This window comes from Dermochelys coriacea, chromosome 10, assembly GCF_009764565.3.
Source record: "Dermochelys coriacea isolate rDerCor1 chromosome 10, rDerCor1.pri.v4, whole genome shotgun sequence".
Lineage (NCBI taxonomy): Eukaryota > Metazoa > Chordata > Testudines > Dermochelyidae > Dermochelys > Dermochelys coriacea.
Window position 1 is genome coordinate 43,342,011 of NC_050077.1, and position 70,757 is coordinate 43,412,767.

Here is a 70,757-nt window from a genome sequence, read left to right on the forward strand (position 1 = left end):
CAGATGACAGAGCAAGGAGTAATGGTCTCAAGTTGCAGTGGGGGAGATTTAGGTTGGATATTAGGAAAAACTTTTTCACTAGCAGGGTGGTGAAACACTGGAATGGGTTACCTAGGGAGGTGGTGGAATCTCCTTCCTTAGAGGTTTTCAAGGTCAGGCTTGACAAAGCCCTGGCTGGGATGATTTAGTTGGCAATTAGGTCCTGCTTTGAGCAGGGGGTTGAACTAAATGACCTCCTGAGGTCCCTCCCAACCCTGATATTCTATGATTCTATGATTACCCCTGCATTCAATACTAAAGTGATTTGTAACCCAACACCAGCCAAAATTGATCACTTGGGCAACACAGCTCTGTCTGCTGGATACCTAGGCAGAGTAGGTGTGTTCATGTAAATACAGGCTGATCGTGAAGCCTTTCCGCTCCAGCCCCCGCTCCGCCCCCAGCTCATCACTAACTTTCAGGGGAGAGCTCATGCAGACCTATTTACAAATCATAATTTGAAATTATTAGGTTGGCCAATATCGCCAAAATGAATGTGCTGATATTGTCATAAAAAATCCACAGCCATGTGCAGAAGCTAGTCTTTGTTCATACTGTTCAAAGCTATTATGGTTTCTCAGGTACTAGTATTTTATCATATACTGTATATGCTTTTAAAGTGTGTATTAATGTTTCAATTTCAATTCAAATTTCCAACCAGCAACTAAATTGTAGTTGACCATCTGGGGTGCAGGGGTGATGGGGAAATTCAGGGGGCTTGTAGGGAAATCTCTCCCTTGGGGAGTCATTTATATCTGTGCCAAGTGGCTACATTCTGATTTGGGAGCATCAGATGCCCACTGAGTATAAATGACTGCAGAATCATAGAATCATAGGATCAGAAGGGACCTTGAGAGGTCATCTATTCCAGTCCCCTGCACTCATGGCAGGACTAGACCATGTCTAAACAATTCCTGACAGGTGTTTGTCCAACCTGCTCTTAAAAATCTCCAATGACGGAGATTCCACAACCTCCCTACGTAATTTAGGTGCAGAGCAAAAGAGAACCAGATTCATTTGGTGCAGCATAGTGTGTCTTGTAAGTTCCTTGGGGGCAGGGACTGACTTTTTGTTCTGTGTTTGTCCAGCACCTAGCACAATGGTGTCCTGATCCATGACTGGCGCTCCTAGGTGCTACCACAATATAAATTAATTAATTAATTAAATTAAATAATATCTTGCCTAATAAGCTACAGTGCTTGCAAGCAATTGATAGCTGATTTTATAAAGCTAGCTCCTGGGGGCCGAGTTAAGCTTGCGTGGATATTTCCTGCTTTTCAGAGGTTTTAATTTTGCTGAACTCAGTGTTCTGGAAGAGTGTAGATTATCACTGGGCAGCCTTGCCACTGCATTAACAACATTTTTTCTATTTAATATTCTAAGGCTAGATTGTCAAAGGTATTCAGGAGTCTAAAGATGCAGGTGCACAGTGGGATTTTCAAAGCGCCAAAGCAGACCCAACTCCCATTGACTGCTTGGCACTTTTGAAAACCCTCCTATATGCCTGTTTCTTTCCTTAGATGCCTAAGAACTTTTGAAACTCTGGCCCTAGGTGTTTGACACCATTCAAACACTGCACTAATTTATGGGCAGAACTGTCCAATGCCCTCATAATACAGCAACCCCCTCCCCCTCAAGTAATCATAATTTTCAGGCTAGAAGGCACCATTATGATCAACTAGCCTCACCTTCTGCATCACACAGGCCAGAGAATTTTAGCCAGGCAAACAACTTAACCAAGGTCATATAGCAAGTTAGTGGTCTAACTGGGAATAGAATTCAGGCTTTCTGCAGCTATCTAGGCACTAGAGACCATACTGCTTACCCAAAACCCTGTATCATGCACCACTGGGATTTGAACCCAGGTCCTTCTGGTTTGTAGGCAGCTGCCTTAACCAGCTAAACTACAGTGCTCTGTTATTAACCCCTCTCAGACCCTCCATAGCCCCACCCCAACAGTTCATGCTTGCATCACCCTTCCTAAATGTCTGGGAAGAGGGGTGAGGAAGGTCACCAGATTTAGGCTGTGCTCAGGTGGATCAAAGGGGGAGTGACTTCCACAGGCAAGGACCCTCCCGGGAAACATGGGTTCGGACCAAAGGGGCTCCAGCTCAGCTGCCTCCACCCATCACAATTGCAGCTGCGTAACACAGAGTCTGGCTTCTTCTGTTAGCAAGTGTTGGATGCCTGCAGGAAGATGGTAACTCAGCTCTGGGGTCTCACTGTGGCAGGAGTAGCTTCTTATCTCCACCCTGTACATAAGGGCTTGATCCTATGAGGAGTTGGACACCTTAAATTCCTACTGAAGTAAACAGAAGTTATAGAATCATAGGACAGGAAAAAAGAAAAGGAGTACTTGTGGCACCTTAGAGACTTACAAATTTATTAGAGCATAAGCTTTCGTGAGCTACAGCTCACTTCATCGGATGCATTTGGTGGAAAAAAAAAAGGTGCCACAAGTACTCCTTTTCTTTTTGCGAATACAGACTAACACGGCTGCTACTCTGAAACATAGGACTGGAAGGGACTTCAAGAGGTCATCTAGTCCAGGCCCCTGCACTCATGGCAGGACTAAGCATTATCTAGACCATCCCTGACAGGTGTTTGTCTAACCTACTCTTAAAAATCTCCAATGATGGAGATTCCACAACCTCACTAGGCAATTTATTCCAGTGCTTAACCACCCTGACAGTTAAAAAGTTTTTCCTAATGTCCAACCTAAACCTTCCTTGTTGCAATTTAAGCCCATTGCTTCTTATCCTGTTCTCAGAGGTTAAGAAGAACAATTCTTTTCCCTCCTTCTTGTAACAACCTTTTATGTACTTGAAAACTGTTATGTCCCCTCTCAGTCTTCTCTTTTCCAGACTAAATAAACCCAATTTTTTCAATCTTTCCTCATAGGTCATGTTTTCTAGACCTTTAATCATTTTTCTTGCTCTTCTCTGGACTTTCTCCAATTTGTCCACATCTTTCCTGAAATTTGGCGCCCAGAACTGGACACAATACTCCAGTTGAGGCCTTCAGCATGGAGTAGAGTGGAAGAATTACTTCTTCTGTCTTGCTTACAACACTCCTGCTAATACAACCCAAAATGATGTTCACTTTTTTTTGCAATAGTGTTACACTGTTGACTTATATTTAGCTTGTGGTCCACTATCACCCCCAGACCCCTTTCCGCAGTACTCCTTCCTAGACAGTCATTTCCCATTTTGTGTGTGCAACTGATTGTTCCTTCCTAAGTGGAGTACTTTGCATTTGTCCTTATTGAATTAAATTCTATTTACTTCAGACCATTTTGCCAGTTTGTCCAGATCATTTTGAATTATAATTCAACAGAGGGTGCAAAAGCCATAATACCCTGTTCCTTACACGTTAACCACATGAACCTGGATTCACCCCCTGCCAAAGATACTTTTGATGGGATGCTCAGGAGTTGCGAAGCATTGTTAATGGCATCTCCACCCAATCCTCAAATATCCTTTTTTTCCTCCAGGGCAGATTGGAGAGGCCCTCGAGGTTTTTCGCCTTCCTCTGTAGCATGGGGCATGGTTGACTTGAGGGAGGCTTCTGTGCTCCTTGAAGTCTTTGAACCATGATTTAAGGACTTCAATAGCTCAGACATGGGTGAGGTTTTTCATAGTAGTGGGTGGGTGAGATTCTGTGGCCTGCGCTGTGCAGGAGGTCGGACTAGATGATCAGAATGGTCCCTTCTGACCTTAGTATCTATGAATCTATAATTCTATCCTCCAAAGCACTTGCAACCCCTCCCAGCTTGGTATCGTCTGCAAACTTTATGCGTACTCTCTATGCCATTATCTAAATCATTGATGAAAATATTGAACAGAACCAGACCCAGAGCTGATCCCTGCTGGACCCCACTCATTATGCCCTTCCAGCATGACTGTGAACCACTGATAACGAATCTCTGGGAACGGTTTTCCAACTATTTATTCACCCACCTTACAGTAGCTCCATCTAGGTTGCATTTCCCTAATTTGTTTATGAGAAGGTCATGCGAGACAGTATCAAAAGCCTTACTAAAGTCAAGATATACCACTTCTATCACTTCCCCCCATCCAGAGGTCTTGCTACCCTGTCAAAGAAAGCTATCGGGTTGATTTGACACAATTTGTTCTTGACAAATCCATGCTCACTCTTACTTATCACCTTATTATCTTCTAGATGTTTGCAAATTGATTGCTTAATTATTTGCTCCATTATCTTTCTGGGTACAGAAGTTAAGCTGACTGGGTTGTCCTTGTTTCCCTTTTTATAGGTTGGCACTATATTTGCCTTTTTCCAGTCTTCTGGAATCTCTCCTGTCTTGCATGACTTTTCAAAGATAATCACTAATGGCTCAGATATCTCCTCAGTCAGCTCCTTGAGTATTCTAGAATGCATTTCATCAGGCCCTGGTGACTTGAAGTCATCTAATTTGTCTAAGCAATTTTTAACTTGTTATTTCTCTATTTTAGCCTCTGATCCCACCTCATTTTCACTGGTGGAAATGTTAGATGTCCAATCACCACCAACCTTCCTGGTGAAAACCGAAACAAAGAATCATTAAGCACCTCTGCCATTTCCACATTTTCTGTTATTGTCTCTCCTCCTCCCCCCATTGAGTAACGGGCCTACCCCATCCTTGGTCTTCCTCTTGCTTCTAATGTATTTGTAGAATGTTTTCTTGTTACCCTTTATGTCTCCAGCTACTTTGATTTCATTTTGTGCCTTGGCCTTTCTAATTTTGGCCCTACATACTTGTGTTATTTGTTTATATTAATCCTTTGTAATTTAACCTAGTTTCCACTTTTTGTAGTACTCTTTTTTGATTTTTAGATCATAGAAGATCTCCTGGTTAAGCCAGAGTGGTCTCTAGCCATACTTCCTATCTTTCCTTTGCAGTGGGATAGTTTGCTCTTGTGCCCTTAATAATGTCTCTTTGAAGAACTGCCAACTGTCTTAAATTGTTTTTCCCCTTACACTTGCTTCCCCTGGGATCTCACTACCAACTCCCTGAGTTTGCTAAAATCTGCCTTCTTGAAATTCATTATTTTTATTTTGCTGTTCTCCTTTCTACCATTCCTTAGAATCATGAACTCTACCATTTCATGATCACTTTCACCCAAGCTGCCTTCCACTTTCAAATTCTCAACCAATTCCTCCCTATTTGTCAAAATCAAATCTAGAACAGCCTCTCCCCTAGTAGCTTTCTCCACCTTCTGAAATAAAAAAATGGTCACCAATACATTCCAAGAACTTGTTGGATAATCTGTGCCCTGCTGTTATTTTCCCAACAGATGTCTGAGTAGTTGAAGTCCCCTTATCTACCAACTCCCGTGCTTTAGATGATTTTGTTAGTTGTTTAAAAAAAGCCTCATCCACCTCTTCGTCCTGATTAGGTGGTGTATCGCAGACCCCTACCATGACATCACCCTTGTTTTTTACCCCCTTTATCATTACCCCCTAGACTTTCAACAAGTCTGTCTCCTATTTCTATCTCAACCTCAGTCCAAGTGTATACATTTTTAATATATAAGGCAATACCTCCTTTCTTTTTTCCCTGCCTGTCTTTCCTGAGCAAGATGTATCCTTCTAGACCAATATTCCAGGCATGCGTATTATCCCACCAGGTCTCTGTGTTACCAACTATGTCATAGTTGTTTATTTACTAGCATTTTGAGTTTTTCCTGCTTATTCCCCGTACTTCTCGTATTAGTATGCATACATCTAAGATACAGATTTGATTCCCCACCCCAGTTCTGTCTTGTCTCTCCCTTATCCCTGCTATAACAGCCCATGCTTCCCTCAAATTCTGACCCTTCTCCCAGGTCTCCATGTTTTTAACTTACCTGTGGGCTTTGGTCACCTGCCCCCTTCAAACCTAGTTTAAAGCCCAGTCTGTATCCAAATATGCTCTTCCCCTTCCTAGAACAGCATCCCATGGTCAAGGAAGCCAAAGCCCTCCTAGCAACACCATCCTCACAGCGAGGCATTCACTTCCAGGATCCATCTGTCTCTGGCTGGGCCTCTACCCTTGACGGGAAGGATCGAAGAGAACACCACCTGCACACCCAACTCCTTCACCCTTACTCTCAGGGCCCTAAAGTCACTTCTGATCTCCTGAGGATCATGCTTTGCAGTATCATTAGTGCCCGCATGGATGAGTAGCATGGGGTAGTAGTCAGAGAGTTGGATAATCCTAGACAATCGCTCCGTAACATCTCGGATACTGGCCCCTGGCAGACAGCATACCAGGTCATACCAGCATACCAGTGACTCAGCCAGGTCATTTTCCTTGTTTCGTCTCATGGCGATTGAGTCCTACCGGCAGTGCACTGTCTTTTAATCTGCAGTTAGCAGAAGACAATGGCCAGTAGTCATACTGCACCGTCTTCTGCCGAGCATCCAGGAGGTGACGATGGCTAGCGGTCATACTGCACAGTCTGCTGCCAGCATGATGTATAAAGATAGATGAAGTGGCTCAAAACAAGAAATAGATCAGATTTGTTTTGTATTCATTTTCTCCTCCCTCCCTCCCTCTGTGAAATCAACGGCCTGCTAAACCCAGTTTTGAGTTTTATCCTTGAGGCGGCCATTCAGTTTCTCACAAAGCCATCCCCTTTGTTGATTTTAATTCCCTGTAAGCCAACCCTGTAAGCCATGTCGTCAGTTGCCCCTCCCTTCGTTAGGGCAACAGCAGACAATCGTTCCATGCCTTTTTTCTGTGCAGATGCCATACCACGGCAAGCATGGAGCCCACTCAGATCACTTTGGCAATTAGGAGCACATTAAATACCACACGCATTATCCAGCAGTATATGCAGCATGAGAACCTGGCAAAGCGAAACTGGGCACGTAGGCAACGTCAGCGCGGTGACGAGAGTGATGAGGACATGGACACAGACTTCTCTCAAAGCACGGGTCCTGCCAATGTGGGCATCATGGTGCTAATGGGGCAGGTTCATGTGGTGGAACGCCGATTCTGGGCTTGGGAAACAAGCACAGACTGGTGGGACTGCACAGTGTTGCAGGTCTGAGATGATTCCCAGTGGCTGCAAAACTTTCGCATGCGTAAGGGCACTTTCATGGAACTTTGTGACTTGCTTTCCCCTGCCCTGAGGTGCAAGAATACCAAGATGAGAGCAGCCCTCACAGTTGAGAAGCGCGTAGCAATAGCCCTGTGGAAGCTTGCAACGCCAGACAGCTACTGGTCAGTCGGCAATCAATTTGGAGTGGGCAAATCTACTGTGGGGGCTGCTGTGATGCAAGTAGCCAACGCAATCAAAGATCTGCTGATATCAAGGGTAGGGACCCTGGGAAACGTGCAGTCATAGTGGATGGCTTTGCTGCAATGGGATTCCCTAACTGTGGTGGGGCCATAGACGGAACCCATATCCCTATCTTGGCATTGGAGCACCAAGCCAATGAGTACATAAACCGCAAGGGATACTTTTCAATAGTGCTGCAAGCACTGGTGGATCACAAGGGACGTTTCACCAACATCAACGTGGGATGGCCGGGAAAGATACATGACGCTCACATCTTCAGGAACTCTGGTCTGTTTCAAAAGCTGCAGGAAGGGACTTTCTTCCCAGACCAGAAAATAACCATTGGGGATGTTGAAATGCCTATAGTTATCCTTGGGGACCCAGCCTACCCCTTAATGCCATGGCTCATGAAGCCATACATAGGCAGCCTGGAGAGTAGTCAGGAGCTGTTCAACTACAGGCTGAGCAAGTGCAGAATGGTGGTAGAATGTGCATTTGGACGTTTAAAAGCGCGCTGGCGCAGTTTACTGACTCGGTTAGACCTCAGCGAAACCAATATTCCCACTGTTATTACTGCTTGCTGTGCGCTCCACAATATCTGTGAGAGTAAGGGGGAGACGTTTATGGTGGGGTGGAAGGTTGAGGCAAATTGCCTGGCTGCTGGTTACGCACAGCCAGACACCAGGGCGTTTAGAAGAGCACAGGAGGGTGCGGTGCACATCAGAGAAGCTTTGAAAACCAGTTTCATGACTGGCCAGGCTATGGTGTGAAAGTTCTGTTTATTTCTCCTTGATGAAACCCCCCGACCCTTGGTTCACTCTACTTCCCTGTAAGCTAACCCCCTCCCCACCTCCTTTCGATCACCACTTGCAGAGGCAATAAAGACAGGTTTCAGAGTAGCAGCCGTGTTAGTCTGTATTCACAAAAAGAAAAGGAGTACTTGTGGCACCTTAGAGACTAACACATTTATTTGAGCATAAGCTTTCGTGAGCTACAGCTCATCATCATGCATCCGATGAAGTGAGCTGTAGCTCACGAAAGCTTATGCTCAAATAAATTTGTTAGTCTCTAAGGTGCCTCAAGAGGCAATAAAGTCATTGTTGCTTCACATTCTTGCATTCTTTATTAATTCATCACACAAATAGGGGGATAATTACCAAGGTAGCCCAGGAGGGGTGGTGGAGGAGGGAAGGACAAGGCCACACAGCACTTTAAAAGTTTAAAACTTATTGAATGTCAGCCACTCTGAGGTGGAGTGGCTGGGTGGCTGGAGGCCCCCCCACCGTGTTCTTGGGCATCTAGGTGAGGAGACTATGGAACTTGGAGAGGAGGGCGGTTGGTTACACAGGGTCTGCAGCAGCAGTCTGTGCTCCTGCTGCCTTTCCTGCAGCTCAACCATATGCTGGAGCATATTAGTTTGATCCTCCAGCAGCCTCAGCATTGAATCTTGCTCCTCTCATCACGCTGCCGCCACCTTTTAGCTTCAGCCCTCTCTTCCGCCCGCCACTTACTCTCTTCAGCCCGCCACTTCTCCTCCCGGTCATTTTGTGCTTTCCTGCACTCTGACATTGTCTGCCTCCATGCATTCATCTGTGCTCTGTCAGTGTGGGAGGACAGCATGAGCTCAGAGAACATTTCATCGTGAGTGCATTTTTTTCGCCTTCTAATCTTCTCTAGCCTCTGGGAAGGAGAAGATCCTGTGATCCTTGAAACACACGCAGCTAGTGGAGAAAAAAAAAAAAGGGACAGTGGTATTTGAAAAGACACATTTTATAGAACAATGGGTACACTCTTTCACGGTAAACCTTGCTGTTAACATTACATACATAGCACATGTGCTTTCGTTACAAGGTCGCATTTTGCCTGCCCCCACCGCTTGGCTAACAGCGGGGAACATTTCTGTTCAGCCATAGGCAAACAGCCTAGCAGGAACGGGCACCTCTGAATGTCCCCTTAAGAAAAGCACCCTATTTCAACCAGGTGAACATGAATGATATCACTCTCCTGAGGATAATACAGAGAGATAAAGAACGTATGTTTTTTGAACACCAGCAAACATACACTGCAATGCTTTGTTCTACAAAGATTCCCGAGTACGTGCTACTGGCCTGGTCTGGTAAAGTGTCCTACCATGTTGGATGGAATAAGGCAGCCCTCCCCAGAAACCTTTTGCAAAGGCTTTGGGAGTATATCCAGGAGAGCCACGAATGCCAGGGCAAATTAATCATTAAACATGCTGGCTTTTAAACCTTGTATAGTATTTTAAAAGGTACACTCACCTGAGGTCCCTTCTCTGCCTGGTGGGTCCGGGAGGCAGCCTTGGGTGGGTTTGGGGGGTACTGGCTCCAGGTCCAGGGTGAGAAACAGTTCCTGGCTGTCGGGAAAACCGGTTTCTCTGCTTGTTTGCTGTGAGCTATCTACAACCTCCTCATCATCGTCTTCCTCGTCCCCAAAACCTGCTTCTGTGTTGCCTCCATCTCCATTGAAGGAGTCAAACAACACGGCTCAGGTAGTGGTGGCTGAACCCCCAAAAATGGCATGCAGCTCATCATAGAAGCGGCATGTTTGGGGCTCTGACCCGGAGCAGCCATTCGCCTCTCTGGTTTTCTGGTAGGCTTGCCTCAGCTCCTTAAGTTTTATGCGGCACTGCTTTGGGTCCCTGTTATGGCCTCTGTCCTTCATACCCTGTGAGATTTTCACAAATGTTTTGGCATTTCAAAAACTGGAACGTAGTTCTGATAGCACGGATTCCTCTCCCCGTACAGCGATCAGATCCCGTACCTCCCGTTCAGTCCATGCTGGAGCTCTTTTGCGATTCTGGGACTCCATCATGGTCACCTCTGCTGATGAGCTCTGCATGGTCACCTGCAGCTTGCCATACTGGCCAAACAGGAAATTGAAATTCAAAAGTTCACGGGCCTTTTCCTGTCTACCTGGTCAGTGCATCTGAGTTGAGAGTGCTGTCCAGAGCGGTCACAAAGGAGCACTCTGGGATAACTTCTGGAGGCCACTACCATCTAATTGCGTCCACAGTACCCCAAATTCGAACCAACAAAACTGATTTCAGTGCTAATCCCCTTGTCGGGGGTGGAGTAAGGAAATCGATTTTAAGAGCCCTTTAAGTCGAAAAAAAGGGCTTCGTCATGTGGACGGGTGCAGGGTTACATCGATTTAACGCTGCTAAATTCGACCTCAACGCCTAGTGTAGACCAGGGCTAAGAGATCACACCATTGATTTTGGTAATTTGCCTTTTTCTTCAATTGATCATGAACAGCTTACTAAAAAGCTATGCTTGATTCTCTGCTATCAGTGGAGATTAGAATTGTCTTGGCTTTTTGTACATAAGTTTATTACCAACCAAATTGTTCAAGATGAGGTCCTCAGATTTTGCTCTAGAGCAGAATTTCTGTGATTATATTACACCACCAAACCATCTACACAATGATTGTCTTCCCCAGGCTCCCAGACATTAAGAAACAGCAATATTCACTAGCTCATCCTCCATGGGTTTAATTTCTAGTTTTTATACATCCTTAAGTCTTATTCTGGAATATCAAATTCCCTGTTTAAGTAACTAGCAGGAATACATCAACATTGTTTACACAGCAGCTCACCTAGAAATACATATTTAACCGTTCTCGGTTGCTAATGTTGAAACATGTTTAACATCTTGTGTCAAGAAGCCCCGTTTAAGTTCAGAACAGATCATAACCCTAGCAATCTGTCAAGTACTAATTAAAGTTTGTATTTTCTTTGTTAGAAACATTGCAGCCAAAGAGGCACCCCATTAAATCTGTGGTGGCCATGTCCCAAATTTTCTTCCTTCTTGTTATTCAAACAGAGAAGTTTCAGACGACAGCTGCTTTTCACACCTGAAATTTTCCTTCTGGGATTTCATCCCAATGATAAATGTTTATAAACAACCACGAGATCATCTTCCTGCCACAAAGACTGCCCCCTGTGCAAATGGGGAAAATGAGATTCTCCTTTTAGAGAAAGAATAGGGATTTAGCTTAAATGGTCTTAAATTGCAGCAAGGGTGGTTTAGGTTGGACATTAGGAAAAACTTCCTAACTGTCAGAGTGGTTAAGCACTGGAATTGCCTAGGGAGGTTGTGGAATCTCCATCATTGGGGATTTTTAAAAGCAGATTGGACAAACACCTGTCAGGGATGGTCTAGATAATACTTAGTCCTGCCTTGAGTGCAGGGGACTGGACTAGATGACCTCTTGAGGTTCCCTTCCAGTTCTATGATTCTATGATTGACAGAATCTTCAACATGGAGAAACTGACTTATTTACTACAAGATATGCGTCAAAACTTTGCCAATCTCTGGTTTCCTTTTCATACAATTTTATGGAACTCAATTATCCAGGGGCTAATTATTCATCACAATTCCATAACGTTGATATTTACTGGTTACCAACTTACTTCTTAGAGATAATATTGCCTTGAAAGATGACACTGCTGCGTAGTTACAATTGTATCTAGAGTACAATTTTTGAATAAGTATGGATTTTGTTTGCTCATGTTTTTCATTTTTCCTTGAATGTTTCTATCCAGGTTGAAATGTGATTTAGATATAAGGGAGCACCCTGTGCTATTTCAGTCTATGTTAATTACATGAACAGTTTCAATAATTGTTAATAGAGAAACTTACAAGAGGAAATATTGCATTGTAATCATTGCCCTCGGTAAAGTTAAGCAAATGCTTAACTGCTTTATTGAACTGGAGCCTTTCAACACACTCATTTCATTTAGGCCTGGTCTACATCTAAAACTTCAGTCAACCAGATACACCACTCAGGGCTGTGAAAAATCCATCGACCTAGTTGCCTCCTCTTGAGATAGTGGATTTACTACAGCAATGGAAAACCCTCTTCTGTCACTGTAGTAAGTATGTGCACTACAGCGCTAGGGCACAGCTGTGCTGCTGTAGCGCTTGTAGTGTAGATATACTCCTATAAACTGAGGAATTCGCTAATGTACATCTCTGGCTACTAGTTGATTTAGGTTCAGCTAGCTGCTTTAACTCTGTCACTGGCTCCATAGACACGATTCATGACTCTATACACCCTGCCCCCACCACACACAGACCTGAGAATTTCACACATTGAAGATTCTCAGCCTGCATGATTCTCAGGTGCTGATCTATTAACATGTCCACCTCTCAGCCAATGCTGCTGACCTCTGGAAGTGGGTAGGCAAAACAAACATATAAAGAGGCATGCTCTGAGTTGAAGAATAGCAGATGATACAAATCAGACTGTATCTATTGCAAGGCCTCCCCTGAATATAGAGAAACCTCCACTACTACCTACAGGAAGGTGCAAGCCTCTGTATTTAATGTTATGACTTTTTTTCTTTTCTCATGTAATGATGCCCTTGTTTAGGTCATCTCTGGGACCTCTGGGGATAAAAGCATGAGCCTTTACTTCTTAATTAAAGGAGCAGGTCCCAAAAACTCACAGTGAGTAGCTCTCATAGATGCCTCTACATGGTCTAGCCACTAGAGGGCAACAAAGACACATCATGTTAACCTGGTTTATACATGCATGCATTTGTTGTATTAGGATTATAACTTGCACAGTATGAGACACCTTTCATTACAGCAAAGGGATTCACAAACTTATACTGAAATATAGGAATCATTTCACCCAGTTCTGAAATGCAGCTACATCTGGAATGGAACATGTCAACTGCTTAACAGTGCACAGCAGCAGTTCCAAAGAGAGAAGAAGATTGTATCCAAATGAAATAAAACAGGGAATTTGTAGATATGCAGAATGCAGCTACCTGAGTTGGACTGGACAGGACAGTTGAGTTAACATTCCTATACTGACAAGTGCCCAAGATCTTTAATTATTAATATTATCCATCATTAATAGTGTGGTAGCATCTAGAAGCATCAACCAAGTCGGGACGCAGTTATACTAGGTTCTGCACAAACATATAGAAAATAACATACCTTGCCCCAAAGAGCTTACAATCCATTTACATGGTCAAGACTCTGGTTTTACATCTCTTCCAAAAGGCAGCACAGCTGCTCCTAGGAAAGAGTGCCACCTACTAGATAAATATCACTTTCTGCAGCATACACCATAGGTACTCTTTGGAGGTCTCCACTCTCACTATTGACCCAGCCCTGATTTAGCTGGAGAGATTTGAAGTGATCACACAGGAAGGGTTTTTCTAGACTAGACTTTGACTTCCTGGTTTAACTAGTTAATTGACTGCCAGTAAACTCATTAACTAATACCACTGTATTACTAGTCTAGATATTATACAAACATTTGCAGTTTGCCCAGTACTGAAAGCAACAAAGCCGTGAGTTGAAAGCGACAAAGATATTGGCGCTTTGTACACCTTTAAATAAATAGATGCTTTACAAAAAAATCCAATAGTTATTGACTGTGCAAATATCCCTCAAGGCTGAGGTAAAGATTTCCGAAGTTGCCTGAACTGGATAGCCACATCCTTTCCCTGGCTTTGAAAATCTCATCCCAAACTTTTGTAGTAAACTTGCCTTTTAAGTTACTATTTGTTAAAATGTTCCCATTCACAAATATATCCACAGCTGAGAAATTGCCTGTCTGCTAATACTGAAATTGATAATATTTTGTCATGCTTCCCTGTGCCCTCACATCTCCAGTAGTCCCTTCACTTACACTCTAACTGAAATATAAATTGACCGCATCCATCTGTTAAAACCATTCAGCAGCAGAATATAATGTAATAGGAAGCCATATCAACAACCGATCCAGCTGCAATGTCATGGATTGCTTTTTAATTAGTTCAAAATTACACCAGACTGAATCCTGCATTAGAACCAGGCTTCTGGTACAGAAAAGGGTAGTCAATCAAAGTTCTCTGCATCTTCGGGTACCAATTCAAAACCGTCTTTAGCTTAGGAGCTTCTTTACTAATAACTGTGTTGCAGTGTACTTAGCTGTCATTTTTTAACCTTAACCACCAATTCAGGTTACAGTGACTTTAATTCATAGCCCTCTGTCTAATGTAATTAATCATCCAATTACACTACAGGATTTAGAATGAGTATATATTAGCAGTAAAAACTTTAGTAGAACTGACTCCCAGATAAATTATTCCAAACCCAATGAAGGAAATACATTCTTGTTGTTTCACTTCCAATATAGCACAGCATATATGCCAGACACCACCTCATCCAGAAAGCTTGTTACATTCCAGCTCTTATGTGAAGTTGTCCTGAGCTACCTTGTTCCAAAAGTACAGAGATTTGCAATATAAGGGCCCAATACTGCAAACGCTTGGGCATCTGCCATGGCCCTTTACAGCTGGGACAGTTAGACAGGTTCATTTCAGGAGTCTGATCCTGGAAAGTGGGCAGTGACTCTGGACTAATGCTGGGCAGCAGAGTCACCACTCAGAGAAGGGGGATGGAAGAGCTCAAGTGAGTGTGTTAGTGTGGACCCCATGGCCAGGGTAACTAAGGCCTTGGGTGGTGCAGGCCTGTGGCTAGGGGAGCAATGGCCTCATAGGTTGGGCATTGGCTGTAGGAGCCCTGGCCCCCATGCTGAGTCTCATTTGCACCCTTGGCTGCATTTTCCACATTGTGCCTGACTGGGAGCGTCAAATCCCCGGTCCGGAAGCCCAAACCCTTTGAGGATCTGGGTCTCCCCAGGACTCTCAGGGCCCATCTCTGGGGGGGAAGGGAGCACTGACAGCCACTAGTGTTGCGGAACTCTGGAGTAGAGTTTTGGGCCCAGCTTTGTGGCTGTAGATAAATGACTCTTGGTTGTGGGAGTGTCCTGGGGGGAAGGTTATGCTGGATGAAGCTGAGGAGATACTTGTGGGAGGGGAGCTCCAACCTGATGGTTAGAGGGGCCTTTGAGGAAAGTGCCTTCCTCTCTGGGGATGCAGCCCCCTGGCATTCTCCTGATTTACAACACTCTCTCTGCAAAGACCCTAAGTGTGATCCATTAGTGTCAACCCCAAAATACAGCACAAGTGGACTGAGTTAAGGATCCTCGGGAAAAGGTAATTCAGGCATTTCTGAGCTTGCGAGTGATTGCCTTTGCCACCTAAATGTCCGTTTAACATCAGGGTCTGGGGTGAAATAGGGAAAGAGACAGGGCCCAAATTTGGGGCTTTGTCTCATGAACTATCCCATATTGTCTAATACATAAGCTGATAGCAGGGGCACCTGGAGATGGGTACTTCATTGAAATCTCCACATAATAAATGCTTTGGGGAAATATCTGTTACATTTTCCATGTTTCCATGACAACCAGCATCTCTGTCTTTACCCAGGGAAGCTGCTGTTGCAGACAGTGACACTGGCCCTGTTTCTCCTCCCACTCCCTCCTAGTTTCACCCCTGTGCCTGCCATTCATTTCCGTGGAGTTCCTCTTGATTCCCCTGGTGTGAGATCAGAATCAGACCTGCAGGCCAGGGTTAGGGGAAACACACTTCTGGGAGTGGGGAATGTTTCTATGAATTGGCTTTTATGGCTTCAGAGGCCCTGGTTCAGCAAAGCAGTTATGCATGTGCTTTATTTGCAGCACGTTATAAATCCTACTGAAGTTAACTGGAGTAGAGTTTAGGTATGTGCCTAAGTTCTCTGTTGAGCTGGGACCTGAGGGTCAGATTTTCAAAGGGATTTTGGCACCAAAAGATGCAGATAGATAGCAAGGTGCCTCACTCTCTGGATACTCCTGGGAAGAGTCACACTGGCCCTGGGGACCCACTGGGCTGTTCCCATGGGGGTGAGTCATATGTCCTTACAGATGCTCACCCCAGGGGATACTGGGGTGCCCACAACTGTACAATCTGCCCTCCCCTGGACCTCACCACACTCCCCATCCCTTTGTAGGAACTGGTTGTGGTTCTGGGTGCCAGTGACTGCAGCTTTCCCTCTCCCAGGAGCTCAATAACAAGTCAAAGCCAGAAGCAGCTCCTGCCTGGGAACCTGAAGTCACAGAGGCACCAAACTGCCTTACATCTGTCCACACAGGTGTTGCCCATGGGCACCTCTGGCTGGGACACAAAGCATGGTCTGGGCCCAGCTGCAGATATGATGAGGGCAAACCTTAAACTCCACTCCATCCCAGATTCCACTCATCCCTAGGTAGGGCTGCTCGCTGCCCCACTGAGTGAGAACTGACCTATTCCCAGCCCCAGCCTGAGACACCCCCCCCCAGCCTCTGGGAACCCTGGGGATCCACCCAATCTCCCCAGCAAAAGCCCCAAAGAAACCACTGAACTCCCCTCTGCCCAACAGAACAAGCTGGAAGTGGCTCCCATCTCACCTCTCACACGGAGCACCAGGGTGCAAGTCCCTCCCCATCCCTAGAACAGATCCTTCTGCAAGGACAAACACAAAGGAGCCGGAATCAGGGGACTCACCCCCAATCTGCACTATGGACACTTCTCAGTTCCCTCCCCATGGCTCAGACCCCTCCAGCGCAATGGAAAAGCTGGAGATAACAGCTGAGCAATGGCTCCTACATCTAATGCTGGCCTGAAACCTGCTCAGAGGGCACAAGGCTTCTTGCCATCTTGTACTTAGCAATTGTGTTGGAAGAGGCAATGGAGATGTTTGGAGTTTGGGCAGTGCAGTTCTGCTATTTCTCCGGAGCGCGCTCTTTTTATGTGATTAAATATTAGTACTGCTTTTGGACAAACCAGCCACCATAGAAATACAGGGTAAACCAAGGGTGGATTCCTCCTCCTGAAATAGGAGCAAGGAAAAGAAAAAAAGTATGTGTGTGAAGCTTTGTGGCATTGTTATAAGGGAAAAAACAGAAGAAATTTAGGGGTCTGCCGACTCCAATATGCCCTGCATGTTGCCATGTGACTGATCAGTCATTCCCAGGGCAGTAGAGACAAGTCACACTTCATGTTTCAGTCCAAAACCACATTTATTTTATTTTATCATGGTGTTCAAACTCTCCATTCCCTCCCAAGCAGCTCTCTTCATCACTGACATATTGTTTGCACTATTTTTCTGTCATTGCAAGTTACAGAGTCAACCGAGAGGCCCTTGGGAGCCATCTTTCAGCTGAACCTATGAACTATAAGGCATTGAAGTGAGCTGTAGCTCACGAAAGCTTACGCTCAAATAAATTTGTTAGTCTCTAAGGTGCCACAAGTACTCCTTTTCTTTTTGAGAATACAGACTAACACGGCTGCTACTCTGAAACCTGTCAAGATTGCTACCAACACTGACAGTTAGGGTCTCCTTGAAAGGCTCCCCTGACAAGTGAGATTAACGACAGTGTCTAATCTCAGGTTTCAGAGTAGCAGCCGTGTTAGTCTGTATTCGCAAAAAGAAAAGGAGGACTTGTGGCACCGTAGAGACTAACAAATTTATTAGAGCATAAGCTTTCGTGAGCTACAGCTCACTTCATCGGATGCATTTGGTGGAAAAAACAGAGGAGAGATTTATATACACACACACAGAGAACATGAAACAATGGGTTTATCATACACACTGTAAGGAGAGTGATCACTTAAGATAAGCCATCACCCACAGCAGGGGGGGGGAAAGGAGGAAAACCTTCCATGGTGACAAGCAGGTAGGCTAATTCCAGAGTTAACAAGAATATCAGAAGAACAGTGGGGGGTGGGGTGGGGGGGAGAAATACCATGGGGAAATAGTTTTACTTTGTGTAATGACTCATCCATTCCCAGTCTCTATTCAAGCCTAAGTTAATTGTATCCAGTTTGCAAATTAATTCCAATTCAGCAGTCTCTCCTTGGAGTCTGTTTTTGAAGCTTTTTTGTTGAAGTATAGCCACTCTTAGGTCTGTGATCGAGTGACCAGAGAGATTGAAGTGTTCTCCAACTGGTTTTTGAATGTTATAATTCTTGACGTTTGATTTGTGTCCATTCATTCTTTTACGTAGAGACTGTCCAGTTTGGCCAATGTACATGGCAGAGGGGCATTGCTGGCACATGATGGCATATATCACATTGGTAGATGCGCAGGTGAACGAGCCTCTGATAGTGTGGCTGATGTGATTAGGCCCTATGATGGTATCCCCTGAATAGATATGTGGACAGAGTTGGCAACGGGCTTTGTTGCAAGGATAGGTTCCTGGGTTAGTGGTTCTGTTGTGTGGTGTGTGGTTGCTGGTGAGTATTTGCTTCAGATTGGGGGGCTGTCTGTAAGCAAGGACTGGTCTATCTCCCAAGATCTGAGAGAGCGATGGCTCGTCCTTCAGGATAGGTTGTAGATCCTTGATGATGCGTTGGAGAGGTTTTAGTTGGGGGCTGAAGGTGATGGCTAGTGGCGTTCTGTGTTTTCTTTGTTGGGCCTGTCCTGTAGTAGGTGACTTCTGGGTACTCTTCTGGCTCTGTCAATCTGTTTCTTCACTTCAGCAGGTGGGTATTGTAGTTGTAGGAATGCATGATAGAGATCTTGTAGGTGTTTGTCTACAGCCAAGCGCTACGATATAACCGCATTTGCTCCAACCCCTCAGACAGAGACAATGGATCGAGTGGTATGATCTGGATGAAAGCTAGAGGCATGTAGGTAGGAATAGCAGTCAGTAGGTTTCCGATATAGGGTGGTGTTTATGTGACCATCGCTTATTAGCACCGTAGTGTCCAGGAAGTGGATCTCTTGTGTGGACTGGTCCAGGCTGAGGTTGATGGTGGGATGGAAATTGTTGAAATCATAGTGGAATTCCTCAAGAGCTTCTTTTCCATGGGTCCAGATGATGAAGATGTCATCAATGTAGCGCAAGTAGAGTAGGGGCATTAGGGGACGAGAGCTGAGGAAGCGTTGTTCTAAGTCAGCCATAAAAATGTTGGCATACTGTGGGGCCATGCGGGTACCCATCGCAGTGCCGCTGATTTGAAGGTATACATTGTCACCAAATGTGAAATAGTTATGGGTCAGGACAAAGTCACAAAGTTCTGCCACCAGGTTAGCCGTGACAGTATCGGGGATACTGTTCCTGATGGCTTGTAGTCCATCTTTGTGTGGAATGTTGGTGTAGAGGGCTTCTACATCCATAGTGGCTAGGATGGTGTTTTTAGGAAGATCACCAATGGACTGTAGTTTCCTCAGGAAATCGGTGGTGTCTCGAAGATAGCTGGGAGTGCTGGTAACGAAGGGCCTGAGGAGGGAGTCTACATAGCCAGACAATCCTGCTGTCAGGGTGCCAATGCCTGAGATGATGGGGCGTCCAGGATTTCCAGGTTTATGGATCTTGGGTAGCAGATAGAATACCCCAGGTCGGGGTTCCAGGGGTGTGTCTGTGCGGATTTGTTCTTGTGCTTTTTCAGGGAGTTTCTTGAGCAAATGCTGTAGTTTCTTTTGGTAACTCTCAGTGGGATCAGAGGGTAATGGCTTGTAGAAAGTGGTGTTGGAGAGCTGCCTAGTAGCCTCTTGTTCATACTCCGACCTATTCATGATGACGACAGCACCTCCTTTGTCAGCCTTTTTGATTATGATGTCAGAGTTGTTTCTGAGGCTGTGGATGGCACTGTGTTCTGCATGGCTGAGGTTATGGGGTAAGCGATGCTGCTTTTCCACAATTTCAGCTCGTGCACGTCGGCGGAAGCAGTCTATGTAGAAATCCAGGCTGCTGTTTCGACCTTCAGGAGGAGTCCACCCAGAATCCTTCTTTTTGTAGTGTTGGCAGGAAGGTCTCTGTGGGTTAATATGTTGGTCAGAGGTGTGTTGGAAATATTCCTTGAGTCTGAGACGTCGAAAATAGGATTCTAGGTCACCACAGAACTGTATCATGTTCGTGGGGGTGGAGGGGCAAAAGGAGAGGCCCCGAGATAGGACAGATTCTTCCGCTGGGCTAAGAGTATAGTTGGATAGATTAACAATATTGCTGGGTGGGTTACGGGAACCATTGTTGTGGCCCCTTGTGGCATATAGTAGTTTAGATAGCTTAGTGTCCTTTTTCTTTTGTAGAGAATCAAAGTGTGTTTTGTAAATGGCTTGTCTAGTTTTTGTAAAGTCCAGCCACGAGGAAGTTTGTGTGGAAGGTTGCTTCTTTATGAGAGTATCCAGTTTTGAGAGCTCATTCTTAATCTTTCCCTGTTTGCTGTAGTGTCTAATCTGTAATTATAAAATCCAGCCAGTAGTGTAGTCAAGGGTAAACAGAGTATTGGTATATCCATTAGGGGTGTAATTTTTTACCAATACAGCTGTACAGCCCTTAGTAGGACAAAGTCATAGAGCTATAAAGCTCCCTTACACTGGTACAGCACATTCTCCTTCCCATGGAGGAATAGCTGTATTAGGCTACATCTATGCTACAGCAGCACAGCTACAACATGGCACTGTAGATGCTTCCTCTCTCGACGGAAGGGGGCTTTCTGTCAGTGTAATTAATCTACATTGCTGGGAGGGACCAGCTGGGTGGGCGATAGAATTCTTATGTCCCCCTAGCAATGTCAGAAACCCTTACTACAGTACTCAGCGCCTGCCCTGAACGACGCAGCAGGTTGATCTAATTTTTAAGTGCAAAACAGGCCCTAGTATAAGCAGCTTTTGTGTGGTAAGTGTGTCCTATCTCGGAGCCTCTCCTTTTGCCCCTCCACCCCCACGAACATGATACAGTTCTGTGGTGACCTAGAATCCTATTTTCGACGTCTGCAACTCAAGGTATATTTCAAACACACCTCTAACCAACGTATTAACCCACAGGGACCTTCCTACCAAGACTACAAAAAGAAGGATTCTGGGTGGACTCCTCCTGAAGGTCGAAATAACAGACTGGACTTCTACATAGAGTGCTTCCGCTGACGTGCACGGGCTGAAATTGTGGAAAAGCAGCATCACTTGCCCCATAACCTCAGCCATGAAGAACACAATGCCATCCACAGCCTCAGAAACAACTCTGACATCATAATCAAAAAAGCTGACAAAGGAGGTGCTGTCGTCATCATGAATAGGTCTGAATATGAACAAGAGGTTATTAGGCAGTTCTCCAACACCACTTTCTACAAGCCATTACCCTCAGATCTCACTGAGGGTTACCAAAAGAAACTACAGCATTTGCTCAAAAAACTTCCTGAAAAAGCACAAGAACAAATCTGCACAGACACACCCCTGGAACCCCGACCTGGGGTATTCTATCTGCTACCCAAGATCCACAAACCTGGAAATCCTGGACACCCCATCATCTCAGGCATTGGCACCCTGACAGCAGGATTGTCTGGCTATGTAGACTCCCTCCTCAGGCCCTACGCTACCAGCACTCCCAGCGATCTTCGAGACACCACTGACTTCCTGAGGAAACTACAATCCATTGGTGATCTTCCTAAAAACACCATCCTAGCCACTATGGATGAAGAAGCCCTCTACACCAACATTCCACACAAAGATGGACTACAAGCCTTCAGGAACAGTATCCCCGATAATGTCACGGCTAACCTGGTGGCTGAACTTTGTGACTTTGTCCTCACCCATAACTATTTCACATGTAGGGACAATGTGTACCTTCAAATCAGCAGCACTGCAATGGGTACCCGCATGGCCCCACAGTATGCCAACATTTTTATGGCTGACTTAGAACAACGGTTCCTCAGCTCTCGTCCCCTAATGCCCCTACTCTACTTGCGCTACATTGAGGACATCTTCATCATCTGGACCCATGGAAAAGAAGCCCTTGAGGAATTCCACCAGGATTTCAACAATTTCCATCCCACCATCTACCTCAGTCTGGACCAGTCCACACAAGAGATCCACTTCCTGGACACTACGGTGCTAATAAGCGATGGTCACATAAACACCACCCTATATCGGAAACCTACTGACTGCTATTCCTACCTACATGCCTCTAGCTTTCATCCAGATCACACCACACAATCCATTGTCTACAGCCAAGCTCTACGATATAACCGCATTTGCTCCAAACCCTCAGACAGAGACAAACACCTACAAGATCTCTATCAAGCATTCTTACAACTACAATACCCACCTGCTGAAGTGAAGAAACAGATTGACAGAGCCAGAAGAGTACCCAGAAGTCACCTACTACAGGACAGGCCCAACAAAGAAAACAACAGAACGCCACAAGCCATCACCTTCAGCCCCCAACTAAAACCTCTCCAACGCATCATCAAGGATCTACAACCTATCCTGAAGGACGACCCATCACTCTCACAGATCTTGGGAGACAGTCCAGTCCTTGCTTACAGACAGCCCCCCAACCTGAAGCAAAAACTCACCAGCAACCACACAACAGAACCGCTAACCCAGGAACCTCTCCTTGCAACAAAGCCCGTTGCCAACTCTGTCCACATATCTATTCAGGGGACACCATCATAGGGCCTAATCACATCAGCCACACTATCAGAGGCTCATTCACCTGCGCATCTACAAATGTGATATATGCCATCATGTGCCAGCAATGCCCCTCTGCCATGTACATTGGTCAAACTGGACAGTCTCTACGTAAAAGAATAAATGGACACAAATTAGACGTCAAGAATTATAACATTCAAAAACCAGTTGGAGAACACTTCAATCTCTCCGGTCACTCGATTACAGACCTGAGAGTGGCTATCCTTCAACAAAAAAACTTCAAAAACAGACTCCAACGAGAGACTGCTGAATTGGAATTAATTTGCAAACTGGATACAATTAACTTAGGCTTGAATAGAGACTGGGAGTGGATGAGTCATTACGTAAAGTAAAACTATTTCCCTATGTTATTTCTCCCCCCTCCACCACTGTTCCTCAGATGTTCTTGTTAACTGCTGGAAATGGCCCACCTTGATTATCACCACAAAAGTTTCAGAGTAGCAGCCGTGTTAGTCTGTATTCGCAAAAAGAAAAGGAGTACTTGTGGCACCTTAGAGACTAACAAATTTATTAGAGCATAAGCTTTCGTGAGCTACAGCTCAAATGCATCCGATGAAGTGAGCTGTAGCTCACGAAAGCTTATGCTCTAATAAATTTGTTAGTCTCTAAGGTGCCACAAGTACTCCTTTTCTTTTCACCACAAAAGGTTTTCCTCCTTCCCCCCTCCTTCCTGCTGGTGATGGCTCATCTTAAGTGATCACTTTCCTTACAGTGTGTATGATAAAACCCATTGTTTCATGTTCTCTGTGTGTGTATATAAATCTCTGCCCTGTATTTTCCACTGAATGCATCCGATGAAGTGAGCTGTAGCTCACGAAAGCTTATGCTCTAATAAATTTGTTAGTCTCCAAGGTGCCACAAGTCCTCCTTTTCTTTTTTGTGTGGTAAGTGCACACCATGGGCCTGGACTAAATCCTAGAGGCTCTAGGCCCTCCTGCACCAGGGGGCCGGGTGCTCCCCTATGCCTGGGGCGCGAGGCTGAAGGGGTTAGAGGGAATGAGGTGCCCAGATGTTGTGGTGAGGGGGCTGTGCAAGGCCCTTGGCTGCATGGGGTGTGAGGCCGAGACCCTGACGCCAGACCACCCTGCTCTCTAGGCCCCCCTGGACAGGCTCCTGGGAGACCCCGTTTCCGTGGCCAGAGCCCTGAACTCCCCTGCCCACGTCTCCTCTGGAGAAGCCCCGCCCCCTCCGGCTGATGCCTGGCCCCTCTCACTGGCCCGCCATCACCTGGATCACATGACCGGTGCCGCCGCCATGGCCGGGCTGGCGCTGGCGCTGCTGCTGGTGGGGTTGGTGCCCGCGGGCGCCGTGTGGCCACAGCCCCAGCTGGTCCGCGAGTCGCCGGGCGGGGGTCGCTGCCGCCTGAGCCCCGGCCGGTTCCGGTTCGGCTACGCGCGCTCGTCGGCGGTGGGGCCGGGATGCGCGGTGCTGGACCAGGCCTTCCGGCGCTACCAGCGGCTGCTGCGCGACGCCGGCCCGCGGGGGCCAGGTGAGGGGCCCGAGGCCACGGCGGCCCTGGCAGGGAGGACAGGGCACTGCCCGTGGGGGGGCTCCACGGATATAGCGCTGCTCTGGCAAGTGCGAGGAGCGGTATGGTGAGGGGAGGCTGGGGCGGGCTGCCGTGGAGTTGGGGAGAGCGGTATGGTGCGAGGGGGATGGGGTGTTATGTTCTGGTGGAGGAGAGGGCTGTACTCAGGGGAGGATGTGGTGAACGGCCCTGGGGGGCGGGTTCCTGCTCTACTAAATGGTTTCTCGGTGTGCGAAGTCCCCACGTTTTGGTATTCCCAATGAAGGCTCGAGGCTGGCAGGCCAGATACCATCTTGCTTCCCCTGTGGTGCAGGTACTTGGCCTGGGCTGGGGTTTGTGGGGATATTGCAGACTTGGGAACAGCAGGCCAGTGTGCTGATGTGTGTTCGGGTGCTTCACATTGCTACCTCCCTCCTGTTTGTGAAGCACAAAATGAAGCCCTAACTCCTTGTGTAAAGTGGGGTGCTTGGCTGGACTGGAAGCTGGTGGGGCTGGAATAGCTTGCCCTATGTCAGCACTGGGCATTGAATTAATGCATGTCAAGGGACTTTAAAACTTTTACAAAAGTAGCAATATTTCCATGAAGTTTTTAAAGAGAGACCTATAGCAACACTTCTTCAAGCACAAATGTTCCACTGCAGTCTTTGCGGAACTGGCAACTTGAAATAAAATATTACTACAAACAAATATGCTGCTGGCTTCATGACTTCTGAGACTCAGAGAAATGGAGTGCTTTGGTTTAATACAATGTAAGGTTAATAATGTGACTGTATTGACTAACCAGTAGCACCTCTTCCTGTCAATTGCAAACCTGCAGCCATTGGGCAAGCTGTCCTCAAAGTGTTTGCATGTCTGATTACGAAAAGTGCGTGCAGTGGGTTGGCTTTTGGTTACAGCAGCCAAAAGTCTGTGCTTCCTGCTGGTCTGCATGCCCTTGCTCCTCAAAGCAGGTTTACAGTTGGAAATTAACATGTATAGATAGAAGACAACAAATAGCAGCTGCACAAAAATAATTCAGGTGATACTTTCAGATCACGTCTATGGTACATGTCCTATAATAATAGCTTATGGAACATCTGTGTTCTAACACAACTTTTTCTTTGTAGTGAGTAATGGACTTGTTGGGCTATAACACTGATCTATAGCTGTTGTCCCACAAATACTCCAAGCCAAAACCATGTTAGTCTGATTGGGGCAGGCAGCTGTGAGTGGGTACAGTTAGATTTGTATATATGAGTCCAGCTACCTCTCCCTGGGTCACACAAGTAGTATAAAATTTCTTCCTTTAAATGCACACACGTCTGTTTTCTGTCTTCTAAAAAGCTTAATCTTGTTAAATTTCATAGTAAGATTATATGTTGGTAAACTGGGAGCCAAAGTGAGCTCCTCATTTAAAATGAACCCTTGCAGTAAAACATCTGGTACGGTGCTGTGAATTCTGTTTTCAAGACATTGGAAAGTCAATGGCTTCAACCCTCCTAATGGGTCCCTTCCCTAGACTCATACCCAAACTGGCTTCCTGTGAGAACAAAACTGGCTATTAGTTGTCTATTGGAGTCTAGTAACCCCAGTCATAGATCAGGGTCCCATTGTGCTAGATGCTGAACGAAAATAATATCTAGCTCTTACATCAGACTTTTTGTCAGTACCTCTCAAATGCTTCACAAAGGAGGTCAGTAACATTATCCTCATTTAACTGATGGAGAAACAGGGGCACAGGAAGGTGAGGGAGAGATAGTGGTTTGAGCATTGACCTGCTAAACCCAGGGTTGTGAGTTCAATCCCTGAGGGGGCCATTTAGGGATCTGGGGCAAAAATTGGGAATTGGTCCTACTTTGAGCAGGGGGTTGGACTAGATGACCTCTTGAGGTCCCTTCCAACACTGATATTCTATGAAATGACTTGCCCAAGGTCACCCCGCAGGCTAGTGCTAGAGCTGGAATAAAACACAGGTCTCCTGATCCTAGTTCAGTGTTCTCCCTGCACCAAAGAATTAACATTTTTAACATAAAACTATAAGAAACACAAACAAAATCACAGTGCGATGTCAGTTAAATGTTTGTAGCAGATATCCCAATCCTTAATATGAGAGGAAGCACAGCAGTGACTTGGCAAACATCCCCTGAACATGTGTATATAAAACTCAAGCATACTCAAACAATACACTGTAGATTGTTTAAGCAAAAGAAGTTTCTTCTGGTTTATTAAAGTCAATTATTACCAAACGTCTCCTCCCCCTCCCCCCAGCCTCCAGACAGGCAAACAAAGCACTTCCTCGATCTTGTCAGTTCCCTCAAACACAGGCAGACACTAGATCAGAGGTGGGCAAACTATAGCCCACGGGCCACATCCGGCCCGCGGGATTGTCCTGCCCGGCCCCTGAGCTCCTGGCCGAAGAGGCTAGCCCCCAGCCCCTCCCCTGCTGTCAGCCATCCCCTGTAGTTATGCTGCCATAACTGCCAGCACTGCTTGCACCCGCCCATCTCCCAGGCTTTCCAATAAGCCTGTCCTTCCGCTCTGAGCAGCATGATAAGGGGGCAGGGGGGTTGGATAGTGGCAGGAGATCCCGGGGGGCAGTCAAAAGACAGGGAGCGGTTGGATGGGGCAGAGGTTCGGGGGGGCAGTCAGGGGATGGGGAGCAGGAGGTGGTTTGATGGGAGGTGGGGTCCTGGGGGCGTAGTTAGGGAGTGGGGAGGTCCCAGGAGGGGGCAGTCAAGGGACAAAGAGCAGGGGGAGTTGGATGGGTCAGGAATCCTGAGGGGGACAGTCAGGGTGTGGGAAGTAGGAGGGGGTGGGGGCCAGGCTGTTTGGGGAGGCACAGCCCTCCATACCATTTCGCAACCCCAATGTGGCCCTCGAGCCAAAAAGTTTGCCCACCCCCGGACTAGATCCCATTTTCATTGGCAATCCAGTCTTAATTCTAAGAGTGGTGATAAATTGACCGTACTTGATTAAATATGGAAATCACCTGAATGCTCATTGAGCTCTCATGTGTATGGGATGAGGCTGCTGAATTGGCCTGTGTGTTCTGTTCTGAATTACATTCCTCCCTTTTGTGCATGGGCCTCAAGGTACTTCATAAATATCAATGAATTAACCTGTACTGCCCGCTCGGGTGTCAGGAAAGTGTCACCCCCATTCTACAGATGGAGAAAAGGCAGAGCTGACAGGCCAGATCCTCAAAGGCATTTAGGTGCCTAACTCCAAGTCAATGGGAGTTAGGTGCTTAAATGCCTTTGAGGATCTGGACGTAAGTTACTTGCCCAAATTCATAACTGTTTATAAGTATGGGAACAGAATCCAGAGCAGTCCTCCACATGAGTACTTCAACTACTAGCCCATGTTCCTGCTCTGAAGATGAAAGTGGCACTTATTTTATTCCACCCCATCCCCTTTGGTGTTCACAGGGTGTGATGGTAACCTAGGCATAGATGGTGTGGGGCCTACAATTCTGGTAACTATGCTTGTAAGCCGAGGTCAGTACTTGGAGGATTGCCCCTTATTGGAGTTCATTACTGTTGTAAATGCAGGAGGGCATTCACTGCAGGAGAATGTGTCTAGTTCAGAGGTCCCCAAAGCGTGGGACAGGCCCCATAGGGGGTGTGGAGAAACGTTTGGGAGAGGGTGTGGTGGGCCTGGGCCAGCCCCCATGGAAGGCAGGGAGGAGCACCACCCAGCCCCTCCCAGCTCTGCTCCAGTCCTGCCCCCAGCCACCTCCCCGGCTCCTGACCTTGTCCCCAGCCTCGACACGGCTTTGCCCTCAGCCACTGGCCACGGTTCTGTTCCCAGTTCAGGGCCAAGGCTAGGGTGGGAGGGGAGCCGCACCTGGCTGTGGGCCTGGCTGCCAGTCCCCACCGCAGCCCAGCTACAGCTCCGCTCCCCCGCCCAGCCCTGGCCCCCGCTTCCAGCCCAAGACCTATCCCAGTTCTGGCTCTAGCCTCGGCCCCATTACCCTTGTCTGCGTCCCCCACCCATCCCCCTGGGCAGGTGGGTGCAGACAGGGGTGGGGGGAGTGACCCTCAACAGTTTGGGGACTACTGGTCTAGTCTCTTATTAAAAGAAGTTGGGTCAGTTCCAAGCCTTCATGCTCTCAGTGCAGAGGCAGTAAGGAATCAGCTGCCTCACTTCGCTCTCTGGGAGGGTTCTAAATGTGAGTACGTTCTCTGTCGCTTTCTCCTTGGGTGTCTTGGTTTCTTTCCTTCTCTTCAAATCCTGTCCATGGCATTGGGGTTCTGCTCTTTACCTTGCTTCTCCCCCTTTCCCTTGTGGTGGGCAGCTGCTGTTGTAACTGCACCAGCTTTGGTTTTCTCCACTGTCTTAGCTCTTTCTCTTTCTAGCATGGCCCTGGCCCTGGCCCTGGCCCTGGCCCTGAACATGCTGCTCACTGTTTGAAGAGTAGTTGGAAGGATACCCCTCCACATATTATCCTCTCACAAATGCATCTCTATCCTCAGCACATTCTCTCCATCCAGGAGCACCTGCTTTGGCAGGGGAAATTGTCAAGCACCCCTGTCCCCAAGTCAAAAAGCAAGGTTTTTCTAATCCTGGCAGGAAGGGGACATGACTTACTCCTGGGTTCATGCTACAAGGTCAAGTACTGAAGGGAGGAAACTTGGTGTGGGATGGCTCATGACTTCCCAGTGAGCCGGTACCTTTTCATGGTGGCTGCAGTCATGTCCTCCAGAATCTAAACTTCCATTTAAAAATATTCCCCTAACCCTTGTTGTCATAAGGCTGTGAAACCAATGTACACTGAGGCTGTAATGTTTGGCTAAGTCTGAAGACAGCCTGAAGCAATAGCTCTGAGAAACACAAAATGCATCCCATTAATCAAAAATAAACAGTAAATCACATGCCTAATAACTTGAACCATTTCACCATTGATCAAAGTGGACAAGGAAAGAAGGGAATTGGTAGTATTAGAATTCACTCTGCACAATCTGCCGTGAATGCACCTTATTGCAGGTGAATAGAGCTGGGGTTTGACCAGACAGGAAAATAAACAAGTGGTTCTCTCCCAAATCTGACTCTTGTAAATAGCAGTGGGAAACTTTTGATTTAAGATCTGAACGGACTCCACATTTCTAGGTGTTGCTAGAAATCTAAACATACATGGAATGGTCTCTTAGAATATGAATTAACTACTTATGCTAAACAATCTGTTCCATCTTGTATTTAGTTGTGATACTGTGTGACCTTTCCCATACCTGAAGAAGAGCTCTCTGTGGCTCAAAATCTCGTCTCTTTCACCAATAGAAATTGGTCCAATAAAAGATCTTACTTCAACCACCTTGTCTTTGCTAATATCCTTGGACTAACATGGCTACAACTACACTGTAAACAAAGAATAAAACTAGTATTCACACTTCACTATCTATGCCAGCAGGAAAACATGACCATCAAATCAATTGGAACTTTTCTTAGTGCTTGGACTCGTGATTCTGTGTGCCCACATCTTTCTCCTCAGCTTCAACATGTCCTTGCATTCTTTCCAAAGTACAGTGGTTCATGCAGGGCTCAAATTACTCCCTTGTGACTTGTCTTATTGTGTTGGTTTAAAAAAAAATCTCATTGCAAGGTTTTGTTAGGTATAACAGAGAAAAGGGAAAAATCCAAGAAATATATGGAAAGAAATATTGTGTTCCATTGAACTAGGTTGAATTGGAGTTCCAGTTAGAAAGGAGCATTGTGATCATATTTCAGAGAGTTGGGGAGACTTCAGTGTGGAATATTGAAATAATTATTCAAAATGTGCCCATGCAAAACTCTGATCTAGTTGGTCTGGGTTGTTTGTGTTTGGAGTAAGAATCCAGTGCCCACAAACTAAACCCTCTCTGAGCTCCCCAAAATATTCCCATCTACTCAACCTCCTCTTGCCATTCTTGAAAGAGCCCATTCAAACAAATAAACTTTGCAGCCTGACCACCTGGTTACTAAACCTGGCCTCTGGCAGATGGAGGTGTTGTTTCACACTGTATTTTTATATTGTATTTTCCACTGCATGCATCTGAGGAAGTGGGCTTTAGCCCATGAAAACTTAAGCTCAAATAAATTTGTTAGTCTCTAAGCTGCCGCAAGTACACCTTGTTCTTTTTGTTTCACATTGACACTGAGAACACCCTCCCTGCAGTACTCTCCCATCCACACAGGAGGCTGATAGCTCAAAGTGCTTTAGCTGATTGCAGCTGTCATGGTGTCAGTTGGTGAGAGAGAATCATAGAATATCAGTCCAACCCCCTGCTCAAAGCAGGACCAATCCCCAACTAAATTATCCCAGCCAGGGCTTTGTTGAGCCTGATCTTAAAAACCTCTAAGGAAGGAGATTCCACCACCTCCCTAGGTAACCCATTCCAGTGCGTCATCACCCTCCTCTTGAAAAAGTTTTTCATAATATCCAACCTAAACCTCCCCCACTGCAACTTGAGGCCATTATTCTGTCATCTGCTACCACTGAGAACAGCCTAAATTCATCCTCTTTGGAACGCCCTTTTAGGTAGTTGAAAGCAATTATCAAATCCCCCCTCATTCTTCTCTTCTGCAGACTAAATAATCCCAGTTCCCTCAGCCTCTCCTCATATGTTATGTGCTCCAGCCCCCTAATCATTTTTGTTGCCCTCCGCTGGACTCTTTCCAATTTTTCCACATCCTTCTTGTAGTGTGGGGCCCAAAACTGGAAACAGTACTCCAGATGAGGCCTCACCAATGCCGAATAGAGGGGAACGATCACATCCCTCGATCTACTGGCAATGCTCCTACTTATACAGCCCAAAATGCCGTTAGCCTTCTTGGCAACAAGAGCACACTGTTGACTCATATCCAGGTTCTCGTCCACTGTAACCCCTAGGTCCTTTTCTGCTGAACAGCTGCCTAGCCATTCGGTCCCTAGTCTGTAGCAGTGCATGGGATTCTTCTGTCCTAAGTGCAGTATTCTGCACTTGTCCTTGTTGAACCTCATCAGATTTCTTTTGGCCCAATCCTCTAATTTGTCTAGGTCCCTCTGTATCCTATCCCTACCCTCCAGTGTATCTACCACTCCTCCCAGTTTAGTGTCATCTACACACTTGCTGAGGGTGGAATCCATGCCATCTTCCAGATCATTAATGAAGATACTGAATAAAACCGGCCCCAGGACTGACCATTGGGACACTCCGCTTGATACTGGCTGCCAACTAGACATGGAGCATTTGATCACTACCTGTTGAGCCCAATTATCTAGCCAGCTTTCTATTCACCTTATAGTCCATTCATCCAGCCCATACTTCAACTTGCTGGCAAGAATACTGTGGGAGACCAAATCAAAAGCTTTGCTAAAGTCAAGGAATAACACGTTCACTGCTTTCCCCTCATCCACAGAGCCAGTTATCTCATCATAGAAGGCAATTAGGTTAGTCAGGCGTGACTTGCCCTTGGTGAATCTATGCTGACTGTTCCTGATCACTTTCCTCTCCTCTAAGTGCGTCAGAATTGATTCCTTGAGGACCTGCTTCATGATTTTTCCAGGGACTGAGGTGAGGCTGACTGGCCCGTAGTTCCCCGAAACCTTCTTCTTCCCTTTTTTAAAGATGGGCACTATATTAGCCTTTTTCAAGTCATCTGGGACCACCTCCGATCGCCATGAGTTTTCAAAGATAATGGCCAATGGCTCTGCAATCACATCCACCAACTCCTTTAGCATCCTTGAATGCAGTGCATCCGGCCCCATGCACTTGTGCTCATCCAGCTTTTCTAAATAGTTCTGAACCACTTCTTTCTCCACAGAGGGCTGGTCACCTCCTCCCCATACTGTGCTGCCCAGTGCAATGGTCTGGGAGCTGACCTTGTTTGTGAAGATAGTGCCAAAAAAAGCATTGAGTACATTAGCTTTTTCCACATCCTCTGTCCCTAGGTTGCCTCCCCTAGGCAGTTGCCTAATTAGTCAGAACCCCAACCAGTTAGGGGTTTGTAGGTCAAACCCAACATCTTTAACTCCTGGAAATCAGGAGTGGCCAGTGCAGGTATCAGGACCCTGTTGGGAACTCAGGTCTGCGCTCCCGGCTCCAATCACCCTTTATGCTTCACTGATCCTAATTTGCTGTGATTTGGGTTTTTTTTTTTTTAAGACTCTTGCTTGTGTTTCAATCCCAGATAATAGCTGACTCATACAACAACTTTCTGGCACTGCTTTTAGCCTGGATCCTTGGCCAACAGGGTTATTATGTGATAGTCTCCATGTCCCAGAGCTGGTCTCAGCTCAAATAGCGAGCATGTCCCCTTCCCTCTGGATGCCTGCTTTATCTATGTTTTTCCAAGGGGTGTGGCTGCTCTGCTGCTTGCTTGCTCTCTGATAGTCAAACATACTTTTTCTAGCTAAGATCCATGGGGCTGGCTGAGTGGGATTCAGTTGCGGGCCCTGCTTGGTTATTGTTGCCCCATTAAATTCCTTGCTGGCTCTGGATCTCGTCCCATCCTGGGGATGGCCCTCCCTCAAAGGCATATGGGTGCACTTTGCTCTGCTGATGCTCACTGCACTCTTTGTATTAGAGGATTATCTGTGTTCATTGGGGTTGGTTGCTAGATCTCACTGGGCCGGTCAGCACGGGGCAAGGTTGTCGGCGGAGATTCCATCAAGGCTCAGTGCTTTCCTTACATAACCTACTTCTGTTGCATGTAGCATTCCTTTCGCATGCTGCTTGGAGAGCTGGGGCAGTGGTTTTCATTTCTCCCTGGGACAGGTTAAAATTGTATGGGCTGTTTGGTTAGTGGGTGCTCTGCCAGCTCTCAGTTCATCATTGAGCAGACAACTCCATTGCTTCCTGGTGAGGCTGCTTAAAGAACAGCTGGTGCCTGATGGAAAATTCTGAAAGGCCTTTGCATTAGAAACAATCCTGCCCCTTATTGGCTCAGCCTTGCAAGAGAAGAACCACAGCTATTGTCCTGCACTTGGAGAGAGCTGTTTATATCCTGCACTATTGGCCTTCCTCTGCCTACTCATAAAGAAGTCTGTCTAAAAAAATCTCTTATTCTCCTGACTCGAGTCTCCACTTGACCAAGCTGGGAAACGCTGTCCCTTGTTTCTCTTGGTACTGGGAAGAGTCCTAGGGTGAGCCAAGGCCCTACCTCTTCAATTTAGTGGTGGCTATTGCTGTGTCTCTCCCTCCAGTAGTGGGGTTGTGAGAAAGGGACATTTCTATCCCTGATACACTCAGAGATCTAGGTTTTCTGCTTTGCCCAGCCTGGGCAATGTGGCAGCCTTTGTTACTGACCTCTCTGTATTTGGGAGTTAAATTAAAAGGCTTGCTACCCATCCCTTCCTCCTTCCCCATATCCTACAATCTGTCATGAAAATATTTTTTCTGGTTCCTTAGAACCACTCTGCAAACTTTAGCTCACAGCATGTGGTCCCTCATGCCATCTGAATACTTGGTGGGCCAGAGCCCTTGGGAAGTCTTAGTCTCTGTAACTGTGTGCACTCTCATTTGGATCCTTTAGCATGTTGGTCCCCTTCATCTTCAACCAAAGTGTGTTGGCACTGGTTCCCCCCATGAGTATTAATGCTCAGGGAGCGGAGTAGCTAATGGTGCTGGTTAAAGTGGACAAAGTATGAGCAAGTGCCATTGGGCCTGGTGGCAGCACCTCTTGCTACTTTAGATCTGAGCTCTTTCTGAGCTGAGACTGGACATAGCTGACCATGGTTCCCAGTGGTGGCTTTACATTACTTCCCCTCAATTAATCATCCTTGAAATTGCTTTGGACAGTCCCACCCCTCACCCTCCTTGGCCTAGCTGCTCCCATTGGAGTCAGTGAGTATTTTTGCCGAGGGACTCCAGGGGGAGCAGAGTTAGGCCGATAATAGGTACTTTGGAAAATCCTACCCCAAATCAAAACTGGGCTCTGGTTGCAGGAAGGAGTGACTAGGGCTTTCACCTGGTGAGCCACCATGTGCCACTGTATCCTCTCCATTCTTTAACTTGGCTGGGCTTATTCTCCTCTGAACCTGTTGCTGCCTTGGCCACACGAGGGGGCCTGATCAGTGGGGACTCTCTCTGCTAATTTCATTGGATTGGGGCCTGGTGATAAGATTCCATTCCATAAGCCTCTTGATGCACTCTGAGATGCATCATATCTTCCTCCACAGTGTTTGGAAATGGGGAGGAATGCCCTGGGGCCTCTGTCTCCATCCAAGTTCCCTGAAGCCCTGCAGCCCCTGAGACTGTCTAATAAAACATGACGTCACCTCTTCGCTTTCCAAACAGGGTTCTGCTATCCAGAGTTCTGTGTGAGTTGGTGATAATGTGGACTCTGATCTCCCCTAGCTGCCACTAGTCAGTCTAACCAGCCTGTCCTTTGGCTCTCTAGCGCTGAGGGCAGACGGCACTGGTGAGGGTGGCACTTTCTGCTCAGGTGGTTTGTTAGTTATTGGTCCCATTGCTGATTCTCCCATCATGTCCAAGATAGCACTTATCAGATTCTCCTACTTCAGGCTGTTCTTCCAGGTGTCTGGTTTAGGGTTCGAGGGGCCACACACGTTACTCATGTTACTTTTGTCCTGGAATGAGAGAATTAGGCAGCAGCCTAGCAAAGGGTTGGCTGGGTTGTTTGTTTGCTTCGTCTTTGTCTTCCAGGACAGGCCTTTGACTTTGGAACTCGCTGTCCCCTGTGGTCTGATGAAGCCTCTGTCTCTTGACCTTTATGGCTCTATGAACAGGCAGAGTCCTTGCCTCTCTCTGGATTAACACCTGCATTTGCCCCACTTGCTGGGGCAGTTCTTTTATTGGTAATTGAAGCAACAGTAACGTGACATTCAGCTCAGTCTAAGTTTGTCGCTTTAACTAGGCTGTTCGTAGAGTTTCTCTACAGGTCCTCTCTTCCAGACCCTAGTTCACTCTGCCCTGACAGCCCTTCCAATCTTCCTTAGCCCCAGCCTGTAGTTAAAAGCCACCCGTACCACACGCGTGAGCAGGGATCAGTCAGCATTTCCATCGCTTAACGGACAGCAGGTACCCTGCAAAGCTGGGCTTGGGAGGCAGAGTGTGCTGAGTCGGTGTTTGGTTAATCCATATTCTGTGTGTGTTGCAGAGGATACGCAACCCTGGGAGCCTCTTTGCACTGAGTTGCTGGTCTCTGTTGCCACGCCGCATTGTGATGGCTTTCCCGACATGGACTCTGTGGAGAGCTGTAAGTATCAGTCCATCACAAAGCAAGAACTGCTGGTTGGGTAGCAATGATCAGGACCAAAGATCTAGGCCCACTTTAAACCAGGAGGTGATTATGCTGCAGCCAAACAGCATTGCCAGGAAGCCCTGGGTGCAGTGCAACAAATGCAGGGTGTACCCGGCTGTACAGAATGTGCCCTCTTTTAGGGAGTAATGACTTCTGGCAGCTATCAATGAGACACTTAACCAGGGAGTCTCCTGTTCCCTGGAACCCACAGTGCTGGGGCCACCACTGGGTCACTGTTGAGGAAAACTTCAGTGGTCTGTCTGTTATACCTAGGATCTTGAGTCCTGCCTCACTGGCGAGCAAGTGGCTTTGAGGGAGTGTGGGGCTGGTTCTGGGCCTACAATTGTCAAGAATATATAGTACTCTCTATCCCTAGATCTCCAAGCCCTCTACAAAGGAGGGCAGTATCATGATTTCCATTTTACATTTGGAGAAACCGAGGCACAGGTGGGGACGTGACTACTGGCCCAAGGTCTCCCAGCAGGCCAGTGCAGAACCAGGAGTAAAACCCAGGTTTCCTGACCCCCTCTCTAGTGCTTTATCTGATAGGCTATGCTGCTTTCCATACAAACATCAGGTTTACTGTTGCCCTGTTCTTTCTTTAAACATTTTCACCTGAGACTGTATAAATGGGAAGGCTAAGGAAGGGGTTGATTATATCTGGCTCACACACATCTTCCATTATTTCAGAAGTCCACCTATCAATCTCTTATCTGTTGGTGTACACCAGTTATTGTTGAAGTGACCCCAGAGTGCCAAAGGCACTAAGCTAGGCAAGCAGTGTGGATTGGACCCTGGGTGGGAGCAAGGGTTCCTGGTGAAATATTCCTCTTTAAGCTATCTAAAACTTGGCAGCGCCTGGCTCAATCCAGGTCCTGGAGCTGGGGCTGTAATAATTTGAAGTGGGGTTCACCCAGCTGGGGAGGGCTATGCTAGAGGTGCTAATATCCTGTGTGATGCTGTGTTTCAGACAAGCTGTCTACTTCGGAGGACCTTTCACTGCTGTCTTCAGAGAGTGTCTGGGGAGCTCTCCGAGGTGAGGTTGCATTTGCCATTTGGGGTGTCTGTCCCCATTAGGGCTTTCTGCTGAGCCTTGCTGCTGCCTCTACTTCCAGACCCATTGGATGGAGCGTCTCCCTGTTCCAGTGTGTTCTAGCTTACTTTGTTAATTGGGCTCTTCTTTGGGAGGAATCCATGCCCAAAGCCTAGCTCTGTCTGTCTGCTTCCCATAGGCCTGGAGACCTTCAGCCAGCTCATCTGGAGAGATGAGGATGGGACGGTGAGTGTGACACTTGCTGAGCTGGAGGGAGGCATTGATGCAGTGCAGGGTGATGGGTGCAAACTCTAGTGGGGATGCCCTGCCCTGCTCTGTCTCATGGGGGAAGTATTGCTTAGCTGCTAAATGTGGCCACGCTGCGGATGGACTGCAAAGAGAATTTTCTTGGGCCTTTCGCCTCAAGGATTGGGGCTTCAGGGGGGAGTTTTTAAACCGGGGACTCAAGTGGACTCCTGGGGCACCAATGAGGTAGCGGAAGTAGGGCTGGGGACCACATGCTTTGACAATATAAGGTTCTGAATAGTGCCTAGCCCCTGGCAGGAGGAAGCCATGTCCTGGAGCTTTGTACTGATTCTTCTGGCTGGCTTCTCCAAAGTGCCATCTGCAGGCTAATGAAGGCACTCCTTCCCAGCCGTCCTGTGCCCCACAGAGGTGCAGATCTCTGCCTGGGGAGGCAGCTAACCCTGCTGTAGAAAGCACTCTCCTGATGGTGTTATGGTGTCCGTGTATTTGTGGGCCTTCCTTGAGGGGGCTGCTCATCTACTGCATGCCCTTTCTTGCAGTTCTACCTCAACAAGACAGACATTGTGGACTTTCCCCGCTTTCCTCACCGGGGCCTGCTGCTGGACACATCTCGCCACTACCTGCCTGTGAGAGCCATCCTAGAGACTCTGGTGTGTGCCCGGGTGCTCAAGCACATATCCTGCCTTGCTGGCAGGCTTGCCAGCCTTTGATGTGGCATTGTAGGCAGAGCAGTCTGGCTAGCTGTTCCCTTCTGCAGGTCAGCTGGGGGCTTCCTGAGGGCCTCTGGGCCTGGGCACTGCATTGGCTCTGCAAACATGTTTGATGGTGCTACAGGGTCAGATAGTTCCTCCCAACCAGGGCCAGCCCTTACAGCTGGGTATAGATAAAGCACCACGGCAACGCACAAGGGTGAGGAGAGGAGCTCACAGAGTGAAGCTGTCTGATGGGTTTCAGCTGTAGTGGAGAGAGGGGCTGTCGGAAGGGGGTTGGGTGGGGGTGGATCTAAACCAAGGACAAATGCTCCTAATGCCCCACAACCCTTCTAGTTTGCTGTTCTCCTTAGGCCCCTTGAGGGTTCACTCCCTGGGAAACTCACAGCTGCCTCATTTGGACTGTTTTCATTCTCTGTGCAGATGAATTGGAGAAAGAGAGAGAGCCCCACAGACCCTCCCACTCCCCTGAAAGCTGGCCTTTTCTCTAGGCAGTAGGAACACTAGCCCACTGCACTTGGAGCAAACCACAGTGGCCGATGTTTCTGTGCTTTTCCAGGAAGAATGGGGCCAGAGGGTGGTGATGGAATCCTTGCAGATAGTCCCTTGGAATTATGATTCTGGTATCTTTTCCCCAAGTCTCCCCCACCCGAATTTCCTGCCAGCCCTGGGGAGTATGGGACTATAAACCAGTGTGTCTAATGAAGGGGCCTCACCTGCCTCCACATGGTTTCCCTTTTCTGTATAATAACTCCTCGCTTAACATTGTAGTTATGTTCCTGAACAATGCTACTTTAGGTGAAATGATGATAAGTGAATCCAGTTTCCCCATAAGAATTAATGTAAAGGGGGAGGGGGTTAGGTTCCAGAGAAATATTTTTCACCAGATAAAAGACATTATATACATATACAGTATAAATTCAAACTATTTAATACTGTACTCACCAATGATGATTGTGAAGCTTGGTTGAGGGGTGGAATAGTGGGGCTTGACCCACTCCGCCTGGCCGGCGTTCCTGCCGGGGGTTGGGGGCTTGCCCATTCCCCAACTGGAATGCCGGGCAGTCAGAGTGGGATAAGTCCCCGCACTCCGACCCTGCTTCTCAGCTGGAATGCCAGGTGGGCAGAACGGGGTAAGCTCCCACTCCCCGACCCTGCTCCCTGGTTGGAATGCTAGGTGGGTGGAGTGGGGCAAGCTCCCATGCCCCGACCCCTCTCCCTGGCAGGAGCACCAGGCGGGGGGAATGGGGCAAGCCCCCGTACCCCAACACTGCTCCCTGGCAGGAGCACCAGGTGGGTGGGTGGAGCGGGGCGAACCAAACAACCTTATAACGGAACATTGCGTGACTTTAAACAGATATGTTCTCTAATAGATCAGCAACCTAATAACGAAACAGAGTTAACTGGGATGACTTTAAGTGAGGAGTTACTGTTCAAAGGGAGTACCCCTGGGGCCTGTCTGTGCTGTGCCTAGGGTATTTCCTTATTTGGCCTTGTTTACAGGATCTTTGTAAATGAGAGATTCGTTCACCTCCTTGGGCCTAATCTCTCTCACCCTCTCATGATGCTGGTGTCCCTTTCATAGAACCAAATGCAAAGCAGTTCCTAGAGCAGGACAAGCTCGGTTTACAGTAACGAGTGAGGGGCAGTCTTGAGATGGACTAGTGTCTCTTTAAATGATTCCCAACTTAACTGAAAGGGAGGAGAAGAGGGATTAAACCTGTTGGGTTAGCTTCAGGAGTAACTGGGTGAAATTCCCTGGCCTGTGCTATTCAGGAGGTCAGACCAGATGATATAATGGTCCCTTCTGCCCTTCGAATCTTTGATTCTGAAAATGACAGAGAAGGAGAGAGTGATTTAGGGCTTGGAGAAACGTAAGGAGCCGTGGGAAGGTCCGTTTAACTCTGTCCCTTAGCAAGGGACCCCAGAGCATTAGTCTGAAATAGAATATTTCCAGCCACTCCTCAGATTGGTGTTTGGCTCTGAAAAATGGCCCTTACTGGTGTCCCCCCTTTGTGCTTGGAGTCTTAGTTGCCAACCTTACTGACAAAACCCAGGCTGTACTGTGCTTGTAGCCCTGCCAAGCCAAGGTAAAAGGCCTAATGCAGGATTCCCTTGCATTGGCAACACAGTTCTTTTCCATCAGTTCCTCCTGTGCAGATCCTGTCGCAGTTTCACAAGTGTCAAGGGCCGCCCTTGACCTGCAGAACCTCTTACCAGTGACAATGGGTATATCCCCCGTGACTCTCAGATCCCAGAGGGAGCTGGAAGGGCTTGTGTGTGTGTATGAGCCTGTTTTTGTGATTGGAGTTTGTTCCAAATGTAAGTCGAGAGGGAATAGCCCTGGGTACCCTGATCCCCGTTGGGAGGCCACTTTGACATAGAAGGGTGCACGAAAGCAGGCTGGCTGAGCTGCCCGTGTAGGCCGTGGGTGTGTTTGTCTGAATCCTGTTGCTCTCTTATGGCTCCCCAGGACGTCATGGCTTATAACAAGTTCAACGTATTTCACTGGCACATCGTGGATGACCCCTCCTTCCCGTATGAGAGCGCAGCCTTCCCGGAGCTCAGCCGAAAGGTAGCGCATCCCGTTCCCTGTGTGGCTCCCTAAACTCTGACATGCTCTCAGAGCAAGCACCAGGGGTCCTGTTCTCCCACCATTAATATCTGGGGTCCCCATTAAAGCTAGTGGGAATCCCCTGTGTCCTGCAAAGGAGAAGTTGGCCCCATATTCTTTGTCCTCTCCTGATGGATATCTCTGTGCATGTGCTCTCTATGTAAAAGGGGGTCCTCAGCCCATATGCCATCAGGCCAAACCTCTATGCTACCCTCAGCACCTGATTCTGTTAGTACCTCCTCTGTTAGAAACTGCAGTATCATGCATTCTTTGGCTTTGTGTTGCAAGGAAAGATCAGGTTTGAAATAGAAGCCTGGATCACAAATGAAATGAGTCCAGTGGTCTCAGTCTAGGCCCTGGACAATACTTGCATCACTGAATCGCAACATGCATAACTTAGCATAATTGGCAGTGTTGGTGTCTGACAGATCCAGAGCTGGGATAGCGGGGCGGTTTAGGGCAGGATTGAGGTGCACGGGCAATGCTGTGTGGGGTCAGAGCTGGGATAGCAGGGAATACAGGTCTAGGGCTGCGAATGGAGAGACCCTGGCCATGTGCTGCAGTTTAGCCGGCATAACTGGTCTCAGTTTAAGAACCGTATTTTCTAATTCAGCTGTTCTCAAACTGTGGGTTGGGACCCCAAAGTGGGTATCAACCCCATTTTAATGGGGTCACCAGGGCTGGCTTAGACTTGCTGGGGCCGAAGCCTGAGACCCACTGCCCGGGGCTGAAGCTGAAGCCTGATGGCTTCCGCCCTGGGCATCAGGGCTCAAATTACATGCCCCCTGCCTGGGACTGAAGGCCTGGGGCTTTGGCTTGCCCTCCACCCTACCCGGGGGGCAGGGTTAGGGCTTGGGTGGGTTCAGGCTTCAGTCCCCCCTCCTGGGGTCGTGCAGTAATTTTTGTTGTCAGAAGGGGGTCGCGGTGCAATGAAGTTTGAGAACCCCTGCTCTGATTTCACCCTAGAATGTAAGGAGCAATGCTGGTGACCTGTAACGAGCAATAGCTTCCTTGCTAGCAGCCCTGGGGACAGATCTGGGTCCCCCGGGGCAGCTGCCCATCTTCCTTCGTTCTTACATGGCTGTGTCAGAACAGATGTGAGGAAAGAACTTATGCAGTTCCTGGAAACTTGCTGGTCAGCCTGGAAACCCGGGCTGGGTTGCAGCGTGGCAGGAGGAATTCCCAACCACACGCTGGCCTGCTGGGGGAGCACATAAAGTGCAGCCAGTTACTTGGCAGGGGTTGTCTATCCAGACTCCACCGCCCCAAGTGGGAAGTGGTGCTGGCAGTGGCTGCTGCCCAGCTGGTACTGTTGTGGGAGGGAGGCAGAGGTCTGTGCACTGCACCAAAGCTTTCCAATCATTACAGGTTGCTCTGGTCAGGCACGGAGCCTTTCCTGTCAGCGCAGTGGGAAGCTGACTATTGGCGATGGCTAACGGTAGGCGGGGTGGGTCTGAATGGGCGCACACTGGAGCAGTAGGGACCTGTGATTCCTGTGCCCTCCCAGGGGGCTTACAATCCCGTCACCCACGTGTACACAATGAACGACGTGAAGCTGGTGATTGAGTACGCCAGGCTGCGTGGGATCCGAGTCATTTCGGAGTTTGACACCCCTGGCCACACCCGCTCTTGGGGCCCAGGTAAGAAATGGGGCCTGCCCGAGGCCCCAGAGCAAAGGGTAAGTTGGGGATTCTGTGGTTGTGCCCAAAGATGGGTCTCAGCGATCTAGGTCTTAGCACAGATATCCAGCTCAATGTGTGTGCATCCCTTTGTCAGAGCCTGGGCCTGGCCAGTAACTTGCTCTTAGCTATCCTGTCCGCTTGTCTGGTGGGTGTGAGGAACTCAGGGGAAGATATAACCAGGCATAATACAGGCTGTTTGTGCTCTCCTCCCCAAACTGTGTACCTCATTCCTGACCTACAGCATCCTTGCTATCCCAGTCCTGGGCCCTCAACGCCTGTGCCAATACACCTCAGCTCATCTCAGCACACACCTGCTCCATGCCTGTCTCAGAACATTGCTTGCTAATCTGCTTCACAAGCACTGAATTTGTAAGGGAGGGGATGGGGTGTGTGTGTGGGGGGGGCGTAATCCGGTCCAGGCCCATTAATGAACACAAGATTTAGGCAAGGGGAGGAGAATTCCAGATCTTGGCTAGTCCACGTCCTTCCAGTCAGTTAGTACTGTGCTTTCCTTTCGGAGCACAATCGTCTGGAGCCATCACCCCCTTGTGGGACCTTAATCCATGTAACTGTTGCATTTCCCAGTCCATCTCCTCACGTATGCTAAGAGCCTGGTGTGGAGGGGGTCAGGTTCTGGCCCCTTCCCATCCTGCAGAGATGACTCCCTGCACACAGCTACCTGTTCCAGCGCAGCTGCAGAGTTCTCAGCCTTACTTGGCATACTTGAGGCTGCCTGACCCAGATGAAGCACTGGACTGGGAGTCCAGAGGTCTGGGTCTGTTCCCAGTTCTGCCACTGACCTGCTGGCTTACCTTGGGTACCTCACTTCCCCTCTCTGTGCCGCAGTCTGCCCCTGTCCAGCGGGATGATGGGACATACCCCACTTTTGTGCTGTGTGTTGAGATCTGTGGCTGGGACATGCTCGCTTGGTGTTGGGGGCTGTGCGCTGGCATGTGCGTTACTGAAGCATGAGATGGGAGAAGATAGTTCCAACCAAGCAGCTGCCTGTCCTGGGTGGAGCCTTTGTTTTCTCCTCTCCCTGACCCCCTTGTTTGCTGTGCCTAGAGTTGCCTGGCTGTCCCGTTCAGTGGTGGGGAGTAGCAGGCGGCATTGGCCAGCCAGTGACCCAGAACTTGGTGGCACGTAAACTCTTTCTTACAGCATTTTTTGGTATTGATCCAGGTGCTCCGGGCTTGCTGACGCCCTGCTATGCAGGCTCGATTCCCTCCGGGGTCCACGGGCCAGTCAACCCCATCCTCAACACCACTTACCAGTTCATGACAGAGCTCTTTAGGGAGATCAGCACTGTGTTCCCAGACTTCTACCTCCACCTTGGCGGCGACGAAGTTGACTTCACCTGCTGGTGGGTTACGCTTCTTTGTAGCTGCTCGACGGCGGCCAGGATAACAGGGACAAGTCCATGGGATAAATGACCTTGGACTGTTGATTCTGATCACTAGCTAGGAATGGTCTGGATTATAGCAGTGCTTAGAAGCCCAAAATGAGATTGGCACCTTGCTGTGCTAGGCACTGTATGTAAACACAGTGAGAGACAGTCCCTGCCTCAGGGAGCTTCCAGGCTAAATAGAAAAGAGACAGGGAGGCAGGGCAGTGCTATTATCAGAGGGGAAACTGAGGCAGAGAGAGGCATGAGGTCATGCTGTGTTTGTGGTAGAGCTGGGAACACAACCCGGGTCCTCCGAGTTGTGCCTTGGCCACAGACCATCCTTCCTCACTAGCAGTCACTCTTGGCCTAATAAAACAAATCAGCCCCCAACCTTTGTCTTACTATACAAGGCAAGAGACATTAGCCCGAGGGAAGCAGACACCACCAGCCCATCCAGAGACAGCTCTCGGGCTTGCATCCTTCGGGCCATTGGGGACGATCCCTCCCACCCTGTAGAGATGGCCATTGCGGCACAGCAGCCCCGTGACTCGCTCTCCTTCCTGTTGCTCTCGGCACATGTCTCCAGGGCGCTGGACACTCGACAGCGTGGCCTGTGCTTTCATATTGCTCCTCTCTTTGACGCGCAGGAGGTCGAATCCAGAAATCCAGACCTTCATGCAGAGGATGGGGTTTGGCCAAGACTACGCCAAACTGGAGTCTTTCTACATCCAGAGGTGAGGTCTGTTCCGTTACAGGGGCCTGCAGAGAGCAACAGCTGCAGCACCACCAGTGTGCCTTCCGTGGCTCGCACATCCACCCCACCACTCTATATTTCCTCCTGGGGAGCAGGCCACCTTGAGAATACCCCCCACCACTCCAAAGCTGGTACCTGGGTATGGCCCCACCACACCTTGTCCCACACAGGCTGTGTGGAGAGTTTACCCCAAAGGGGTCCAGGGTTGGTGATGGCTCTCGATAGTGGGTGGGTGATGGACTGGGAGCCCAGCTTAGGACCTGCCTTGGGATGGGGAAGGGAGAGAACCAAGGTAAGCACCTGGCCTAGGTAATGTTCCTGTCTAGACATAGGCCCTGACTTGAGTGATGGAGGCTCTGGCTGGACTCTCCTTGGTCACTGCAGCTCAGTGGTGGGGGAGCTGTTTATTCTGTACTGCTTCTCTCCTGGCTCCAGGCTGCTGGATATCATCTCTTCCTATGGCAAGGGCTATGTAGTATGGCAGGAAGTGTTCGATAATGGCGTGAAGGTGAGAGCTGCTCTGTTTTCCCTGCTACAGGCCCCTGGCTCTCAGAAACAGCCAATGCAGTGTGTCCCAGTGTGCCTTGGGAATGGAGGGGCCTGGCTGTGTGTTGATGGAGGGATGTCTGCTTACTGCATGGTCTCCTCCTGCCCCATCCCCTGCTGGGCTCTGCCAGGCACTGGGTTCGCTGTTGGGCCAAGGGTTGGTGGGGGGGGGGAATTCTCCACCCTTGCCCATGGGCTTTTTCCCTCGTTTGTTGGCCATGGCTCTTCCCCTGGTTCCTTGTGGCCTGATCCCTTAAGAGGCAGATCTTTGATCCTGTCCCAGGCATGCTCTCCCTTTAGGCCCATAGCTCCCTTTGCAGCAGGTGTGCTGTTCGCAACCTGGCTATTCGGTCACAGCCTACTCTATCAGCTGCTCACTATACCCATTCCAGGCCAATGCAGGGGGCTGGCTCACACCATGACCCTCTTGGCGGTGGGGATGGGTGAGGAATACAACCAGGCACTGTCACTTGCTGGCATGGCATTTGAGAACTCAGAGCTGCCCTGCTGCTGCAGCCTTGCTGCTCCCCCCTCAAGGAAGGCACTCCCAGCATCTCTCTCTCCAGGCCCCTTCCGCTTCTCTTTCCCCAGCTGAAGCCAGCCACTTCTGCCTGGTACCTTGAGGGGATTGTGTGGGTCAGAGAGGGGTCCGCTAGGGGAAGAGCAGCAGGGACTCCCCTGGGAGCGAGCTGTCTAGGTACTTACAGGCCCTCGTTGCCATAGTAACTGAACACCTCACACTCTTTTTCTCACTGGGAGGCTTGCAGGGGCTGTAGTTTGGGGTACTAAGGCACAGGCAGAGCTCAGAGACTTGACCAAGGTCACATAGGAAGTCCAGTGTCTTAGTCCAGTGCCCTGACTGCTGGAGCATCCTTCCTAGTTTACCCTTTGGGCTGGGTGCATGGAGTAGGAAGGATGACGGAAGTGCCCTCCGTGGGGTCAGTTTCACATGAGGGCGTGGTGTACCTGTGCAACATTGCTGTCGGGTATGGGTGTGGTTGTCTAGAAGAATTGTCTTGTTGACTCTTGCCATTGCCAGTGCAGCAGTGACTTCCCATTTCTGCTGCAGGATCCTGGGCTGAGCTAGCAGGAGGAAAGTGTGTACAGCACAGGGGTGTGTGTGGCTCTGGGCGTGTGAACTGAGGGTCATCCTTGAATTGCACTGTTCCCATGTCCCTGCTGAAGGTCCCCACGTGGGTGGTGTGTGCCTTGCAGTGCTGTGTGCTGTAGATTGCCTCGGAGGCTGTTGGCCTGGCTCTTCTCGTGTGCTAGGGGAATGGGGCACACTGACCCCTTGCATGGAGCATCATGCATATTTTTGTCATTTGTGGCCAGGTGAAGCCAGACACCATCATCCACATATGGCGGGAGAACGCTGGGCCGTACCAGCAGGAGGTGGCTCGAGTCACCAAGGCCGGTTACAGGGCCCTGCTGTCTGCCCCCTGGTATCTCAACCGCATCTCATATGGGCAGGACTGGCAGACGGCTTACCAGGTGGAGCCTCTGGAGTTTGAAGGTGTGTCCCTTGCACATGTGGGCTGTGATAGCCTCCCCTGTGGGGCCTCACACACAGCTGGCTGTTGAGGGGGTGATGTAGCAGTCCTGGCTGATCAGTCAACTAACAAGTAGGCCAGTCAAGTACTTCCTACTGCTGAACCAAGTGAGCACAAGTTCCTGTGACCTTGGCTCCAGTGACTGACAGCTGCCCTGCTAGTCAGGGGATGGGCACTGAACAGCCTCCTTCTGTCGTGAAACAGTCAAACTGTCCTTCAGCACATGTAGCTGATGGTTGCCATCGGGGACCTCCAGGGTAGAAGCCTGAGTCTCTACAGCTTGAGCTGATTAGCTATGCTCTGTAGCTGGAGGCTATAACAGACTCCTCTCTGTGTGCGGGAACAGAGGGGACATGCCACCCACTGCTCTGTGGGTCACATCCCATCTTCTGATCTTTTGTCATTCAAGCAAGTGTCTTTTTTGACAGGCAGCCCTGAGCAGAAGGAGCTGGTGATTGGCGGAGAGGCCTGCATGTGGGGTGAATATGTGGATGTAACTAACCTGACGCCCAGGCTCTGGTAAGAGAACCCATCAGAGTGGTGGGGGGCTGGATTGAGCCCTTCTCTTCTAACATGGACGATGGTCCTTGGCCCGATTGCCCACTGCATTGTGTAAATTGCAGGGAACTCCACTGGGGCCAATAGGGTGAGATTGTGGGAAGAAGAGAATTGGGCCCCTGTGTCTCAGTGGGAGTACAGCAGGTGTGGTGGTTTCCTGATCTGTCTCCCATCGCTGTAGTGGCTGGCTCACCTGTAAACCTGGATTTATGGCTGTCTGCTTGGATATAGTGAAACTCCACAGAGGGAAGCCCCACGTTATGGTGAATGCGTCACAGCATCCGTAGCAGCTCAGGGTGTAGGGGACCTGTCCCAAGCACGATGCTCTATGGGAGGAAGGCGGTGTAGTGCAGGATTCCCTTTTTTCAGAATGTAGATGTACTGGCAGATCTTAGCAGACAGCAGCCTTCCAGTTGGGCTTGTATCCACTGTAAATGCACAGGCCCTGGGTGGAAGGCACACATGCAACCTTTGTAGATGAGCAACTGTGCTTCAGTGCTTTAGAGTCCCCATCTTTTGGGTGCTGAATGGTACCAGACTTTGGTCCTTGTGCCTTACAGTGAATCCAACCTCCATCTGACTGCCTTGTGCTGAACAGAATGGCCTGAATTATTTACAGTCTCCAGTTCCTGCTGGAGCAGAGTTAACTGGGCTGTTACCATAGGCTGGGCACAAAGTGGTTCCTTGAGCTCTTGTTTTCCAATGGCTTTTTTTTTTTAAACACTCACTTGCTAAATTATTATAAAAATAAAAAATAATTACGTTGACTTAAAATGTTGTCCCACCAGACCAGTGGCTTTGCTCTGCTCTTGTCATTCTCATGCCAAACTGGCCTGCTCCAGACCCCCCAGCTCAGTTAGCAAAGGAGAGGTGTCAGCTAATATTCTCTAGGCCCTGTGCGACTCATTACCTCCCCCAGGAGGGAGGCATTGTAAAACCTCTATGAGGTTGTCGTGCTACCATCCTCTTTTTGTTTCCTTCTTGCCTTCTCCCCTAGAAGCTCTAAATGAATTAATATAACTGTTGATCAATACCTGATTTAGGGACCCTTATACAGGACTTAGCCAACCTTCCTTTCTTAAAGCCTCTGTAGAAAGACTGGTTAATCTCAGCTCAGCTTTCTCCTCTTCTCCACTTACACTTTACTGTGCAGGGGCAGGGGCTCATGTTTTTGCTGCAAAACGTCTGTGAGCATGTAATCCTGTGTTGTCTGCTCTGCCATCCCACCCCGTTCAGTCTGTTTCCAGGTATGGCAATGATAGGCATGTTGGTGTTTGTTGGGGGAACATCTGCAAGGAACCAGCAGGCGGGGTTTCCTTAAGTACACTCAGTGTATTGGCTATGGACTGGCATAACATCCTGTTTGCTAAGAGACTCCTATTTCTCTTCTTTCCCACCACCCACCTTTCTAGGGTCTGTCTACACTGCAGTCACTGGGTGTGATTGCCACGTGTGCAGACATATCCAAGCTAGCTTTAATTTAGCTCAGGTACCAGTAACAGCGAAGCCATGGCAGTTCTGGGAAGATTTGTACAGTCTGTGCTGAAGTCCCATGCTCCCACAGCTTCACTAATCTGGGCCCTGAGCTAGTTAGATGAAAGCTAGTTTGGGTGTGCTGGCTTAAGCTGCAGCTACACCATTAATCCTGCAGGTAAGTGATACTCTCCTTTCCCAGTGACGTGGAAGCATGAATGGGTCAATGTTATTAATTTGCTCAGGTGCCAGTTAGATTTTAAAGCTGAAACCTAACAAACTAGATTTGCCAATTGAACAAATGTTCTAGCCAATATTGGAATGGAAAATAATTCAGAGAACTCCTTTTTATTTAGTATAGGGAGCAATAGCTTACTCATTAACACTGCCTTCTTTTCAGATCTACTTTTACCTTGGGACAGTGCTTTTCTAATCAGGACACTGAGTTGTTCTTAACCAATCAACAAGTTTATTTATTCAGCCAGAACCACATAAGTAAAAAATCAATAGTCTATAGTCAAGTTTAGATGTCAGAAGTTCTAGTGTGTGCTGAATACAACATGCTGTTTATACCATAGAATAGTACAAATAACCAATATTTCTTATTATGCTTATAATTGTCAGTTATCAGTTCTTTAGTATCTGTAGTACATTTGTCATATTTCAAGTAATTCTGCAAAGAGTTAGGATGTACTTGTTTTAAGGCAATCTTAGCAGTGTGGTCCTAGTGTTTTGTACAAAAAGGACTAGTTTAAAACATCAAAAGCAATTGCTTCAAGTTATGATTTAGTTGGGGATTGGTCCTGCTTTGAGCAGGGGGTTGGACTAGATGACCTTCTGAAGTCCCTTCCAACCCTGATATTCTATGATTCTATGATTATTTGAGGTTCTCTTAGGCCAATTTTATATATTCAATATAGGGTTCCTTGAGGTCTCACTAGAAGGGGTGGTGACTCAACAAGGGAACTTTCAAGTTTTTATTTAAAGAACAGAAAGAAATAGAATCTCTGAAATGAAATCTCATCTCTCCTTTGTGCTGGGAACCCTGGAAAGGGAAAGTCTGCCCATTCCAGGGGCTGGTCAGGTGTCTGGTATTGAATCTCGCTTCTGCAGTATTTTTTGGAGAGAAGGTTCAGCAAACTGAGCCCCACCCCCACAGTGACCTCAGTTTTACACCTTTTCAGGGACAGGGAGTGTTGGAGGGGGCATGGCTTTTATTTCCAATTGGATACTGACCAAACAAACTCACATTTCAGCGCTCAGTTTTCCTGCTGCTTCCCTCGATATCCAGTAAATGTTTTTTTTTTTTTTCATCAGAAGCTTTTTATCAGAGGCTTTTGTTCTTCATTTCAAGGATTGTAGTTCTCTATTAATCTCTACTGTTAATTGGAATTTTCTCCCCTTTAAGCAATTTCTTTCAATATTTCAAAGCTGTGCCCTGTATAGGTGCTTATATCTGTCAATGGTCTTTTTCCTCCTTGTTCTTTACAATTAATATCACTTCTAGAGTGCAACTATCATTAAGAAAGAAAACCAACAAAATCCCTTATAGTTCTGCTAAATTTAGTGGATCTAGTCCATTCATTCTTTGATTATATATTCAGCATTTCACATCCCTGAGGGTTTACAATACAAGAGAAAATATTTTGAAGGAACAAGACTGGAGAGAGGGTGCATTTGATTTATAAAGCAAGCAAATGTACATCTGAAAATTTGGGGTGAAAGCTAGTTGATTTGGATTTCTTGGGGTATTGGGAAGTTTGTCCTGTGGAACCTTTAGTTTTTTGGGTCTCACAGTAAGCTACTATTTGAACAGTTTATTTGATTTATAGTTGCTCCCCTCTTCCACAGAAAAGTTTCTGGCACTTAATTTGCTCCTAGGATGAAATAGGCTAATGATCACTGCTGTCGGAAAGCAAGGGGTTCCTTCGGGATTTTATGGGCAAGAGAAAGGGGGTGTTCATAGCAGCCAGCTAGCATCACAAGATGCTCTGTCCACATGCAGGTCATGAGAGGAACTTGCCTGAGTAACAAGAGCTTGCAGAGTTTGTGTTTCCTATTTCTTATTTCTGGGGGTCTGAGGTTTCTTAACCCCATCTGTCTTGCACTCTGGAGATGGATGTTGATCTCGTGTTGCCTTGAGTTCCTTTAGGAGGAGCTAACATTTGGAACAGGCGAAGGAGTTGTAGGTGCAATCCTGGTTGTCATGGAGAAGGGAATAGAATGGTTGCTTTTCTCTTTTAGGGTCTTAAGGACTAATAGTTACTAATAATATTCAAGGCATATTTGACATTCTTCTTCTCACAGCTCCTCAGCCACCTCCATCATTGTTCCAATTTTTCCTGGCCTTGGAGAGCCTTTTGTAAATCATGTCTGTGCTGACCCCACGTATAGCAAAGTATAGCAGCCTGGGTGTTAGTAATGCCTCTTCACTCGCAGGGATTGCTACTGTAGCCCTTTGCGTTCCCCAGGAGGTTAGTCCGGCTTTTCTGCTGACATCCCTGCATTTCTGCCTCAGTAGGAACAGTTTCATCTCACAGTTCAGTGCAGGAGTGTTTGGGAGCGCCTGCTTTTAGAGCCCTCTGACTTCCAGCGTAGAGTAACACATCTTTGCATCTCATTTCCTCAAGGCCAAGAGCTGGGGCCATAGCTGAGAGACTGTGGAGCAATAAGACTGTGAGAGGTCTGCAAGATGCGTATAGACGACTGGCAAATTTCCGCTGCACACTGCTCAGGTAATTGTGACTGGCATAGCTCCTTTCATCTAAGACCCCAGCTAGATACAGGAAATCACTCAGTCACCTCTGGGGTGGGGCAGCAGTGAGTCCCTTTGGAGCTGCTAGGGAATCAGGGGAGGCAGGCTGTAACTGGCTGCTGTGATTTCACCAGGGCACTGGGGTTATGCAAAGTGCCATGGCATCATTAATGCCTATGAGGGGTCAGGACCTTAGTTTGCCAACTCTCGTAGATGACATCACACAGCAGCACAGCACCCCTAGTGCCATGCTGAAGCATTGGTTCAGTGCTGATTCAATGGCAGAGCACTCCCTACAGAGTTGCCAGCACTGCTTCTTGTAGCATGTGGATTTTTCTTGAGGGTCTCCCTTCAAGTAGAGACCAGGCTCCATCCTGCTTAGCCTGTGAAAACTGGTCTTATCCCTCACTTTCCTGAGCCCTAAACTATCATCAGATACCTCAAAACTTCAGTATGCAGGAGAGAGAAGAAATGAACCCTGTACTTCAGCACATCACCCTCATCAGGGCACCAAAGGGTTAAGAGTAACTCCGTCCCCTTTAAGGACTGGAAGCCTGAATGGGTTCCGTGTAATATTCCTGTCTCTTTTCTATTCCAGGCGAGGCATCCAGGCTCAACCTCTCTTTACAGGATACTGTGATCCTGAATACAGTGGCTTCTGAACGGAGAGCTCAGCTGCCCCCCACCCCTTCGCCCTGCATGCTGTGTGTGTATCTCAGACGATAGCTGCTCCCATGTGCTACAGGACGTCCCTGTTGCTCTTGTTCTTGCAATGAGCTGATTTAGATACTTTGCCTTTTTTCTACTGTTAGAATTTTAAATCCAATAAAGAAGGAGTTCCAAAGAGAGAAGGTGCCTTTCCAGTCTGTCCCAGTGCTGGGGCAGGCTGTGTGAGGCTCCTGGCCCATCCACAGCAGGGTAGCTCACGTTAGCTATTGCACTGGGGATGCACAGGGTTTGGTGTGTGGAAGAGCCCAGGTTGGAGCTGCCGGTTGGCAGCTACAAACCCTCTTTACTTTGTAGAGACATATGCAGTGCCGCAGTACCAGTGTAAGAGTCACTTCAGAGCGGACACCCCCTGCTCCGCTCCAGCAGGGGAACCTGCAGACCCTGCCCTGCCTGTACACTGCACCCGACTCCTAGTGCAGCAGAACGGCTCCACTCCTGTCTACCTCCATGCCTGCCTACCTCCGGGAGCAGAGGCCTCAACTCAGGATTTGCTCCCTGTCCCGAACATGCCTGAGCATGATGATATTGCTGGGAAGCCAGGCTGGCTTGGCTCGCGCTGTGTGCCTAACTGTATAGCTTGTGACTGGTCTGTGTCTGTCTCAGGTCTTGGGGGCACAAGGGGTTTAGCCAGGTGGGGCAGGCAGTTGTAGTCTTAGTTGGTCGGATGAAACCTTAGGCTCCGCCTAGCTTTTACCTTGACCACTGAAGGTGTTAAAACTGCAGACTACTTTCTCCATGCTAAGCTGTTACCGTGTGGTAACCTCTTCCCCCTTCTTTCCTAGTGTGGACACACTATTGGCATGTAAGATTCTCTCCGCACCAATGCACAAGCTGTTAGTGGGGACTAGCCATTCAGCCCAGCCCTTGTTTATTCTGCTGTTTCTTTTCCCTTTGTTCCTCCTAACTCTGCCTGCAGCCCAGTTGTGTTTTCCTCTTCATGCCACCATCTCTGCTCCTTACCCTGGATGCTGCCTTCTTCTCTTGCCTGTCTAAAGAGAGTGCCCCCCCCCAAGCCTCTATGAGGCAATAACTCCAGATTCCTCCCTCAGCTTCCTTCTTGCCTTCTCCTTTTCAGGAAGCTCTGAGGGAATTGCCCACTGATATTACAATCCCAGCTGGGCCCTCACTGGCCAGTCTCCTTGTCGGGTATGCAGCCTCACACAGGAGTCAGTCAGCGTATCCAACCTCCCAGGGTTTGAGTCCCTGCAGTAAGGGTCGGCTCAGATTTATCTTCTTCTCATCTTCATTGAATTGATTGTACACTCCTAGAGGCAGGGACCAGCTCAGCTGTTCACTAGATGATCAGTAAGTTGAGACACTTGTCTTTGACAGCTAGGATCTCCTGGTGAAAGCCCCTACCGATACAACTGGTGTCTGGTTTTGGGTTAATTTTTCTGAACTGGACAAGATGCTGCACTGTAGGAACACTATGTGACTTTGCTTTAAATGAGCCACTGCTGTACTGTCACTTCTCTACAACTGTTCAGATGTTATGATTGTTAAATTTTAATTAAAAATATCCAGAAGTGGCTGAGTTTGAATTTATTTTTGATCTCTAGTTCTAGAGTATATTCTTACAGGGACTATTATTTCTGCAGTCCTTCCTGTCACCACTAGGGGACAGTCTTGGGAGATCTGCTGTTTACGTAGGCCAGTGGTTTTCAGCCTGTTGTCTGTGGACCCTTGGGGGTCCGTAGTCTGTGTCTAATATTTCCAAAGGGATCCATACCTTAATTGGAAATGTTTTAGGAGTTTGCAAATGAAAAAAGGTTAAAATCACTGCCAAGCTAAAGCCCTCAGTACTGGCCCATGTCCATGGAGGGTGCTATTAAATGGAGGGAATAAGAGGGAGCATTTCCAGGGACCCTGCATTATAATATGAAATAGTGTTGCAAATCCCAGCCTTTTCCATAGCAGGGTGCCCCTTCCAGGCAGCAATCTGGGCAGTGCCATGACCTACAGGGTAAGAACAGTTGAAACAGCCTAAACACTGTATCTGATTTAAAGACTGAGGTAAATTAATTTGCCTACAATGTGTGTTACTAAAAAACAAAACAAAAAAGAAAACAGGAAACTACTGTCTTCAAAGTACACTGAATTGTGCCACACAGCCTCTGCTGAGGGAGGTAGACTTCCCAAACGCAGTATTAAAAATTGGTGCCTTTAGTTGCAAGTGGTTTAATATGCATGATTTTTATTATAAAGATCACTGGAAAGCCGTGTTTTGTAGTGGTTAGAGCACTGGACTGGAACTCAAGGCCTGGGTTCTATTCCTGGCTCTGCTATAGGCCTGCTGGGTAACCTTGGGCAAGTCACTTATCCCTCTCCATGCCTCAGTTTCCCCATCTGTAAAATGGGGATGATAAAAATGCTTTGAGGTCTATGGATGAAAAGCAGTATAGAAGAGCTAGGCAGTAGTATTTCTTTTATCCATGTAGGTTTGTAACTGTTTTAAACATCATACAACTTATTGAGAGCAATTTTCTGGAAAATCCAGATACGTTTTTATCTTAAAAGGTGTTGCCAACTCTCATGATTTCATTGTGAGAGTGGTACTACTTGGTGTTTTTTCTTGAAGCCCCAACTCCTGGAGTCCTGGGGTTATGTGAGATCTCAGCTTTCATTTTAAAAACTTCAAGCCCTCAGTGCGGAAATAAGCTTGAAAACATGATCCCTCAGGGCTCAAAACTCCACAAGGGAAATAAAAAGATACCAACATTTCTTTTTTTTTAAAAAAAATCTCATGATTTTTAAAGCAATATCATAACTTCTCTAGGTGGGGTGGGCTTCCCAGGCCCTGCAGGCTTTGAGCACAGCCCAGACCCCCTGCGGGAGGATGGGGGTGGGGGGAAAGCAGGGACGGCCCTGCCTGGGTGGCAGCATGGGCACTGGGAGCAGCATTGAGTGGGATAGGAGAGGGAGACAGCACATAAAGAGCCCTGGCATAATCCTGCAAAACCCAGTTCTTGAGCTAAGACCAGAACAACCTGGGGCCTGCTGCTCCCTGCTTTGGAGGCCAAACGCCGCCTGGCCTGGTGACCCAGCTCTGGGTGACTCTGCTGGGGATCATGCCTGGCTTCCCCTTTGTGGTATCGATTTCTGAGTGTAACCCCACTCTGTCATCCCTCAGCCAGGCTTCCGGGCGCAGTCACAAGGCTGGGGGAGGTAGAGGCCTGTGGACAATGATCACATTTGGAGTGGCTGGTTGTACTTCACGCAGTGTGGCTAAGGTGCCAGCAGGGGGCAGTACTGCTCTGGGGATGAACGCCCCTCTCCCTTTCTGTGAGGGGCAGTCCACATGGAGGGGGGGGATTCTCATCCCTTCCTATTTTTAAAAGTGGCTGTAGCTTTTCCCATGCAGCGTAAATTGTTAGCATGCGGCGTGGGCGCCTTTGTTCCGCGTGAAGCTGGTGCGAGGAGGCAGAGGCTGACTGGCATGAGTTGCAGCTCGCACTACGCCCGATCTCGGCTTCAGAGCTTGGGTGGTGGGGAGACTGGGGCCCTACCCCCTGCCACAGAAGTGCAGACCCCTGGGGCTGCTGGTTGTGCTGTCAGGCCTGGCCGCCTGGACTCTGAGCAAAGATCTCTCTCTCACACACACACGCGTGCACACACACACACTCTCTCTCTCTCTCTTTCTCTCCCTCTCCCCCTCCCCCCCAGGCTGGCTTTCTAGTCGATTTGCAGTGAATGTGAGGCTGCCTTAGGGAGCCCTCTCTACCCCACAGCATGAGAAGCAGCAGGGCGAGCATCTTTCGTGCTCTGGTAGCAAAAGGCCTTGCTTGTTGTCTGGCATGGAGGAGAGGGATTCAGCCTTCCATTATATGTCCTTCCTGTCTGACTGCTTTCACCTCCTGCCTCACGCCTTTTCTTTCTCCCCCCACCCAGAGCGGGGTGTCTCCCTCCTCTCAGTCTCTTTCACCCTTACTTCTTGCCTCTCTGCCCCTCCCCTCACCGGCTCTTTCATCCTGTGTGTCAGCCACTCTGGGACTGTTGGTAAAATGTCTTACACTGCTGTCTAAGGGCCAGCCCCTCACCACAGCTCAGCAGCCACTAAGAGGCTCCTAAGCCCAGCAGGGAGCTGCCAAACCAGAGCTGAGTTGGAGCAGAACTAGATGGACACAGGACCGGACCAGCCCCACCCAGATAGCAGCGGGGTCACTTTCCCCTGTAGCACCCATCAGTGTACCATCTAGCCGATATGGGGTGATGGGCACAGTATGAAAACCTTGAGTAGACTAGACTTCCCTCGCTCCATTTGATCCTCGGTCTCTCTGCTGCACCTGCCCATATGGGGCCAGTTGCAATGTGGAGTCAAACCCACACCCATTGGCCACCAAGTGACCATCTGCTGGGGTTGACTTGTGATGGGTGTCAGCCTGGGCTGGATTTGCCCTGCCACCCTGGAGGCAAAGGTGCTGTCCCGTTTCCTGTTCCTAGAACCATTGGGCTACCTTGCTCTCTCTCTTGCACTCTGCAGCATGAGGACAGTCTGCTGCCTGTCTGGGCAGGGCTGCAGTGGCCACGGGATGCGATGGAGGTGCAGGTGGGACAGAGCAGCCCGATCCACATCAGGGATTTGTTGTGAAAATCAGGCTGGGCTAACCCAGAGGCCAGGATCAGCTTGGTTTACCTAAGCTTAGGTAAAACTCAGAGATTGCCAGTGGTGGCCTTGGAGTGACTGACTCGCCACCTATGGGCTGGTTTGTCAGAAGTGCTGAGTTCCAGCACCTCCCGTTGACTTCAGCTGCAGCCATGGGTGCTTCGAGGGGAACTCCCAGGTGTTGCCAATGGGAGCTGGGTGTCCTGCTCAGCTGAACTATGGCCCTGCGCACACATGGCTGGGAGGCGGGGGGATTGACCTAGCATTGCCACAGCTTTGGACTGCCTGTGAGATGAGGGCCCAGGTTCAGCTGCAGACTGAGCAGACGATGTCCCACGAGCTGTCCCCACTCAGTCCTTGCCTTGTGGAAAGCTGCCCAATGACGCTAAGGTAAGGAGACAGCTCAGGAGGGTGATGTCTTACTCCTGAGTCCCACGTGGGAACTTGAGAGGCAAGGCCCAAATGCATACCTGGTGTAACACCACTGAGATCAATGGATGGGGCTCGGTGTATCCCCCCATCCAGTACACAAGGCCGCCCCACCTCTGGAGAGCGATACCAGGGAAGCCACCCCTGTGAAGCAAGTTTGGGCTCTGGCCAGTGCTCCCTGTGGCAGGAAGCATGCTAAGCTCACCCCAGACTTCATTCCAGGCTCTGCCCACTGGGGTTTGGTGTTCCCAGACCCTTATGAAGAGGGGAGGGGATGGAAGTAAGGGGTCACAGCACGGAGGGGGCTGGGGAGAAGCAGATGGAGTTAGTCATTGCTGCAGCATCTGGTGTGGGGGAGGCAAAGCACAGCCAATGATACCACCTGTCTGCTGGCACCGATAGCATCAGCAATGTGATGAGCCTGTCCCAGCACTGGCACTCCACAGCAGTGACTGACAGCCCGGCATGGTGACAATTCAGTGGGAGTGAAAATGCTCTTTCTCTTTGGAGAGGGAAAAAAGCCCAGGAAGCAAATAATAATCTAGAGCCGGTAATAAGAAAACTCCCGGTGTTATGGCCTCGGAGTGGAGCTGTCTCTGCCTTGAAGGCCACATTCGCCCCATGCCCCTAGTGCCATTAGGAACTGCCTTAGACTCTGTCTTGTGGGCTGGCAAGCAGTACTCAGCTCCACCGCAGATGTGTCAGTGCCCTGAGTGCAGTAGACATGGAGATGCTCACACCAAACACCTGCATTCGCCATGCCTCATCACACACACAGCCATGTGCCCAAAGGCACGCTTGCCCAGTTGTCCTGCCACAGCCACACGTGCCCATTCGAGATCTCAAGCTACCCGCACAGCCAGATGCTGTCAGATGCTCACAGCATCGTGCACACACTTGTACGTATCCAGAGCTGCCTGTGGGCTGTGCCCCTACATGTGCGTGGTGTGTGTACACACCCGAGTCACTCAGCTGTGCACAAACACACCTGGATATACCCCACCTACAGCCTGATGCTCTCTCGCCTGCCCCCCAATGTGTAACCCCCTCCACCTAGGAGCTGGGAAATCACCAGAACTCTGTATCACCCTTAGGAAAAGGTATTTGCCACTGAAATAAAAGCTGCTGCTCTCCTGGTTTTGCCTCAGCCATTTGTGTAACTCCCTGAGGAGTGAACCCACACCGTCCAGGCCTCCAGGCCTGCTGGGAGCTCAGAGCTGAGATCTGGAGGGCACAGCTGGTGAGCACAAGTGCCTGCTCTGCAGGGCCCTGGCATGCAGCTTTCTATCCTCCAGCCCTGCTCCGCTGGAAGAGCAGATGGCTGATTATTACCTTGCTCAGAGCTCGGCGGTGAGGATGCTGAGTGAAAAGCACCTGGCAGCTGCTGTCTATCCACAGGGCAGGTGCAGTGCAGGGCCTGCTTGCCCCAGGCTGTCCTGCCCTGTAGGGATCAGCCCTAGGCAGGAAAACACCCCCCTCCCTAGCTCCTGTTCTTGGCCTTCAATGCAACTGCCCCCAAGAGGCCAGCCATGCTGGGGTGTGTGATGACGGACTGCTCCCCTCCCCCCTGCCAACAGCTGTATGGGCCATGCCATATGACATCCCCTCCCAGCTCCCATCCTGCAGTCCCCAGGGCTCTCCTCTCCCGCCTGAATGCTCTCACCCATGACCTTGAGGAGCGCCCTCCATGGCCGCCTCTGGTTCCCAGCAGCCTACTGTGGGCTGCATGGCCTCTTCCTCCTCCACCCTTGTCCTTAGTGAGGGTGTCCCCCTGGAGCCATCCCACCCCATAGCAGACTGAGAGGCCCAAGGCAGGGCAGGAGGGTCCATGCTGGGGACTCGCCGGAGGGAGCGGAGTCCCGCTGGCAGCTGCCTGTACATGGGACAGAGGGGAGCTCTCTGGGCCTGCCGGCACTGCCTCCCTTGGGCACCGTTCTGCTGCAGCACTGGGCGTGGCTGCGGAGGGGGCACATCCCAGGAGGTCAGGTTGGCTTCCCAACAGCTGCTTGCCAAAGTGGCTTGGGAGGGCCCCTGCTTGTTGATAGGGCAGTTGCTGTGATACAGCAGTTCCCGTGCAGTGGAGATGGCAGGTGCCTAGCCCAGGAGGGGTCCGCAGGTCCAGCTGCAGGTGGCGTTTCATTACTGTAGGGTGGTTGGAGTCCTGGTTGCCATGGACACGCTGTTTAAGGCCGGCTCCTTAGTTACCTAAACACAACACCCACTGGAGGGACTCAGAGACCCATGGGACCCATGCCCAGGCCGCCCCCTCCCATCATCACCATTCAAACCCTACCTCTTGCCCACCTGAGGGTCTCAGATCCTGTGCCCAGCCCCCTGAGTGCCACCATTCACACACTGCCCCATGCCTGCCCGAGAGGCTCAGATAAAGGCTGTGCCTGCCCCCTGCTACCTCCAGAGACGCTTTCCCTGCCCTCACCCAAAGGGCTCAGATTATTACTTTGCTATGTGCCAATGGTAAAGAATCCCAGAGTCGCTTTCTTCTAATACTGAACAAGGAGCTTTATTAGAATAATGGAACCAGCGTTATCCCAGAAGCTCCTCCCTCTCTCTGCTTCTCTGTCACTTCTGCTACAATCTCCCCAGCTCCCACCCCACCTGGCTTCTTGCTACCAATTCAGACACAGCACACACAGCCACATATCTTGCCCACCATTTTTTGGCACAAACTATCTTTAGGAAGAGTAAATATTTACCTACAGCGTGTAGAGATCCAGCCAAGTCACTGGCTTCAGCCCCAGCCCATTCACATTCTGGCCTTGAGCTTGGGTTTGTCTAGTGGATGCACCTGTACCTTCACATCCCAATGTATAAAGTCTGTTCTGGAGGGTGAGGGCAAGCGTCACCATAACAATCTATAGCTGTGGGGTGAGTGCCTTTTCTCTGAGGGTCATACGGCTAATCAACAGGCTTTCAGAGCAGCTGACAATGGCCCTGGTCTACTGCACTGAGTACTTGGTACCAGTCTCAGCCAGGTAGGGTGTCAGGGTGCGGTGAGGACAGGTGATAACCAAAGCTGGCTTAAGCATTGGGCTGCACTCCCCAGTTGCAGAAGGCCTGAGTGTGCTTGGATTTGCAGCCATTTCCTCGGGGCCCCATGGGATGGAGGTTATCTCTAGGGCTGGGGCAGAGTTATTCTGACAAGTCCCTGGGCTGACTGCAGGGACCGGTGGGGCGTAGCTCAGCGGTGTTAGCGTTCCATTGGGGTGGAATTCTCTGTGCTGCTCTCTTGGCCAGTCCATCCCCTGCTGAGTGGTGGGCGCTGGCATAAATATGCCTGAAAAGATATTGTATCCCAAAAGCTTGGAATTTGAAGTGGGCAGACAATGGCCTGTTGGCCAGGGTTATTCCTCCTGGATGCCAGAAGGAGAGAAGTTGCCTTTCTATTGCTCTGTGACCTGGTGATCCAACGAGAAATAAATTTGTATGGCCTAGTCAATGGTTCCTTGATAGGTAAGCCCTGGTCTTTACACAGCTCTCGTGCTAGGCTCCTCCAAACCTCTCACGTCATGCTAAAAGCTCCTTCGAATTGTGTCTCTCTGGTCATTTGGTAAGAGTCACGTGATGCCACCTTCCTTTTCACATCAAACTATCTTAGGGGCTTGTAGGGCTTCCTTTGCCATAGTACCTGAGTACCTCACAAATCCTTAATGTATCCATCCTCTGGCAAAGCAGGGTATTATCCCCATAGTACAGAGGGGGAACTGAGGGACAAGTGACTTGCCCAAGGTCACACATTGTCTGTGGCAGAACAGGGACTTGAGAGCTGGTCTCTCAAGTGATAGGCTAGTGCTCTAACCACTGGGCCATCCTTCCTCACTGTTTCCTGCTCTGTGTTGGGCCACCACACTGAGACTCATGCCTGGCATTTTGTGAGGCCCTGGTGTCCCACATGTAGCCTTTCCATCATGTCCTGCAAGGTCTGTGGGTCTACAACATGATGGCTATAGGAGATCAGCCCTGCAGTTTTGGAGAGTTCCCATCTCATTGCAGAGGAGTCACAGGCTGGATGTGGGATGTGGGAGACTGGGCCAACTGTGTCTGGTAGCCATGAGTACACTTAGTTGTATAACGCTAGGGGCTAGTTTAATCAGGTCTAACTTCTGCCATGGCTGACCCGCCCCTCAAAGTGGTCACTATGTGGGCTTCTCTATCACCCAGAGATGAAGAAACGGTGGGATCACTCAGGATTTTGTTAAACATCTTTATTAATCATCTGGATGATGGGATGGATTGCACCCTCAGCAAGTTCACAGATGACAATAAACTAGGGGGAGAGGTAGATAAGCTGGAGGGTAAGGATAGGGTCCAGAGTGATCTAGACAAATTAGAGGATTGGGCCAAAAGAAATCTGATGAAGTTCAACAATGACAAGTGCAGAGTCCTGCACTTAGGATGGAAGAACCCTATGCACCACTACAGGCTAGGGACCGACTAGCTAAGCAGCAGTTCTGCTGGAATTAGTGGGTGAGATGCTAGATATAAGTGAACAGTGTGCCCTTGTTGCCAAGAAGGCTAATGGCATATTAGGCTGCATTAGTAGGAGCACTGCCAGCAGATCGAGGGAAGTGATTATTCCCCTCTATTCAGCATTGGTGAGGCCACATCTGGAGTATTGCATCCAGTTTTGGGCCCCCCAATACAGAAAGGATGTGGATAAATTGGAGAGAGTCCAGCAGAGGGCAACAAAAATGATCAGGGGGCTGAAGCACATGATTTACGAGGGAAGGCTGAGGGAACTGGGCTTGTTTAGTCCACAGAAGAGAAGAGTGAGGGGGGATTTGATAGCAGCCTTCAACTACCTGAAGGAGGGTTCCAAAGAGGATGGAGCTCAGCTGTTCTCAGTGGTAGCAGATGACAGAACAAGGAGTAATGGTCTCAAGTTGCAGTGGGGGAGGTCTAGGTTGGACGTTAGGAAACACTATTTCACTAGGAGGGTGGTGAAGCACTGGAATGGGTTACCTCGGGAGCTGGTGGAATCTCCATCCTTAGAGGTTTTTAAGGCCAGCTTGACAAAGCCCTGGCTGGGATGATTTAGTTGGTGTTGGTTCTGCTTTGAGCAGGGGATTGGACTAGATGACCTCCTAAGATCTCTTCCAACCCTAATCTTCTATGATTCTATGATTCATACAGGTTTACATTTCTCCAATCGCATGAGAGATCTCTGGGACTGAAGGGCACCTTGACTAGGCCATTGCTGTTTATTAACGGTGTGGGTGGCTCATGGTCTGTCATACACTTGATATTATCAAGACCCTGAAAATAGCTTAGGACACATTTGCCTGCCCATGCCCGCACCAGACAGTTGAGGAGACATGGCAAAGTTCCCCGGGAGTTTGATGGAGTCAGGATTTCTCTAGCAGGGGATACCTGCTCTTGCAATGTGAAAGTCACCTGGAAAAACATGCTAAGGGCTCCCAGTCATCTCAGTATAAGTAGAGTAGCACTCCACCCCTCCCGCAACTGCCCAAACAGTTGTAGGCTCCAAAACAACATAACATACAAATAGTGCGAGGTGGTCAATTGATTCTGTAGATCCTCAACTGCACTTGATTCCTGAGTGTCTCTTGAAGGTCATCCATAGAACACTTGGCCTTTTAGGGCCAGATCAGGTCTGAATTAGCACCAAAAGTCATGCCGAGGAGCCATGTCAGTTCTGATCCATTTTGAGGTGGTGACATTTCATCTGGGGCTAGGCTGACCAGATAGCAAGTGTCAAAAATCAGGACAAGAGGTGGGGGGTAATAAGTGCCTATGTGAGAAAAAGACCCAAAAATCGGGACTGTCCCTATAAAATCGGGACATCTGGTCACCCTAGCTGGGGCTTGGACTTTTCCTAGCGCCTCCCACTCCCACTACTTGCAGAGTGGGACTTGACAGCTCCATGTCATTCAAATCACCGATTGAATCTGCTGTGTTGATGGGATAATCAGTAGTTTTCCAAGACTCCTTCTCAATTGCGTGGGCTTGAGTGACTTGCTCAGAGTCCCAGGTGCAACAAGACATTGAAGCCTTCATTTATCTCCTTAACAGCTGCTCTCTGCTGTTTCTTCTGGGCTAGCCCACCTCTCCCATGCTGGATTCCTTAGTTTTTATTCAACCATGGCATCGTTTTACTTGTGCCTACTGGCATATTGTTTTGTCAACGCTCACACTACATCGCCATGGCTTCCGAGTAATTAGGAAAGGGCTGGGTGCCAGGGATAAGAGTCAATGCTGATGTCCTGATGTGTGTAACTCCAGCAACTTCACTGGGGTTATCCCTGATTTCCATCTTGGGGAGCAACATAAAATCAGGCCCTAGTGTGGGTTAGTTCCTTGTTGGGGGAGAAACAAACTGGACACAGAATCAAGAGGCTCTTACCTAGCGTGACCTTTCGCCAAATGTCAATGGCAGCAAGAAGAAGTAGGTTCTAGGATCTAGAGGAGCCTATGAAGGATCAGCTATAGCTGTTTGCTGTATGGTCATGACTACAATATTCCCTAAGCCTGAGAATCTTCCCTTGTGCAAGAGATGAAAGGGCTGGGAGCCAGCCCAGCTGGGGATCTAGCCCAGCCTTGGTGAAGGGCCAGCTCAAGATGACCCTGTTGCTGTGGAAAGGTTACGCTGGGCAGGGGCAGGGATGGGACGGGAGCTGCAGAGCACCATGCACCAGGCCTGGCTCAGTGCTGTGCGGGCTGGGCTGAGCGGGGGAACATGTTCCTGAATAGAAGGAGATAATGAAGGAATAATTGAGGTGGCCCCTGTGATTTATGGGAATGGATTAAGTGTCAGTGCTGAAAAGTACAGGTGAAATCGCTGTGACCATTTGTTATCATGTGGGCAAGGCCAGGCTAGGGCATGTCACTGAGTTAACTCCTTCAGTGCCAGACTGGGGAAGGGCTAGGGCGTGCCACTGGGTTAACTCCTTCATCGCCAGATGGGGGAGGCGTACCACTGGGTTAATCCCTTCAGCACTAGATCAGAGGAGGGCTAGGGCCTGCCACTGGGTTAACCCCTTGAGCACTGGAGCAGGGGGAGAGGGCCAAGCTGGGCTAGTTCATTTCCAAGTATTAATCCCTTCAGCACCAGGCCTGGAGGATGGTGGCTAGCCTGGGCAAATGTATAGCACTGCATTAATTTCTTAAGTGCCAGGACTGGAGGGGGCAGAGGTCCATGCTGAGCTTGGATAGATCCCTCCAAACAATAATCCCTATAACAGTGGGATGAGGAGGCTGGTATCTGGTCTGGTCTAATGAGTACCATGGCATCTACTTCCCTGGCAGAGGGGCGGTGGGAGGGGGTAAGAGAGCTGAGCTGGACTAGGACCCACCATTATATTAACGCTTTCAGTGCCAGCATTTGGAGGAAGGGGACTGGGCTACTGCATATCACAACATTAACCCATTCAGTACCAAGACTGGGTAAAGGCAGGCAGGTTGATGTAGTGCATATCCCAGTGTTAACCCCTTCAGCGCCAGAAGCAGCGGGTGGGGGTAGGTGAATGGGAAGAAGATTGGCGCAGGAATAGGAGTCTTGGGGAAATTGTGGGGACATGTTGGAAACAGATCTGCTGGGGTTGCTGTGCCATCCCTAGAGCAGTGTCGGGCAGAGGGCAGGGGCAGGCAGCAAGCGAGACATGGGGGGAGAGGGAGTGGAAAGCAGAACTCTGGACACTCCTCTGCCCCTCCATGGTAACAGATGGACTGGGGGTGCCCCGGAGACACAGCTCAGGCTGGAGAGGCCTAGTCACACCCTGAGAGACCTGGTCTCGTAACCAGCTACCTGATCTTCCCGCTGCCCTGCCATGGTAAGGAGGGAAGCAGCAGTGTGCCTGCCTGCCTGACCCCCCTCCAGAGCCCCAGGGGCTAAACAGCTGGGGAAGAGGATCCAGGAATGGGAACACAGGTGAGGAACACCTGCCCTTCGTTGACAGGTCAGGTCAGTGATTCCTGAAGGAAGGCCAAGCTGCCTACAACCCTCTGGCAGGTAGGGATCCAGCCCTGGCTGTAGATGTCTTCTCTTGCCTCTCCACCACACTAACCTCCCAGTGATGGGAAATGCCACCCAGCTCAGGGCAGCTACCGATCAGGATTGAACAGTGCTAATCTCTGTGATCCATACCCTCCTCCCGGAGCTGCCCTGGCTGGTGCAGCTCACTCTGTCCGCAGCCCTTGATGCACCACCAGGAGCTGGGAGCCATGAGGGGGTGCATGCATTGTCCTAGCTCCAGGGTGCCCAAAGTGGGGATTGCGAGGGGGATGCCGGGGGATCTCGAAGCCTCTAACTCAGAGGTGCTGCCTGTTCTCTGGCTGGGGAGAGAGAAACAGTCTTTCCTTTAACTGGCAGGTCTCAGCCACAGAGGCAGGGCTGACTATGGGGTCTGGGAAGGAGCCCCGGCTGTGGGGCACTGGGCCAAGGGGCGCTGCGGGAGGTGGGAGGAGGTGGGGCTTAGGTGCCTAGCTGGACCCAATCAGGTGTGAACTGTCTCCTTAGTTCCTCCCACTCCAGCTCCCTCCTGGCCCCTCCGAGCTGCACCTGCAATGGGCTGCCTGCTGGGATCATGCGCATTGTGCAACTACTGCCTGCCATCTGGGTGCTGCCTGGCCCATTGGCGCACAGAGCCTGCTGCCTGGCTCTTCCAGTGTGGGGTCTGTGTGAAGTTGGTGCGATTGCCGTGACCACTCGCGTACAGTTGCCATCAGATGGGAGCCATTCCTGAGGGTAGGCTTACCTGGCATGCCTTGGCACAGTGACAGACCTGCTCACCCCACAGTGAGGGCTGTCGCTGGCTGCGTGAAGGAAACGAGCTACTGGTGTATACGTCAGCCTTCAGAGGGATCTGGTCTCCCGACAGGCTCGCCCAGCTCCTGAGCCATTCACACCAACACACGGGAGACCCAAGTCGTTACATGGGACCACACCGCAAGTGCAGATCTGTACAAATATACTCACAGTGCTACATGCATTGTTACCATGCAGTGCGGCTGATGGAGTCTCATCCAGTAGTTTATCTGTGGGGCAGGGGAGGCATTGGCTACGAGTGGCCTAAAAAGGGGTCGTGACTTTGAGGCTCAGAGTGTTTCCACTCATCCTGTGGCAGAGATCCTGAGGATCATCTCAGGGGTCTGCCCGACCCCATTGGCTGGGGGTCTCCTGGGTAGAACTGTTGGGGTGACAGTCTCCAGTGGCCATCAGTATGCTAATGGCACAGCTCTATGTCTCCTTTCCATCACATCCAGACAAAGGCATTTCCTTGCTCTCCCAGCATCTGGCAGAGACACAGACCTGGACAAAAGCCAGTTGGCTTAAACTCAACCCGGATGAGATGAATGTGAGGCCCGCTGGGAGGAGGCAGCATCCTGAGACCTGGCAAAGGCTGGCATGGCCTCAGCACTCCCAGGCCTCTGCCCCCCACCCCCATGGTCAAAGTGGCCTGAGACATTTTTGTCTGCGTGGGATCTCTTGTGTGACAAACGTCTCACCTCCATCGCCCATGCTGGGCGACAGCACCGCTGCCACCTGGGACTAAGTGCAGGGGCCAGCCAACAGCAGTGCACGCTCACCTCAGGGGAGCCCATTGCTCTTTGCTCTGGGCTGCCTGCTGGGAGGCTGCTGGCTGGAATTCAAGGGGCAGGTTCCTAGGGTCCCAGGGCAGGTTTCCCTACCTGCCCAGCTCTCCAGCCTGAGTTACAGTGACCCAAAGGCCTCCAGAGGCCAGCTGGCAGAAGGCACAGAGGTACTCGTACATACACTAACAGTTCTGTGCTCTTGGGCTGTACGTAAAAGCAGGTCGCTCAAAGGTAGCGTGTCTTGAGACAAACTTCTCCAGGCAGGATGGGGGAAACATTTATTTCCCTGGGGGACCACTGTGTATTGTGTGTTATACAACAGCTGCCTATTAGCATACTGAATCAAATGCTAATGAAGAGCTGGCAGAGGCTTCAGGAGGAAATGAAGGGGAAGAGGTAAAGGGCGGGAGGGGAAGAGGTAAAGGGGGTCGTTACCATAGAACAGTGGTTTTCAACCTGTGATCCATGGACCCCCTGGGGGTCCACAGTCTGTGTCTAAGATTTCCAAAGGGGTCTGCACCTCCATTTGAAATTTTTTAGGGATCCGTAAATGAAAAAAGGCTGAAAACCACTGCTATCGGAGACAGGGAAATGCTTTGTGAGTTAAGGGCAGGCTTTAGAAAGCATGTTAGGATTTTATTTTATATGTAGCCTTTTGTTTCCAGTATTCTGACTTTCTATTGCTCAGATCTGTTGGTAAGAGTCTTGTTTTCACTCTTTCTATCTCAGTGCTCTGCTAAGCAGAGCCAGGATCCTGAGCTGACTCCTGCCAGCTGTGTGTGCTGTTCCTTTGGGAACAGTGTGTCTGAGTCCAGGGAGTTCTCAATGGAGCGGGGCGGGGCGCTGGAGGACGATGGAGTGAGGCCTGATTGTGTTGCCAGAGGCTGGTGGAGTCAGGCAGCTGACCCAAGCTTCATGCTGAGGGCTGGTTGGAGAGAGGTGCCTCACAGCTTGGGACGCATCATGGAGTTAACGGGGGGTGGCATATCCTCAGGAGCTGGGGCCCTCCTCTGGCTCTCATGTCAGCCAGGAGTTCCTCAGAGCCTGAGTCTGGCCCCAGACAGAAAATGCCCTTGAATGCAGCTGTTTTTCCAAGCCTTTGATCAGTGGCTCCCCCGTCATCCGCTCTCTATGTCCTGGTGCCAAGAGGTTTGTGGGGGCGGTATCTCCCTAAGTCAGGGAGAGTTTGTGCCTTCATCTGAGCCACGGGCCATGCTCCCAAACACTGCGGTGATGGACAGCATGCGGATAATCATCAATAATAGCTCCTGCTGGGGACACCCGTGTCAAACAGGGTTCATGCACTCGTGGCCGGGTAGCTCCCTCTGTTAGCCAGGTAGCCACATGTGACCCCTGGGCGAGACACTCATTGCTCAGCATCCCAGCGCAGCAGCATGGTCCATGCTCCAATGCAGATATAAGGGAGAGTGACGGCTGACAGGAGTGGACTGGAGACAGTGGATCTCGCCGGCAGTCTCTGGCAAGCCCCCTCCCCCCAATCCTTCCAATGAGGTCACCAAGTGACTGACAGCTGTCCTGTCAGCCTGCTGTTCCTGCTCCCTGCCTGAAGGGAGTGAGCAACGTGAGACATACAGGGCTGCTCTGCAACCTGCATTGGCTCCTACTGGCATGCTGCCACCCTTGACCTGGGATCTGTTGCTCGCTCTGCCACTGGTGTGCTGGCTGACACTGTGCAGGTCATTTTCCCTCTCAGTGCCTCAGTTTCTCAATCAGTGAGACAGGAATTATGACTCTGACCTGCTGCCCAGGGCTTGCACACAAGTGGTGCTTTGGGATCCTGGCCTGGATCTGCAAGGAGCCCTTTAGCTAAAAGAGAAGTGTTCAGTGACTGCCAGAGGGAGATGGAGGCTGAAGAGAAATTCCTTGCCCTGAGCAACTGGGGTGGGCCCTGATATCTGGGCGGGACTCTGCTTCAAGTGGCGGAGCAGATCTGCCTCAGCAGGAAACACCCAGCAGCAATGAATGGGAGGTGGCTCCAGACTCACACGGAATTTGTGGCCATGCCCCCCCTCTCCCTTGAGAGTCGCCACACCCCATTGCACAAGGAAGGCCTTCCAGAATCAGGTAGCTGTGTGGGAACTGGGGGGGTCCCCGCAGCCACCAAGGAGCAATGAGTGAGGATAAAGATGTTGCAGAGAAGCTACCACTGAAAATGCTTACCCTGGAACAGACTGAAGATCTGCTTAGTTTGTAAGCTCTCTGGGGCACGGCTTTTCTCTGTGTACAGCACCTAGCACAATGGGGCCTTGATCCTAAATAGACTGTAGGTATTACTGTAATAATAATAATTTCCAGCTGCAACTTCTGTGTTGGAAAGGGAACACAGATATACCAGAGTGCTGAAAGCCAGCCTAGACTGCTAGCTGCTAGAGCCTTGGCCATCTACCCCTGTGTAGAGCCAGATAAGAGTGCGCTTAGAGGAACAGCCATCAGGCAAGCCACAACCCCTGCTGGAAGCTCAGCAGCGTCTGTGTGGGGACTAGGCAGCAGCCGAGATGCCAGAGTGAGAACCAGAGACCGTGACAGCAGTTTTGTTCTTTTCCAAGTCACTTTTCGTCGCCCAAAAGGTGGAAAAAAACAAACAGTTTCCAGGCGGGGAACGGAGAAAATTACTATTCATGGTGGCTCTAAACAGAAAAGAAAAGAGCATTAAAGCCCGCTTTATAAGCAGAGAATGCTCACGCGAAGAGCTCATCCACAAAGACAATTGCCGTGCCAATATCTGCCGTGCCACTCCACTTCCTTTAACTCCTCTTTGGAACAGGCGCTGATCAGTCAGGGGAGGGGCTGGCTCCCCGCTCTCTCCTTGCCAACTGGGAACAGCTTGGGCTCCAGACCTTGGCGCTGACGTCAGGGACGGGGGACGCAAACACCAGCAAGAAGCCACCATGGGGAATAATACGGTTTATCTAGGATGAGCCCCACGCTTCCCAGCATCTCGCGCCCCAGGGATACCTTTGTATTCAATTGATTGTTAAACAAATCAGCCAGCCTTACACTGAAATTAGATTAGCAATTTACACCTTTGTAAAAGGATTAGCGGAACTCAATTCTTTTGATGTCTGAGTCTTAATTTGCATCCTTAACGAGATGGGAGTCCATCCAGGGAGCCGGCTCCCATGCCTCCATGTTTGCAGCTCCAGACAGGATGAGGCAGGGCTGGGTGTCTTTGAATGAGCACTGGGGCTGATTCTGCCCTCAGCTGGGCGTGCTTGGGTCCCAGGGAGGTCAGTGGGGCCCGTGGAGCCAGTGGCGGCCATTATGATTTTGCTGTTGGCTTCTCAAAATAGCTGTATAGAGGCTTGGGCTTGAACCTGGACTCTGAGATCCTCCTCCCTCATGTGGTCTTAAAGCCCCGGCTCCAGCCCAAGACTGGATGTCAGCACTACGATTTTATAGCCCTGCAGCCTGAGCCCCGTGAGCCCGAGCCAGCTTTATTGCAGTGCAGATACATGCTTTTCAAAGTCATGTGGTGCCAGAGCTACAAGCAATGCATTACACTGGGGCAAGGATGGCCATTTGGTTAGGCCCAGGGCATTCGCCTGAGACATGGGAAACCTAAGTTTGTTTCCCTGCTCTGCCATAGACTCCAGTGACGTCGGGCAAGTCTCTCGGTGTAGTAGGCCTGGCTCTAGCACCCGCTCCAGCAGGGAGGCAGCTGTACAGAACACTGGCCTCGGGGGAGAGACAGTCACTGGGAGGCAGCTTGAGCTGGGGAAGGGGCTTGGGACCACAGGGAAGAGGGCGAAAAGAGGCAGTGCTGGGTGAAAAGGGGATTTGCTGAGGAGGTTGGGCCATGAGGGCCACAGAGCTATCCCTGGTGAGGTCGGCCACTGGGACACTGACAGAGGGATAAGGTTTGGGTGCCTGGGGAGTGGGCATGGCTCTGCAGGTGAGTAGCCATGGGCTGCGGGTGGAGCTGCTGAAAGAGGTGTGGGTATTGCAGCATCTTAGCAAAGGAGCATGGCAAGCTGGAGAGAGATGAAGACAGTTCAACTGGGTGAACTGGAGTTTGCAGCCAGGCAGAGGAGGAGCTGCTCCCCATCCTGGGGTGACATACCGTGGGGTTGGAAACCTTCTTTCATGGTGCTGGTAATTTACAGTTTATTGTTTTGCTACACGAGTGCTGGATGTTACTTGTTATTCTGTTGTTCTGTTAGTGATGCTCCTGCCAAATTTCTAGGGGTTTCCTTTAATAAAACGTAAAATGGAAGGTTATCTCCATAGTGTTGGTTTGCCTCCTCTGCTCCTCGCAATAGGCGCAGCCTAGCCAAGGCCTGAGTCACTGCAACTGGCCTCACAAATAGGACTGGAGGAGTCCAAAGCAGGAGGTTACCATTGCGGACCATGAATCAGTCAGGAGAAAGGTTTGACAGGTGGGGTCCAACCGCCCCTCGGACAGACACCCCTAAGCATGCCATATTTCTCTGGCGCACCCGAATTACCTAGGTTTTCTGGAGAAGACTATGAAAGTCATGCTGTTTCCTTTGGGGAATTGAAGGCAGTGTTTAGACGGCATGAGCTGCTGGAAAGACAGAAAATAGAGGTTCTGCTGCTGGGGCAGCTAGAAGGGAAGTGCGGACATGGCTGGAAAGTGAAGGTGCTGTAGGGCAGATATTTAGAAAGCTGGGCTATATGTTGGACTCTTGCACTTTGTCAGAGCTAAAGCGAAGGTTCTTCTTCAGCGTCCAGCAGAGTCTAAGGGAACACACAACAGATTAC

General features: G+C 49.3%; 1 protein-coding gene and 1 long non-coding RNA gene across 7 annotated transcripts; one reads left to right on the forward strand and one right to left on the reverse strand.

Moving 5' to 3' along the window:
• Positions 1 to 23,340: 23,340 nt before the first annotated feature.
• Positions 23,341 to 30,265, reverse strand: LOC122456015. The gene is made up of 3 exons (XR_006274617.1): positions 30,126 to 30,265; positions 27,251 to 27,255; positions 23,341 to 23,368 (listed from the first exon to the last, which is right to left on the reverse strand). It is a non-coding gene; the product is annotated as an uncharacterized LOC122456015 (long non-coding RNA).
• Positions 23,701 to 52,943, forward strand: HEXA (hexosaminidase subunit alpha). 6 transcript variants are annotated; one of them, XR_006274616.1, is made up of 16 exons: positions 23,840 to 24,113; positions 35,208 to 35,306; positions 36,322 to 36,387; positions 36,584 to 36,630; positions 37,191 to 37,313; positions 39,835 to 39,936; positions 41,483 to 41,615; positions 42,840 to 43,020; positions 43,692 to 43,778; positions 44,234 to 44,306; positions 45,680 to 45,860; positions 46,326 to 46,416; positions 46,521 to 46,718; positions 47,609 to 47,702; positions 50,559 to 50,663; positions 51,282 to 51,297. XR_006274616.1 is itself a non-coding variant. In XM_038418904.2 (14 exons), the coding sequence occupies exons 1-14, from the start codon at positions 23,861 to 23,863 to the stop codon at positions 51,343 to 51,345; spliced, it is 1,593 nt and encodes a 530-aa protein (XP_038274832.2). In that variant the 5' UTR covers positions 23,701 to 23,860; the 3' UTR covers positions 51,346 to 52,943. The 6 variants fall into 6 exon arrangements, 4 of the variants coding, with proteins under 4 accessions (XP_038274832.2, XP_043349360.1, XP_043349361.1 ...); XR_006274615.1 differs by lacking the exon at positions 47,609 to 47,702 and having other exon boundaries at positions 51,282 to 51,302; XM_038418904.2 differs by lacking the exons at positions 46,521 to 46,718; positions 47,609 to 47,702 and having other exon boundaries at positions 23,701 to 24,113; positions 37,191 to 37,301; positions 51,282 to 52,943.
• Positions 52,944 to 70,757: the final 17,814 nt, after the last annotated feature.

Bases quoted from the DNA above. Each gene is read 5' to 3' on its own strand.
- HEXA (XM_043493425.1), top strand. From the start codon at position 23,861: ATGACCGGTGCCGCCGCCATGGCCGGGCTGGCGCTGGCGCTGCTGCTG. The intron at 36,631-37,190 runs GTGAGTGTGACA...CCTTTCTTGCAG, and splicing joins GGAGAGATGAGGATGGGACG to TTCTACCTCAACAAGACAGA. The intron at 46,417-50,558 runs GTAAGAGAACCC...CATTTCCTCAAG, and splicing joins AACCTGACGCCCAGGCTCTG to GCCAAGAGCTGGGGCCATAG.